Source organism: Quercus lobata, chromosome 11 (assembly GCF_001633185.2).
Source record: "Quercus lobata isolate SW786 chromosome 11, ValleyOak3.0 Primary Assembly, whole genome shotgun sequence".
Taxonomy (NCBI): domain Eukaryota; kingdom Viridiplantae; phylum Streptophyta; class Magnoliopsida; order Fagales; family Fagaceae; genus Quercus; species Quercus lobata.
In genome coordinates, this window is record NC_044914.1 from 45,624,812 (window position 1) to 45,696,900 (window position 72,089).

The 72,089-nt window shown below is 34.3% G+C and overlaps 4 protein-coding genes across 9 annotated transcripts; 2 read left to right on the forward strand and 2 right to left on the reverse strand.

The window, feature by feature from the left end:
- The first annotated feature begins 5,206 nt into the window (after positions 1-5,206).
- LOC115968659 (B-box zinc finger protein 20-like) lies at positions 5,207-6,907 on the forward strand. 2 transcript variants are annotated; one of them, XM_031088116.1, is made up of 3 exons: positions 5,207-5,628; positions 5,894-6,325; positions 6,447-6,907. In XM_031088116.1, the coding sequence occupies exons 1-3, from the start codon at positions 5,443-5,445 to the stop codon at positions 6,717-6,719; spliced, it is 891 nt and encodes a 296-aa protein (XP_030943976.1). In that variant the 5' UTR covers positions 5,207-5,442; the 3' UTR covers positions 6,720-6,907. The 2 variants fall into 2 exon arrangements, with proteins under 2 accessions (XP_030943976.1, XP_030943977.1); XM_031088117.1 differs by having other exon boundaries at positions 5,894-6,320; positions 6,447-6,540.
- A 4,060-nt stretch (positions 6,908-10,967) lies between these two features.
- On the reverse strand, positions 10,968-22,860 carry LOC115968105 (kinesin-like protein KIN-7D, mitochondrial). Of its 3 annotated transcripts, XR_004086661.1 has the most exons (26): positions 22,187-22,860; positions 21,953-22,050; positions 21,689-21,778; positions 21,467-21,519; positions 20,690-20,755; positions 20,088-20,141; positions 19,710-19,769; positions 19,536-19,614; positions 19,335-19,402; positions 18,570-18,626; positions 18,370-18,474; positions 17,849-17,953; positions 17,470-17,577; positions 17,236-17,367; positions 16,943-17,125; positions 16,440-16,643; positions 15,381-15,521; positions 14,804-14,923; positions 14,620-14,670; positions 14,386-14,433; positions 14,046-14,186; positions 13,263-13,554; positions 12,814-13,155; positions 11,709-11,838; positions 11,507-11,621; positions 10,968-11,303 (listed from the first exon to the last, which is right to left on the reverse strand). XR_004086661.1 is itself a non-coding variant. In XM_031087353.1 (25 exons), exons 1-24 carry the CDS (start codon positions 22,540-22,542, stop codon positions 11,536-11,538), a joined length of 3,276 nt encoding a protein of 1,091 aa, XP_030943213.1. In that variant the 5' UTR covers positions 22,543-22,859; the 3' UTR covers positions 10,968-11,303; positions 11,507-11,535. The 3 variants fall into 3 exon arrangements, 2 of the variants coding, with proteins under 2 accessions (XP_030943213.1, XP_030943214.1); XM_031087353.1 differs by having other exon boundaries at positions 12,814-13,554; positions 22,187-22,859; XM_031087354.1 differs by lacking the exon at positions 22,187-22,860 and having other exon boundaries at positions 12,814-13,554; positions 21,689-21,828; positions 21,953-22,043.
- Positions 22,861-37,549: 14,689 nt separating this feature from the next.
- On the reverse strand, positions 37,550-38,243 carry LOC115967365 (probable histone H2B.1). The gene has a single exon (XM_031086447.1). It carries the CDS (start codon positions 38,159-38,161, stop codon positions 37,715-37,717), a length of 447 nt encoding a protein of 148 aa, XP_030942307.1. The 5' UTR covers positions 38,162-38,243; the 3' UTR covers positions 37,550-37,714.
- A 9,369-nt stretch (positions 38,244-47,612) lies between these two features.
- LOC115967964 (D-ribulose kinase) lies at positions 47,613-53,312 on the forward strand. Of its 3 annotated transcripts, XM_031087141.1 has the most exons (10): positions 47,613-47,724; positions 48,013-48,233; positions 48,966-49,027; positions 49,142-49,285; positions 49,381-49,633; positions 49,741-49,873; positions 50,108-50,196; positions 50,634-50,911; positions 52,704-52,773; positions 52,888-53,312. In XM_031087141.1, the coding sequence occupies exons 1-10, from the start codon at positions 47,673-47,675 to the stop codon at positions 53,089-53,091; spliced, it is 1,506 nt and encodes a 501-aa protein (XP_030943001.1). In that variant the 5' UTR covers positions 47,613-47,672; the 3' UTR covers positions 53,092-53,312. The 3 variants fall into 3 exon arrangements, with proteins under 3 accessions (XP_030943001.1, XP_030943002.1, XP_030943003.1); XM_031087142.1 differs by lacking the exon at positions 48,966-49,027 and having other exon boundaries at positions 49,146-49,285; XM_031087143.1 differs by lacking the exon at positions 48,966-49,027 and having other exon boundaries at positions 47,614-47,724.
- Positions 53,313-72,089: the final 18,777 nt, after the last annotated feature.

A 72,089-nucleotide genomic window follows, 5' to 3' on the forward strand; every position in this document is an offset into this window, starting at 1 on the left:
TAGCTTTCATCAACTTCAATGCTCCCTTATTTATTAGGTACGATTCTTTTTTTTTTTTTTTTTTTTTTTTTTTTTTTTTTTTTTTTTTTTTTTTCGGTAAAACAGGCTTAATCATTACTTAAAAATTTACAAGTCTATTACAACGTAAATTAACCTTATTAAAAGTTAATATATCCTCCACCACAGATGGTGGGTTACAAAAAGTCACAAAACTATACAAAAATTGTGCTCCTAATTTAGCCAATGCATCAGCGCATTGGTTTGCTTCCTGGAAGGCATGAATCACGCGCTTGTTTGGAATTTCCTTCAAGAGGCTCCTGCAATCAGATAAGAGAGGCTCCATTAAGAGATTTTCAGTTTCATTGTTCATTAGAATAACAATGTTCAAAGCATCAAGTTCAATTATAAGTTGTTAAATGCCCATTTCCTTAGCTAGCAGCAGCCCATCTCTAAGTGCCCAAAGCTCAACCAAGGCACTATTAGTGAACCCAAGGCCTCTAGCAAACCCCTTCAACCAAGCCCCATCATGATCTCTAATTAAACCCCCTCCACCGACTCTATCTGGACTCCTCATTGCTGAACCATCGTTGTTAAGTTTCAACCAACCCCTCGGTGGCTTCTCCCAACCCACGGGAACAATGGTTTTTTGTTGTTTGATCTTAGAAGCAAAGCCAACGGCAAAAATTTCAGTACCGGCTTGGATACATTTTCTCCAAAACTGAGAATCCACAACACCAGTCCTAAAGATAAAATTATTTCTATGAGTCCATAGGTGCCACAAACCCATAGGAAATAGCACCTTCCAAGGAATTCCTTTCACAGAGGCATTCATACCATCTTTACAATTGATTTCCAGCCAAGTTTTAAAGGGCAGGGAGAATGAATTCATGGTGCAATGGGGCACTTGCAGCTGTGACCAGAACTGATGAGCAACTTCACAGCTCCTGAATAAGTGCTCAATGGATTCATTATGCTTGCAACACATTTTACACAAAGGATCAAGGCTTAAAACTCTTGAACCCAACACTTGAGCTGTAGGAAGACTATCATGAAGACACAGCCATATTAGGTACGATTCTTCAAAATACTCTGTGCACCAATTTAAATATTAGAAAGGGATGCTCTTATCACTGAAAAGAAAAACCGAATTCCTCTATTTGATGTCGATTTTAAATATTTTTCTAAGATGTTATTTAGATACTATTTATTTGTTAAAAATTAAAAATTTATTACTAAAAATATTATTACAAAATAATTTTTAAAAGATAAAATATTATTCATTTAGTATTACTGTTCACGCGTTTTTGTGCTGGTCCATAAATAGTGTCATGGAACCAGTCAAAAAAGCAGATGTAACAGCAATGCAGACGTGTTGCTAAACAAACGCACACTACGGTCTAGTTTGGATAGCGGCAGGTTACACGTTTTGCGCATCTGTGTTTTTTTTAGGTCCCATGCACTGTTTATGGGACCCGCATGTACGAAATCTGGCAAAATCAATTTTAAAACTGGGTCTCACTGCTCTATTCACACATTTAAAATTATTTTGCTACAGTATTTTCAATTTTCAGTAATAAGTGGTATCCAAACAAACCCATGTATACGTTTCTGCTTTGTTTAAGTAGAAATTCTTAATTCAGCAAAAAAAAAAGTAGAAATTTTCTTAAAACACAATTCTTTTATACTTCGCTATCCATGTTACCTTTAATATAAAATATTGTAAGGACGCGTTTCGTGGCGGACCGTAACAGTGTCGGGTTCGCACGTGAAAAGGCCCCTAACAATATCATTTGTAGAGCGTGGGTTTGGAAGGTTAGGCCTTGGTTGATAGGCGGTGGGTTTTTCACGGTGTTCGTACCAGTTTAAGTTTTCCTACACCCCTGGAGTCTTTCTCCTGGAGGTGGGCTGGGAGGCTCAGGTTTCTGGCCATTTTTCCCAACCCCCCTTTTTAGGTTACTTATTTTTCCTTTTATATTTGCCTGCGTTCATTGTCCTTCGTCCACGTATTGGATCAACCTTTCCTAGATTGATACTTGTCCCATCAGCCCATATTCAAAATCGTTGGGGGTGGTTGTAAAAGCCAAAGAATGCGGCTTTGTCAGGTTCAGAGCATTGAATGGCAGTAAGGGCAGTTTTCCCTGGATATTTTAGATCTTTTTTCCGAGTTTCAGTTTTATACCATTTTTACCCTTCTTTACGAGGGGGAACTTTGGGTCTGCCGAGGACTGAACTACCCTCGGCGGTACCCAAAGTCTATTTCGTTGAACTTGGGCCATAATCCTCCTCGGCTTGGCCCATAAATCATTTACACCCTACAAATATAATATAATTTTTTTTATTACTTTTCTTTCTTTATAATCTTGTTATTGCAAATGAAGATATTTAAGTTGAAGGGTGGGAATAATTCTTCTAAGCAATTGCTTCTAATAATTGAGGATTTAATTAGGATGTACAAAACTACAAATATGATAAGGAAACATGATTTCTACATTAAGACATTACCACACTAAAAATCCATGAGCCTTGTTAGAAAATAAAGAATAACTACAAGAACATATAATTTATATACGTTTTAAGCAGCACAAATTTGATCATATTTTGAATTAAGTCTCTTGAACTCAGTCTATTAGAACATCAACATATGTCCTATAATCTCCTCTATTTTATAACGAGATTTCTTTATTGTCATCACCCATAGATATGAATCCTAAGATGTTTGTCTTAGCAAAGAAGAAAAAAGAATTATGTGTGTTTAGATTAACTTATTTTTATCAATTTAATTTATTTTGTTTATTGTGTTTCTAGGAAAAAATAATCAGTTGTACCTTGATATCCTTTAAATAATTGTACATTATCTTTTAGGGGATGAAAATAGACTCAACAAAATAAACCAATAGTTTATTGCTACATAACAATGTTATTGAACCTTTGATAATTCCAATCACCTATGTATCCAACACCTCAAAATCCAATTATTTTGTAGTTGTTTTCCAGCTTGCTTACTCAAATGATTCTCAAGCACGCCAAAGATAATTTATATTATTTCAAATTGATTGATTTGATATCATGACCTAGGACCGACCTATAAAACAAAAGCACACTTATTCAAATTTCTTGAATTTTAAGGTAGATTCTGGTAACCAAGAGTAGAATAATAAGGTCAACCTCTTTTATTGAGAAGAAGGAAAAGTATTCCTAGCATTTTGGAATTATTTTATTAAACTCACAAATAGAAATTAAATTGATTTTTTTTTTTTAAAGATAGTTACAATATGCTACTAATTATGCAGTTTGAACTCTTACCTCCTTAGACCCTCAAACACTTTGTGTATAAAGAGGTATAAAGTAAGTTACAAGGCTCTTGGTTAAATTGATTATTTCTAATCTATGCTTAAAAGTAATTATTCCAGCATGTGTTTCAAGGAAAATACTTCCGTACTAACATAGCAAAATGGTACTTCCTTCTTTCATATTTATGGTGGACCTCACAATGAATTCAATGAGTAGACTTCATCATAAATATGAGAGGAGGGAGCATCATTCACTATATCTTGAGAATACTTAAGAATTACTCGTGTTTCAAAAGGTTGAAATGCAAGCATAGTAATGAAAAAAAAAACTATGTGATTTATACCAACATAAGGTCATTACTCATCACCAACAAATACTGAAAGTAGTAATAAAGAGTTTGTGTTTAAATATGTCAAATTGAACTTTTCCTAGCAAAGCCTTCAATCTGGCTTTACTGAAAAACAACACAGTTGGGAGTTGGGACTGTTAATTATGAATTAACTATCAATCCCCTTTATTCAGCAAAAAAAAAAAAAAAGCTGTCAATCTCCTTTGAGTTGGGTAATAATTGATTGCATGTAGATAAAATAAAATACAATATGCTTGCACCTAAAAAAAAATGTAAAAATAAATCATTATAACAACCTAGTTTCTAATAAGAAAAAGGTACGCTAAATTTAGGAAAATGCTAAACTATTATAAAAATTTTACTATAAATAATTTATAAATTGATGAGAAAAAATTATGATTGGTATTAATGTAAAAACTATAGTATGTAGTCAAATTTGTAATACTCCTAATAATTCTCTAAAATTTAATTATATGGTTGGAAACTATAACTTTACACAAGAAAAGGTATTCGACCAATAAGCCGTCACATAGTTTCTATGTATACTTGTATATTTGTATAAGATTATTTACATTGACTAATAAATCAAATTGTTGAATTAATTAAAGAACATAACATATAACAAACAAATAACTGTGACTAAATTTTACTTATAATTAAGGAAATTGTTACATATAAATCGATTTTGGAAAAGTATATTTATAATGAACAAGGCAATCATCATTTTTTTTTTTTTTTGAAAGGACAAGGCAATCATCATGTGGCCCGAAGAAAAAAGAAAAGAAATGCTATAAATGGATCGAATGGGCTAGATTCCAGATCAGTGGGGAATATTATATTGAGTTTAATTTAGCCCATCCCAGAAAAAGGTAATGGAAATAAAAATCAACTACCTCTGGTCTCCCCATAAGCTGACACTGCTCCATCAACCTCTCTCTCTCATTATGATCATATTATTCAGTTTTGAAAGAAGAGCAGGGATCAATAAATAGACAGATAAATGCTTCGCATGCTTTCAATTTCAGACACAGTCAGAAGGAGAGTGATAGTTTTAACCTTAAAAATTACAAGTAATTTTATAGACATGGTAAAATTTCACAGTCATACTCGTTTGGGTGTTGCATATAACCGTACATATATCTTGCACTGAAATGGTAACTTCAGCAGAAATTATGTGTGTACATTTGTATGCAATTGTTAGTGTGGACTAAACATTACTCTTTTTATAATAGAAAAATGATAAGACCAACTTTTGCTGCAATTTATTTACGTGGCAAATTGTGAGTAATTGAGTAAAAATGATGGGTCTACAAATCTACTATTCATAACTTATCATGTGAGCAAGTTATAATCCTAACATTATTCTTTACAATATTCTTATTTTTAATTATAATTTATCAAGTTTAATATTTTATTATTTTATTTTGATATATAATAACTTCCGCTTTAACTCTTGTAAAAATGTGGTGACAATTATTTGTTATGTCACTGTCACAACTCTAAAATTAAAGCCAAGTTGGTACCTCTTACTCCAAGTATATACATACTACCGATACTAGAGAGAGAGAAGGAAGGGGGCTTTTGAAATACTGGCCAATGGCATATATGAAGAGCTTTCTTGTAGCCAGACAGTTCAAAGAGTCAAGATCTCTGAGAGCTAATTGACTGCTATCTCTGGCCCCAAATTCCCAGTAGCCCATAACACTTTGTCTCTTTCCCTCAAGTTATTTTTCCCTTATCAGTCAGAGTTTTTGTGTAGATTAGAGAGAGAAATCAAGAAGGAGAGTTGCTGAAAAGAGATCATGAAGATCCAGTGTGACGTGTGTGACAAAGAAGGAGCCACTGTATTTTGCCCTGCAGATGAAGCTGCTCTTTGTGATGGCTGTGATAAAAGCATCCACCATGCAAACAAGCTCGCCAGCAAACACACACGCTTCTCTTTGGTCCACCCCTCCTCCAAAGAATTCCCTCTTTGTGATATCTGTCAGGTACTCATTCCTCATCTCCTTCCTCCTAGTCGATAATAAGAGAGAGACAAGTCATATATAATGAATAAAGTCTCTTTATAATTCCTTGACCCTGATTAGTCTGTTCAGAATTCATAGCCGACCCAAGAATTCTGGGACTTAGACTTTGCCATTGTTATTGTTGTGTAATTTTGGTTGAAGAAAAAAAAAAGTGGTTCAAAACAACCATTAGAAGAAGAAATTGATGATATTGGACTATTGGTTAATTATCTTCTCTAAATTGCAGGAAAGGCGTGCCATTCTTTTTTGCAAAGAAGATAGAGCAATTCTTTGTAGAGAATGTGACCTTCCAATTCACAAAGCCAATGAACATACCCAGATACACAATAGGTTTCTTCTCACAGGTGTAAAGCTCTCTGCCTCTTCTTCTTTATATCCAAACTCATCATCTTCCACTGCCTCTGATGCAAACATTGGTACTGAGAATAGAAGCACAAAGTCATCCATAAAGAGACCAAAACCAATTCATAATGAAGCTTTGAGCTCTCCTCCAAGTGCAAAAACAACACCACCAACTATCAAGATCAATGAAAATGAGAATAGCACGGTTTCTATTTCAACCAGCAGCATATCAGAGTATTTGATGGAAACCTTGCCGGGTTGGCGTGTTGAAGACTTTCTTGACCCTTCATCAGCTAATTACAATGGTTTCTGTAAGGTTTGCAGTGCAGCCTAAAATAAAATAAGCCTTTGTTTTGTTTGATTTATGATAGCTTTTGTTTTCAAGAGCATCAAGTTTATTAATTTACTAATATTAGCTTACCTAATTATTGGTGCAGTCCTATGGTGATTTTCTTCCATTTGTGGATCAAGATCTTGGAAGAAATATTAGTTCATTTCCATCAGCAGAAGGTTTGGCCAACTGGGTTCCTCAAGTTTCACCTCAATCCCCTCAATTTCCTTGTCTTCCTCACCCTGAGTTTCTGAACCCATTTAAGGAATCAGAAAAGACAACTAACGTGAAAAGAACTAGCCGGAAATGGAGCAATGATGCTTTTACAGTACCTCAAATCAGTTCTCCATGTCTCAAGAAACCCAGACACTTTAGATAGGATTTTACATGTTAGATGTTTCTTTTTGCCAATTACGGTTCGATCTGTCTGTGATCTCTAGATCATCTCTTCTGTTTGTTTTAAAATGGGGTCAGTTTTTCTTCATTGTTTTTTGCTGGTCTTCAGTTCGATTGTTTTGCAATCATGTAAACACTTTAAATGTGAAATAGTTCCATTTTCCTCTGCAATTATCCTATTCCGCTGTTTTTCATTTAGCTTTTTGATTCTCCTCCATCCATTATTTCACATTTCTTTTTTCATATTGCTTTCATTGGAAAATTATTGTGTATTTCCGAAATATCATAAATGTTGATACTCTGTATTCCTTTCTCTCACATGAATAGTAGGTCCTACTAATTAAATTTATGGTAGGGCCCATCATTCATGTAAGAGGAAAGAGTATGCATTTATGATACTCTGAAAGTAGCTAATAATTTTCCGCTTTCATGCTTTTAAAATATGTACATCCTTACATTAATTATGGATATTTCACCTTTCTTTTTTCACATTGCTTTCGTGCATTAAAACATGTACGTTATTACATTAATTATGGATGGTGTGTGTGAAAAACTTCTAAAACTATATGTTAAAGCGTAGACATTCCCACAACCATTTTGGATATATGCGTGAAAAATAGAGCAGGTAAACGAAAGAAAGAATATTTGACTATTCAAGAGCATCATTTAACAGATTCTTGTTTAGAGCATCATCTAACATATTCTTCTTGTTCATCAAAATATATATATATATATATATATATATATTCTTGTTTAATCAACACTCACTAGGCTTACAAGTTTTTTCTTTTTCTTTTTTATAACTAAGGCTTATGTGTTAAAAGTTTTTTTTTTCTTTGAATTTTACTAACGTATACTATTAGGATATACAATAGTAAACTATTTTAGATTTTTTTTTTTATGAAAAAATTATTAATTTTTTTTACAATTTTTTTAATTTTCTATAAAATATTTTCAAAAATAAATGATTAATGTGTGGCTTAAGACACATTAACCAAACTCTTTTTCTTTTACAACAAAAGCACAAAGTTCGGAAAATAAAATATTTAGAGATAAACTTAATGGCCCACCATGAGAGGGTAATATAATATGGTCTATACAAAAACTCTTGATCGATCATATTGTATTGCATAAATGGTACGGTCATTTAACTATGGCTTTTAAAAGTTAATAGTATTTTTTTTTTCTTTTTTTACAGCAAAAGCACAAAGTTCGAAAAAATATTTAGAGATAAATTTAATGGCCCACCATGAGAGGGTAATATAATATAATCGAGAAAACTTTTGATTGAGCACATTTGAATTGCATAAATGGAACGGTCATATAAGGCCTTATTCTCAATATGTGGGTCCCATAGGTTATGAGAGAGTAGTTTCATGAAATGCCATCTTCTCGTGTTGATTCGTTGAAAACTTAATTAATTTTCTCTACCTCCGTGAAGGGTGGACAATCTCAATTATTATCGATTAATTTTCTCTATTCATATGAAAGATGGACCATCCCAATTATTATCGATTAATTTTCTCTATCCGTATGAAGGGTGGACCATCCCCAATTATTATTTTCTTTTTTTTTTTGGGATAAAACCATCCTAATGAAATGCTCCTAAAAGTTAAAACAACTAATTCATTTTTATTTTATTTTTATCATTTATGTTTAGGGTGTTTTCATTTGATCGCTTATATTTGAAAATTATCATTTTTCTCCTCATATTTGAAATTGCTTTCAAATTAGTCATTCCATTCATCTTCATTTGTGACATTGCTAAGTACCAACTAAGCTCATAGCACAATTCTTCTATTTGAAAGTACATACGTCGCCGTCAGTTTATCAAAAAAATAGAAATTGTGCCATCTAGAATATTAGTTCAAAGTCCAATTAACGAGAAATTATAATTAACACCAGGAGGACTGCTGATGTGGTCCTTCCTAACCAATAAGATGATGTCATATATACAAATTTATATGTGAGCTTCCTAATCAGTATAAGGAATAAAAAATAAAACTTACCAGATGATGTCATATTTGCATAAATAACAGTATTTTATTAGTTGAGAGGTCAGAAGTGACCACATCAACAATCCTCCTAGTGGACCTAATAATTTCCCCTAATTAACGAATGCCTTTAAAGTATTTGTTAATAAAATATATTAAGAAATTTTTAATATCACTTTTATAAAAAAAAAAATTGTAAAAAACTGTTTTAAAAAATCAATTACTATACTTTTTTTTCTTTTTCCTTAAAATTTTTCTAAAAATACTTCATAAATCAATACACTTTCCCTTATAAACTCTCAAACAAAGCCCCATAAAAATTTCTAAAAATAATTCATAAACCAATATACTTTCCCTTATAAACTCTCAAGCAAAGCCTTAATAGACTTTTCATTCCCTTCATTAAAAATCTCAAACAAGAAAATGAAAGAATATTTTAAAATTATTCTTTTCATTTATTTCCATTCCATTCTCTCCTCCTAAACTAAGGCTTAGGCTATCCATTAAATTATTCTCTCCTCCTAAACTAAGGCTTAGGCTATCCATTAAATTTTTTCCATTAATTAATCAATTTAAGTATTTTTAATGAATTAAGTCATTTCTTTTTCTTTTTCGTTTCATTTGTTCTTCAATACTCTCTCTCTCTCTCTCTCTCTCTCTCTCTCTCTCTCTCTCTCTCTCTCTCTCTCTCTCTCTCTCTCTCTCTCTCTCTCGTCACACTGCACTAGAGTTATCAAGTCACCTTTGAGGAAGTAGGGAGAATGGTAGAGGTGGACGTACGATGGCTCCGCAATGGAATTGGAACCACACAGAGCATGCCTCAATGATCCCTTTTGGAGCACCAAATGCCAATCCTCTCTCTCTCTCTCACATATTAGTCTCTAATAAAGTAAATATTTTATTAAAAAAATAAAAACTTAATTTTTAATTAATGAGTATTTAGTCATTTTTCCTTTAGATTTTTATTTTTGAGAAACCATTTTTCCTTTAGATTGGTTGATGAGAAGACAGTAGAATCTAACGCAACTGGAAATGTTGAATATAAAGATATTTATTAGTTGGCGTCCAAAAGACCCAACCTAATCACTCGAATTCAAGGCCAGTCACCTCCCCACCCTTACATTGAGGTAAGGTGAGAAAAGACTAGAGAATCAACCGCTGCAGTGCGATGCAAAAACCTACTCTACACTGGTTCCGAGGAATCAACCTCTATTCAAAATTATTGACTTATGTGACATCTAACAATCAAATCACTCAAAAATGAACAAAAAGACCATTTTAAAAACGATCTCAAATATCAAGGAAAGAAACAAATATTTCGAAAATGATAAACCAAAAATGAAAACATTCTAGTACATGTTTACCAAAAAAAAAACATTCTAGTACATAGAAACTAGAAAGTTCAACAACGTCGTTTAATCAATCGATAATGTATGTAAGAATAGATAGAAAGATGAAGATATGGGATGAGCCATATACTTGAGAAAGTGAAAGTGACAGCCTGCCTGGCGCGTGGACTTTGTTGGAAGTATTAAATTTATCAAGTACTGGGCTGAGCATAAAGGTGTCGTAGGAACGTGGGAACGTGTATATGTAGAGGCCGTTTGGATTCAGCGGAAAATCCAAGCTGCGTTTTGCCCTTCTTTTTTTTTTTTTTTTTTTTTTTTTTTTTTCTTTTTTCCTCACTTCACGTGTTCAGGGACAATAAGCACTGTAGTGCACTGTAACGGTACTGTAGTGCACTGTAGTAATACTGTTTGTTACTGTTTACGTACTAAAAAATATTAAAAATGAATCCCACGGTACTTTTTACACATTTAAAAATTATTTTGCTACAGTGTTTTCAGTTTTCAGTTTTCAATTTCAGCAACAATAAGCTCAATCTAAACAGACCCGTAATGTCAATTGAAAAAATCATATCAATTTATTTTTTGTTGAAAAAAAATCACATCAAACTAAAAATTAAATAGAAATGGAAAACTTCAACCTACGGCAATGGTGACACAACGTTGTGAGAACAACAATTTTTGGTCTATAATACTAATACTTGTGGCTTTGGCAGTTGATACTTAGAATTTACATCATTCTTTAAAAGACTGCAGTACAGTACGTGGTATAATTAGATGCAGTATAAACTCTAGGACTGTGATGGCATGTAACAAAAGTCTATTTAGTGCATTGCTTTGCATAATGAAGCCTTTTTTTTTTGGGGGGTAATAAATTGTGAGAAGCAAATATGAACTAATTCAGCAGTTGACAAGAAAAGAAAAAAATATATATGCTTCTTGTGGAAGCTTACATTGTTTATATATACAAGTCAATGAGTTTTGACAGATACCAACATTCTGCTACTTGCTAAAAAAAACAAAGCAAAATCCTGCATCTGAAACTTCAAATTTACCATTCTTATCTCTTTTGTCTTTCTTTTCAATTGTGTTATTTTACAGCCACAAGAGGATGGATACAGAAACAAAGTATGCATATACCTTTGGATAGTTACAAACAGGCAAACTAATAAAAGAATCGCACCCGCTATTGCACGGAAAATAGCAAACATATAAATGATGACAAACCTGCAAATAAAAATGGGATACAGACAAATAAAAGATAGGTTAAAACCCAACTGTATGCTATCAAAGAAACTGATGTGAAAATTTCATATCATGTCTGGCATGGGGAAGGCAAATCTATGTCATTTAAAAGGTTCCATGATCATATTTAGCTCAATTGATCCACTTATCGGGATTTAGGTTATAAAGAGAACAAACTTGCTTACCTTCATTTGGAGGTTTAAAAAGCATTGTGTCAAGAAGTAAATGCAAAAAGTCTATCTGCAATATCTGTGCGACAGATTGGACACTCAGAACAAGCAAGCGAACAAGATTTACACACTGCAAAGAAAAGTACAATAGAGGTTATTTTGGGAGAGGGCAATGGAGAAAGGAAGGAGGGAACTTGTGGAGGTTCGAATCACTTACAACAAAAATGCCGACAAGGGAGAAGAATTGCTGCAGTTGGTGATTCAAAACATACTTTACAAATGTGGGAATTTACATCACCATTTCCTAGGTACTTGAGCTCCTTTTCCTTCATCTCTTGCATTCGCGCCTGATAGCATAAAGAAGAGACTAGCACATAAGCATCTCCCAATGTAATAAAATCACTCATGTAGACTACACTTAAGACAGACTCTTCTAGAAATTTAAAGATTTAAAAAATTGTCCAAATCTTCTGGAAACCACCTCAGAAAGTTTCATCACCCTCTAATTTTCATTAGAATTAACTACTTGGAATATTTATTATCCAGTAAGATAATTATATTACCATCCTAAGGGTTTTTTTTTTAATTATTATTATTTATTTATTTATGTAGACCATCCTAAGTTAATAAGCTATCTCATTGCTACTCTTACATAGCTAACTTGGAAATGTTAGACAGCTTAGCATATTGACACAGGACCAACCAAAATGAATGCAACACAATTGAAGAACAGACAAAAATAAAAATAACCTAGGAATCACACCTAGACTTGCTTGGAATTGAAACCAAGAACAGAAAGCAAAACTTATTGACCTAGACTTAGCAAAATTTCAATGGAAGTTTTATAAAACAAGTAAACTAACTTGTCTCCATAGGAGAACAATAGTGTGTTTATATAGACTGCTAGGACTAAACCCTAATTCTAATTGACTTAGGAACCTATTATTAAGTGACAAAAATATCCTAGACTCTAGGAAATTAAATAAAGTAATAATAACCTAAATAACTAATAAAACATAAAATAAAATCCAACAGACCTATAGTGAAAAAAAAAAAATTACAATTGAATTCCAAAATCAAATTAAGTTAAAATTAAATTGTCCTCACACTTCCTACATCACATAAGATGGGAATGAAATGAGCTTGCACGAGAGAAGGATTTCAAGCAGCACAATATTTTGTTGAATAAAAAAACGCTGCCCTACTCTTGGTCTAGACAAACTAATTATACTATCAAACATAGGCTTTTCAAGTTCAAAATTTAAGGAGATTAAGAAGTTTGGCACAATCATGTTAGCAGCTACATGTAGAATACAGTTTACCTTCAGGCGAACAACCAGGGGTTCTTCCTTAGGTATTTCATCAGCTGGTTTTGAAATATCCAAAACTGTTCTATCTTGAAGGACAGTATTACTTTCAATTTCATTGGTTTTGGGATCACTAATATAGTCAGTTCCATCACCATGCCTCTCATCAGTGTTCAACTCAGGGATGGTTCCCCCCTCTTTCTTCAACTTGGCAACAAGCACCCACATGTTTGCTAAATCATTTTCCAGAGCCTCCTCCCTTTTCTTTGCCTCATCAGCCTTTTTCCGATATTCATCTTCAACAAATTCCTTTTCAGCTAAGGCAGCTTCAAGTGCTGCCTCCCTTTGCTTCCTTGCCTGCAATTCCATCTTTAAATCATCTGGATCAAGATTCCATGACTCAAAGTCATCACAGACCAAACCAGAAATCTCATTAGAGCGGCCGGATAGCCTTCCTTTCCTACCAAGTTTTGTTCCATCATTGTACTTGCGGTTGACACCATTCACAGTTTGCATAGCAGTGCTTCTAGAATGAGCCAATTCTCGAGCAGACAATAATTCTTTTTCTAGTTTTGCATTCTGTAAAGAGAGCTTTGTCACTTCACCAGCCAAATTCTTCAGCTCCACAGCAGCAGCAGAAGCCAGTTCTTTTGCATAAGAAGCTTCTTCAGCCAATTTCTGATTCTGCACACGTAACCCACTATTCTCTTCTGAAAGTTGAACATGTTCCAGCTTAAGTTTCTCATTCTCAATCTCCTGTCCAAACAAACAAACACAACAATGAGTTCCAAAAGTGCAGGCACTTGTCAAAATGTAGAATGACACATAAACAATGTGCTTTAATACCAGAAAGCTGTATAGTATATTTTGCAGAAACCAATCACATAGATTTTTTTTTTTCACCTAGTAAGTTAAAATAAAACCATTCATCCACTAAAACTTGGCATAAGAAAATCTCTAATTACCTGTAATTTCAATATAGTGACTAAGTCCACTAAGCGATCATATCATTGATAAATTAGTAACGAAAGAAAAAATTTACCTTGTACCAGTCAAGTCATATAGTGACAAAAAATCAGGGACTGTAAGACAACATGAAACTATATGTAAACTAAGGAAACAAACTGATGCATATGAGTTTACTTCAATTATGACAGAACACTTATAGATGCCAACCTATCAACCACCAGCACCTTTGAATCCATTAAGCCATTCTGATACAAAAGCAAGAAATACAAAGTAATCACCTGAGACTGAATTTTCCTTTTTAACTCATCAATATAATCATCAGATATGCACTGCTCTGAAGACATTGATGATTTATCAACTGAGGACAAACGCTGCTCAAGGATATTCACTTTTTCATGCAATTCCTTGTTTTCTGAACACTGCCAATAACCAAATAATTAAGTTTTACTAGAACTTCATACAAAAAGGAAAAAGAGTCAGCATGATCAACGCATCTATTGACTTAAGGGGCTAGCAGCATCTCCAAGCAAAGGAAGATAAAGCCGCAATAGATTAGGATGAAATGAAAACAAATTGACTTTTTCAAAGAATAAAGAAAACAGGAAGTGGAATTCTGACCTTATTCTGCAGCTGTTCCTGGAGTATTCGATTGTCTGCTGATTTGATCTGCAGTATCAATCGGAAATTATTTTAATCAAATGATAAGAGAAATATCTTGCTTCATGATATTCCACTCATACCATCAGAAGGTTTCATATGAATGGAAAATTGAAACACTTGAGTAATAACAAGTTTAGGGATTGAAACAACACTGACTCCCCAAACATCCTATATGGTGGCATAAATACTAACCTCCAGCTCAAAACCCTTCTCATTACACTGGGTCATCAATCTCATAAGCGTCTGTCACAACACAAAGAATTACATACAATTAACTATCTCTTAGCAATGATAAATTAACTGAGATACCACATACAATAATAGAGCATTTGAGGGGAAAGTAATGACCAGAAGGATGAATAGACTTGAGATTTACCTGCTGCATTTCAACCAATGACGAATTAGAAATTGAAGCCTCGCCACTCTCAATAATACGCTGCTCTAAGGCCCTCATTTGCCTCCTCTTTTCTTGGATCTCACGTTCCAGGTTTTGAATCTGTATGAAAGAAAGCACAACAGCTTGATCAGGGTCTTTGGGAAAGATGCTAAAATACAAAGAATTTGGATAGTTTACATATTGTTTTCATTAATTAACTTTCTGACTGTAAGAATTTGTATAATGGGCAATAATAAAAAGCAAAGCAAATAAGGCAGCTTTCTGGCCTTAAATAGCATGACACAGAACTACAGGGGAACCACAGACAGACACAGTTATATACAACTATATTAGAGGTGATATATCAAGCCAAATCAAATATAAGTTAAACCAAGAATCACCGGACAACTAAAATATCAAGGTAGCACGAATTGGAGAAAATAATGTCATCGCTAAGTGCAATAATTTTTCTGTATCATACAGATAAAGAAGCTCTTATCCCAGAATGCCAAGGGAGAGAGGCAACAAACAGACTACTTACATTTGTTGGGTGATACAGAAGAGAAGAAAGGTATACCTGAGTTTTTGAGCTATCTGGCTCATTCACGGACTGCTCCACCATGCGCTTCAAGGTGCTGGTACTAAATGCAATTTCCCCAGCAAGCATCTTAACTTGCTCAACAAGAAGGTCCATCTGATCTGACATTGTTATCCCTCCCTAGAAATCAATATAGAAAGCAGCCATATTCATACATTAACTTCAAATAAGATAAATCAATGCAAATATAAAATACCTATCAAGCAAATATCACATAAACCCAAGAAATTCTATATTACCACACCAACATCATTTAAAGAAATTACTTTTCATCATGAGGTAGAATCCATGGAAAATTGACAAGGGACCTAAGATTTCCTGGTTTGATAAATGATAATCGAAAGTTACTGAAGGAAAACCTGCCCTATTCTAAAAAGTAAGTGAATGAGAGAGAGTTAAGATTTGTTATAGGTGTTCACCAAAGGGGAAAACTTCAACAAAGTTTCCTCAACAGGAGTGAATAGAAATAATTTGAGAATAAATGGGCAAAGAAATGGGAAAGGTGTAGAACCCTTACTATCTTACTCCAGCAATAGAATAATCTCACCATCATAGTAGAAAAGGATTTTAGTGGAGTCTTAATCCAAGATGTCCAGGAATATTAACTCTCCAGGAGTTCTGGAGAAATCAGTTATGCCTACACAACAAAATCCGTTCCTGTTGGGCTCAACATTTCTTCTAGAAAACCTATCTACAGTAGGGTTCACAGAAAAGAAGGCAAAACAAAAATGAAATGTGATTCTAAGCTAAAGGCACGTAAAGGAATATTTTAAGCTAGCTAAACAGGAACCTAAAGGAACAAACAGGCCTTTCATATTTCAGCCTAAAACCTGCCAAGATGAAACAAGTAGTAACACAAGTTTTGCCCAGACAAAAGCATATGGCATGGATCCATGGCCCTTCATACATGCGAAACAGTGCCAGAAGGGAAAACAAATGGACAAATAGTGAAAACTAATTTTTCAATTGAAAACTATGCTTCATGTGCTACATACATAACAAAACAATGAAATAAAAACAAGACAGTGCACAACATACAGTTGGCAGTTTCGATCCACTGATAAGTTCACCAGCTTGAGTTGATTCAGTTATTGTACTGCCAGATGGTGAGAGTTCTTCATTCCACTTGCTGGACTTGCTGGAAGATCTTCTGTGTTTAAAATCATAAGGAACATCTGCTGAAGCAACTAAGGCAGATGATGCAGAATCCTTCTGATTCTCACCTTCTAGAAGCAAAGAACCCTAATTTGAGCAAACAAGCACTTATTAACATAAACTTGAATTGTTACAGAAAAACCTGTTCCAAACCTTAAGAAAACTTGGTAAATTTCCAAGATAAAAAAAATAGGCTCATATTCGGTTGCTTTTTACATAGAAACAAACATTATTCACATTGGATAGCAGAAAATATTTGACAAGTTTAGAATGGAAAGACAAGAAGAATGAACACGCAAGCAAAAATGTGTGCATTTACACAACTATATATATATATATATATATAGAGAGAGAGAGAGAGAGAGAGAGAGAGAGAAGGAACTCACGTCATCCTCACCAACAGAGTGACTTCGTTGATGATTGGGAACGTCGCTCAAATATCCAGGAATTGTATTCTTTGAAGAGACAAGTATGAGTTTGGTTAGTCTCTGTATTCTACTCATTAGAGCCACCTTGGCATCCTCCTCTTCCTCTAATCTTGATTGCATTTTCACTTGACCTTCTTCCAACTATCCAATTGACAAGAGAAGATGACTAGTAAATGACAGTGACAAAATCATATTAACTAGCACTGCATCATATAACTTCATAAGACTACAGGAGACGGGTGAAAAGAAACCTTTTGCCTTAAGGTCAAAATCTCCTCATGATTAACACCAACAATCATCCCCTTCTTTAGCTGATCAAGTTCTTGTTTGAGGACTGAAATTTCTTTTTGATACTTCTTAATCAAAGATTTTTCATCGATAATCTGGAAAATTATTTTTCAAAAAACGCTAAGAGTGAGATTGAATAGCCTATTACTGTACATTGCCATGAAAAATCTCTAAATCACAATCTAGTTGCAAAACACCTTATTACGTGAGGCATAGATTTCCACTCGCTTTGCCCTGCTTGCAAACTTCAATGTATTATGAGTTTCCTCCATGTTGCTTGATGCGGGAGTAACTGTACATATAAGCTGGGAAAATATACGATAATATTTGTAGAAATGGTTCTATTAGTATCACTAGATATTGATTCAGGAAAAGTAGTTGACAATGTGCGTTCCATGGTGAGACTATTTACTCCGAAAATCATCTAAATAAGAAACAAAGAAATATGTGTAATGCAATTCCACTCATAATGGTGCAACACCATTTTTAAAGACTGATATATAAGTTTCCAGCAAAATGTAAAAGTATAAAAGTCGGTGTATGTCAATAATATAAAACTTTGCATCTCAAACTTACCGAAACATGTCCATGCCCACTCAGTGAAGACTGCAAAAGGCGGGTAAGCTTAGAATCTCGGTAGGGAACATGAGATGCCTTCCCCTCACTCAGCTTTCCAATTACCTTCACATTGCAACCATACAATCAAGTCAAGAACTTTAAACTTGAGATGCATATGCATAGAACCATTGACAATGGAAGAAATGCAATCTTTCTCTCAAACAAAAGTCAATTGCAAAGTACTTATTTTGCAGTCACACCTACAATATCTAACACTTTCAGAAAGATATATATATATATATATATTTTTTTTTATATAAGGCAAAAAAATTGAACATTTTGAACTTTGAAAGCTTGAAGAACATAAACCCATTAGCAACATTATTCTTGAATGATTAAAGGGATGTGCATCAAGAATTGACATGGCTTTTACAAAGGGATAAAGAATGCAATTTATGCAGAAAATTGACCAACAGAAAGAAAAACTAAGAATAAGGTTAATTGATATTTTATAACATTCAGAACAATAGGGCACCAACCGTTCCAAGAGTTAGAAGACTTTTGTTTATGTAAGATCCTTCCTTCCTCCGTAGTCCAGTTGTTTCAGTTTTTGAGCTCTCAGATCCGGCAAGATCAATCAAATTCTGAGAGAGAGAGAGACCAATGAGTCAACCATGTACTTAAAAATAACATTCTATCTTCTTGAAAAAACAAAAATAAATAAATGCTCTGATCATACGAGTTGAGAGAAGATCACTCCATCGTACTCATCACCGTGGGCACTACTTTCAATCATCTGCAAATGCATTGATGAGTTAGAGACAGAAGGCAAGAAAGAATTGAATCTCAAGATAGAGTATAGCACCAATGATGAAATAAATAATTTTTAAAAAGTACTTGAATGTGTACTTTCATAAAACAACACTAGGTATTTCCTCAAAATAATACCATATTCATTGAATCATGACCAAATTTCCATGAACAACACAGCTTATAGAAATTTTATTTCATATAAAATCACATTCATAAATCAGCCATTGACAACGCTAACTTTTACATATTAGGACCTATAGCCACCTCAAGATTCACAAAGTAGCACCCACTTTTCAGTTCCAATTTCCAGTTCCAATTTCCAAATAGGTACTCGGGATGCCTTCAGGAATATAAATATATATATATATATATATTACAGAAAATATGAATTGAATGTCTATGTGGCAGTGATCATGCCCACATAAGCAAGAGTGTGAAGTTAGTCCTTAACATATTAAAATAATAACATGAAGTACTAACTTTGACAATGAACTTTAGCTCAATCAAGACCTTCCTTTAAAAGAATAAGGTGGAGGGTGTGACCATGGGTTCAAAACCCACTACATAAGTGTGTAACTTACCAATAAAAAAAGTACTACAGCTCAAATTCAAAGATATATAACAGTAGTAGCAACAGATATCAATACTGATAAAGCAACAGATATCATTCATCTACATATGGAATGTTTACCAGTGTAAATATGGTGTGACTTCGGCTACTCAACAGATTGAAATTATTTGATCCAACATGACGATGCTCTGCCATTACCAAACATCACTTGAGAGATCAGTGATGAATACCTTAAGTGGTCACAGATGTAATACAAAAGATTTTTTGAAAAAAAATAAAGCAAAAATCAATGAACATAGCAACAGGAAGAGGTATAAGTACCTTCCCCAGCAGCAATGAAGGAAAGTGCATGTCCAGGAGACAAAACCACTTCTTCTTTTATACCCTCGACATAGGTACCCTGAAAAGATAACACTCAAATGAGACCAGAAAATATGAAATCAGACAGTCATGAATAAGAAGTAAGAAATTTTTAAGAAAGGAAAAGAGAGAGACCTGTGCATCTTCTCTAACACGCAAATTCTGACCTGTTGGATCAAGCAAGTCATTTATCACCTGATATCAGAAGCACAAATAGATCACAAATCAAATAACTTTCACATAAGAACAAACATTTTCTAATAGATTACTTCCAGTCAAATGATGATAATTGTTCACGGGTGAAAAACTCCATATTCAAAAAGATAAAATAAACATGCTCCAATAGTACTATAACAATAAAACTTTTAAAAGTGCTGGTTGAACAAAATAACATCAATCAAATGTAAGAGAAACACATTCAGACTCAAATCACTGTTGATGGAAATTTTAAGCTTCAACTGTGAAATGCAATCCCAAGTCTCAAACTGGAAAACTCATCTTGGTGCTACTGACCTCATTATAGATTTCAAGATAAGACACGCGGAGTAAGAACTCTCTTCCTGGAGTCTGAAAAGAGAATGCAGTGAATCACGCATGCAATGGTCAGTTACAAAGAATTTAAAAATAAGAAATTATGATGTAAAGGAAATGTCAACTAGAAATAGAGAATAGTACTTTAATGATCGTAAATGACACAGTTAGTGTCTACAGTGATAAACCAACATGTCAAAAGAAAAATGAGGCAAACAGAACCTTTTTTTCTGAAGAACCAGTAGATACAACAAACAAATATCTTATTCTTAAAAAAGGCTATTTCACAGTGACAGAAGAAGAGTGCAACCATTCAATTAAATTAGTAAGAGAATACCATCTAGAAAACCATCCTTCAATTAAATTAGTAAGAGAATACCATCTAGAAAACCATCCTTCAATTAAACTGTAATTCTAGTCTAGAATATAATGCACATCACTAAAATGAACCTCTATTTCAAGGAAGATACTAAAGAAACCAAAGAGTATGGGAGAAGTGCCCTTTTAAAAATAACGGCAACAAGAAAACTTGGATAAGAGGAGGAAAAATACAAAGAATAGTACTGATTGTTGAGAACACTTACATCTTGGATCATGCTAAAAACATCCTTTATAGCCAGTGGTATAACGCCTGGAGAACTTTGATCTCCCTGTGCAAATTATATACGAGAAATGTCAAAAACATTTAGTTGTAAATTAGCATATCTTGCTTGGTGCCATTCTGAAATAAGCATACTGAACATCCAGAAGAGTGAAAATATAAGATCACCAACATCTCATATGGCAATGAGCATACTGCTCTATTACAAGATCGCCAACAATGAAATCTTAAGCATGACATTTAACCAATTACATTAATGCAGTTTAAGCACAGTTCAGACCTAAAACCTACCTCACATCCTCCCAAGTAGCATGTAAAATTCCAATAGAAACCCTAACTTAGACTTCTAATAATCCATCAAAGGGCCCAGGAGGAATTAATATTGACTTTCTTGATGGTAATATCAATGCCAAAAAAATAATTCTAATGTGTAACATTTCTTTCCAGCAAACTCAATAAAATTGAAACAACGACAGAAACAATAGTTCAGTTTTCATTTTCTTCATATATTCACTCCCGTAATGCAATTTCAACAAAAAATTATTGGGTTAAAACACAAATAATTATTCAACCCTGAAAAACCCATCCCCTGGTTACCCAGTCAATGAAGAATGATAAATTTAAACCTCGTAGAAATATGATTAACATTGTCAACATTACCCATTAGTTACAGTCACATTTTACTCAACAAGATTGGTCAACAAATACAGTACACAGCTAGAAATTAATGCAGTTCATTATGTTAAACGATGATGCTTACATGCATAGTGTGTGTCTTCCCACTACTTGTAACACCATAGGCAAAAACAGTTCCTGCATTGTCCAAGAGCAACATTTAAGATAAACCATTTTCTGTATCCAATTACTAACCAAATTGATTCGATAAAGTTAATTTTATTCACTAAAACCATTCAAATTTGGACACATTGCTTATAAATAAAACAGTAAAGTAGCTTTTGATAGTCTAAAAAGTAATGCATACCATTAACGCCTTCCATTGCGGCCTTGACTACTGGCTTTGCCGCTACATCATACACTTCCTGTGAAGCCGTATGTGGTCCAAAAACCCTATCTGCCACAATTAACCATCCCCAAAATCCAAAATCAAAATCCAACAAATTCCTACATTAAATGCCAAAATTCAATTTATTAAGCACTAAGCACATTTAATTTTTTATTTTCAATTGTACTAATTTTAGCTGAGAAGTTCAAATTCAAATTTGCCAAAACACAAAAGATTCAATACCAAATGCATAAGCCGTAGCTGGATTATACTGGTTCCTCACAATCTTATCTCCATCTGCGTACCACGAGATCTCATCCCCTCTCTGATACTCTCTCTCACTGCAAACCAAATTTGAACAAAATTCAAATCACATTACCGATAATCACACAACCCTAACACAAAACGAGTTCGTTTCGCTCAAATTGAAAACTCCATGGATCTGATCTGATTCAATACAATCAGATCTATCAATACCTCAACGGTCTGAACCGAATCGTCACCGAAATGCTATCCCCTGACCCGGACCGAACCACCTCAAGCGGCTCGGCGATCAAGTCGTCGGAAGGAAAACCAACCGGCGAGCGACCGTTGTAGCCACGTGGACCGGAGTACATTGAATCTGAACGACTCCGACTCGGAGTCATGGATCGGGAGCCACTAGCTCCGAGTCCACCTCCCGAGTTGAAATACGACGAAGCTGAAGAAGAGCAAGAGCGAGGAACTATACGGCTGCTCATGAAGGAAGAAGACGACGAAGTTGAAGAGTACGGTGTCGAGGGTTTGCGATACGAGAACGGCGAGCTGCTCCTTGCTCGGGAGGACGAGGCCATTCGAGTCTCGGAGTCAAATCACTGAGTTAGTGACTCGGACGAGTCAACACAAAGCGATTCGAACTTAGCACTAGTAGAAGAAAAAAAAAAGAAAGAAGAAGAAGAAGAAGTAGAAAAAAAGAATAGAGAGAGCGAGAGAGGAAGAGAATGTGTCAGATATCTCACATGGTTTTCGAATCAAAAGCGAGGAACATTGTGCTTTTAGCTATTTCTCAGTGAGAAACACTGAGAGAGGAGAGAGAGAGTTTCGTCTTCTTTAAGACAAAGAGTTGCAGAGAGAGAGAGAGAGAGAGAGAGAGTTGGTTTATGAATTAGTAGTATTGATTAAGTTTAAGCTTGGTATTTAATTTTTTTGTTTTTCTATTGTGAGAAATTTGAAAATTTGGTTTCTTTTACTGTGTGGGAGTGACGTGGCAGAGTGGGGGTTGGAAGGTTTAAATTTTTTGGTGGAAGAGAGAGAGAGAGAGAGAGCGAGCTTTGAAAAATAATGAACCGGAAATTGAGCGGGAATAATAGTGGCCGCCGATACAAACAAATTGAAAATAGCAATAGAGGACAAAATAATTGAAGTAATAATAAGTGGGATATTAGTTTTACTCTCTCGCTTGGTAAATTGATTTGTACGCGCTGTGCATTGAGTCGGTGAATTATGAGAATGTTGGGCTTTTTTTAAATAAATAAAAAAATTAGTGTAACTGTGTCTGTTTGTGATTGCAAGGAGGAGCGTCATGTGGGAAAAAGTGGAGTTGTCTGGACTCGTTGAGACGACTGCACGTTGCAAAATAACTGGTAATCAACTTCCCTGTGGGTCACCAATTCTTGCTTCCTTCCAAAATTTCAGAGCTTTTTTGGTTTTTAGTTTAAAATTTCTTTTTCTTTTTTTGTTAAATTAAATCAGAAGGATTTTAGAAATTTTTTTCCACAAGGAAAAGGATTTTAGAAATTTGGATGTAAAAAAGTTGAGAAAATTAGAGTATGTTTCGTATTATTATTTAAACAACAGTTTTTATTGTTTAAAGAGTCACATATTTTCACAACACTGTTTCACCCACATATATTTCTACGATACTTAAACAACGTTATTAAAAAATTTTTACCAAACAGCTCTTCATAATTCATTGTTCATAATTCATAGCATCAAGTCTCAACAAATGTGAAATGACCAAAAAACCATTTCACCTAGTGATTCATAACTAGCCGCCTCCTTCTTTCTGGGCAAAAACATCCATTTACTTTAAAAATCAATGTTTTTCTTTTGAATGAGTGAAATATGGAAGAGGACAGTAAAGAGTGATGATGATGGCGTAATTTACACATTGAAGATTAGCTAGACAGGTAATTATCAAAAAAATAAAAGCTAGACAGGTGATTATTAAAAAATAAATACTAACTAAAAGAAAAAGGAATATGAAGTTGGCCAATGATTTGGTTAAAATTTGCAAATTTTATAGATTGTTAAAAGTAAAATTAAAAAGTTTTAAAATATTTGTGAAATGAGGCACCTTTTAAAATTGCAATTCAAAGTCATGATTTTTAGATTAAACTATGACATCAATTCATGATTTTAAGATTAATCTATGGCTTCAACCTAATGCCAACTTGAGTCTAATAAGGAAAAGTCTAACCTCATGGATTTAATATATGCTATATGTATATGTATGCATGAATAAATTGAAGAGGCGACAAAAGAGGAACAAGGAGGAACTTGTTCATCAGCATCAACAAGAGCCTAAATAAAGATAGAGTTGATAGATTGAAATCCCCAAATTTGACAGAAGGAAGCTCAATATCCAAAACAATATACTAAAATTCCCAATTAGAGCATGGAATTGGACTCAACTAAAGTACAACCTTGGTTGATAGCCTTTTAAATTGGACTCAACTGAAGTACAACCTTGATTGATAGAACATATGCAAGAGAGCATGGGGGAATCATGTTAGTAGTAACAAATATAATGCTACCATGAGAGTCCCTAAAATAGAGCCTAGGAAATATCCCACATTAGTATAGTAACCAAGGCATCCAAATTTAACTAGGAGATTAGCCTGTGAAAGGAGGAGACTAGAGAGATAGATTGCTTTGGATAATAGAGACCCAAGAATCTGCTAGTAAGTCAAAGTATTTATTAATCTTAATGGCTAAGTTGATGGGAGTTGTTGACTCATTATCATTAATAAGCTTCTTTAAGTGCCACCAAATTGGAGAAAGTTTCCCTGCAATCTGAATTGGAGGAAGTCTCTCCAAATTGTGATGTGTTAATATCCAAAAATGACACCTGTCCCACTCTACTAAAACCCAAACTCAAGAGATAACTCCCGTTAACTCAGGCACTTTTCCATATTTTTTTATTAAAAAAATAATTAATTATTTCACACCACCATAAAACTCAGCAAACCCCATCACCCCACTGGTCCACCACCTACGTTCACCACCACCGGTCCACCACAACATCGCCGACGACACTAGCAAGAGGTGGTCGACACCTTCATCGCTGCCATTCACGGCTAACCTTTACCTCTGATAAACCCATCTCTCTTCTACTTCATCCCTCTCAAAACCCACCCACCACCACAAAAAACCCAGCAAACCCCAACTCCCCACCGGTCCACCACCTACCTTCAATGGGAACACTAGCAAGAGGTGGCTGAAGCCTTCACCGCTGCCATTCACGACCAACCACCGCCTCCGACAAACTCATCTCTCTTCCATTTCATTCCTCTCAAACCCACCCACCCACCCCCCACCCACAACCATTTTCATCTTTACGCTGAAGTATTAATAAGGATTTGTTATGACTACTCAGATCAACCTGCAATAATCTCATTTATTTTCAAAATGGTATTGATGGTTTTGCTTAAAATTGATGGGATTGTTGTTTTAACCAAAAGTTCGATTTGGGTAATTTTTTTTGGGTGAAATTGGTGGTGGGTAGAAGGGAGATGAGTTCGTTGAGGCGATAAGTAGGCCGTGACTGGTAGAAGGGAGATGAGTAGGACTGGTGGAGAGATGGGTTTGCTGGGTTTTTTGTGGTGGTGGGTGGGTTTTGAGAGGGATGGAGTGGAAGAAAGATGGGTTTGTCAGAGGCAGAGGTTAGCCGTGAATGGCAGGGACGAAGGTGTTGGCCACCTCTTGCTAGTGTTGCCGACGATGTTGTAGTGGACCGGTGGGGTGATGGGGTTTGCTGAGTTTTTTTTTTTTTTTTATTTACTTTGGGTGTTTCTGGAACAAAACAAAGAGCGTTGAAGGAGAGAGAGAGAAAGGACTGAGTTTAGGTGTAGGTGGTGAGAAATAATTAATTATTTTTTTAATAAAAAAAATCTGAAAAAGGGCCTAACGTTGGAGTTAACGGGAGTTATATATTGAATTTGAGTTGGTGGAGTGGGACAGGTGTCATTCTCTGATATTGAGTTTGGAGAGACTTCCTTCAATCCAGATTGCAGGGAAACTTTCTCCCACCAAATTTGATTGCAAGCAATATAAACTAGAAGGGTGAAGGGTTTTGCCTCTAAACTTACTATTTAATCCAATAAGTTTTGAAAGGTCTAGTATGCAATGGACCTAGTCAGGAGCTATCCTGCTAAGGAGGGAGGAGATGGTGATTGAGAACTTGGTTTGTCTCCAAACAATCATGATGAATGGACACTCAAAAAAAATATATACCAGGGATTCAGATTGATGGTGAAACCTCGGGCAACTTATGTCACCAATTTGGAGTCAATGTGCAAGGAATTCCTTAGCAGAGAGAACTTCCCAAGCAATTCTAGCTCCTAAGAACGAATTTGAGCCTTTCATTGAGTTTTTAGCCTTCATAGCTTCTTACATTCAATAAGGTTGAGAGGGCCAAAGTTGGAAAATTCTGGTTCTTGATTGTCTAATAAGCAAGTTTAGTAGAAAATATCTCACTTTTGTTTTATTTTTTGTTTTTTGTTTAAAAATAAATAAAAAGAAGAAGAAGAATAACAAATTTTGGGACAAGTCGAGTGTTATATTCACGATTTCACAATGCATTCATGGCCTCCTCGTTCCGAGACTTCTAACCATTGTGGCAAACCAACTCAAATTTAAAATCATAACCTAACGTCAATAGTTTAAAAGGTACCATATTTTCAAAAATAGTTTCAACTCTATTGTTTTTTGTTTTTAGAACTAGCTTTTAAAATTTTAAAATACAACTCGAAATACTTTGAAGTTGACATATGAATTGATTATAATATGATTAGGTAATTGATAGATTTGAATACATCAAACAAACAGGAAACAAAAATACAAGAATCTGCAATATATTATCGAGGTTGGTATAGCTATGAGAAGACAGAATCAATTAATGTCTAGCTAGGACTCTAAGTCACCTATAAAAATCAAGTGACATTTCACATTCGTATCATGATGACAAACTAACATAGTCATTTCTTGTAATTAAACAACCAACAACAAAACCATGTTTCTTCTATCGAAATTATTGTTGATAATTTTACCGGGTCTATGAAATCTATTAACACATAAATCACAAAGCATGTAACATTCCATGCTAATATGTAGTATATTTTTCCGGACGTTCATATATATGCAACTATGAGCAATTCTGTATTAAAGGGAGCTTGTGTGCTAATATAAGAACAGTGACATAAAAAATTTAACAAATTTTTTCATTATTTGAAAGTGACATGTTGTGATTTTATTTGTTTAATAAACGTGTTAGATTTCAATTGATTAATGATGATGCTGAAAAAATAACCAATGAGCCACACGGTCCTCAGATGCTCCTGACAAGAACCTGCACAACACAAAAGCTGAAGACCTTAAGAGGAATACCGGTGTGGTACCGGCCAAATACTCTCCAACGGTCAAGTTAGAGAAATCTCTTATTCACAACTCTAGAGTACTAGAGAGTGGTGAATTATGCGTACCTTGATTGATGAGGGTATTGGAGTTTTTATAGTAGTAGAGGGTTGACCTATCTTCCTTGGGCTAGAAGTCTTTTTCTTATAGGAGTCTTCTTTGGGCGTATTTGGCGGAATCCTTTCCTTATAGGAATCCTTTTAAGTAGCACCAAACGTGGAGAGTAAGACATTTCCTTATATATGCAATCGTGGGCAGCAAGTAAACCTATATCAGGGTCGTCAGCTTACCCTACATCCTTCAGCCTTACTGGCGTCTGCCCCCAGGTGCATTTTACGAACTCCCTACACTTCGTTTGTTGACACCTACTAATAGAAGCTGATGGTTTTACATGTAACCGTCAGCTTATGCCTGATGCCTTTATCTAAAACCGTTTGCTTATGCCTTATATGAGTAAGCATTATTTGTATTCATATTCGCTTCATCTCTTTTCATTAGTGATTCTAATATTGTAAATTTATCCTTATCACTCATTAATACACATATCTCGTGGGATCCTTTCCTGCCTTCAGCTTTCTCCCCGTCTAGGCGTAGATGCCAATAGGTCAGAAGATGAAGTCGTCAATTTAACGGCTTCATCTTGTGTGAAGTTGTCAGTTTAGAGACTAACAGCTTCATCTTGTGTGAAGTCGTTAGCTTAGAGACTGACAGTTTCATCTTGCGTGAAGTCTTCAGCTTAGAAATTGACGGATTCATCTTGCATGAAGTCTTTAGCTCAGAGACTGACAACTTTATCTTTTGTGAAGTTTTCAACTTAAAGACCGACAGCTTCATCTTGCGTGAAGTCGTCAGTATGCATAATAGAACTGACAGATCTTTGGAGATCAACAACAACTTTTATTTTGTCAAAAAATTCCCCTTATCAATTAAAATGTGGTGTATTTCATTGAATCATATCCGATATAAAAAGTCAATGGTGTCATCTATCCAAACTCTCTCCTATTTTACATTTAAAGTATATTTTGCTAATTCTAGTGCAACCCCATTGGTACATAGATGTGAAAGAGAAACTACCCAAGATATAATTGGATACAAATGGTGTCAAGAGTTTTATAAATCAACTTACACATTCTGGAGTTTTTAACGGAGATGTCCATGATTAAAATCCCCCTTCCTTTAACTATTAAATTATTTATAATAATAATTTTTTTAAAAAGATGTAAACGATTCTTCACCCCTTCAACCATATGCCTCGTTAGGATCTTACATTTCTTTGGTTATTACAGTGATCTCTTGAGTCTTGCATTTCTTTGGTTATTGTAGCGCTCTTATGAGTCACTCATCTTCGAAGTCCAACACAAATATATTTCTATCCCCTAAATCATATTTGTTTATGATTTGGTATACAATTAAAGTGATATTGTGAGGTTAAGGATCAAAAATCTTATAACTTAATAACCTAGCATTTTGTGGTATTTTTAAGGAAGCGTCCATTGTTCAAATTTACCTTCCTTGAGTGAGATTGTGGAAAACTATATTATCAAAATTAATTTTTCACAAATCATAATTTATCACTTTAATAAACTTAAAAAGATTTATGAACAAATTTAACACATGGCTTCATGAATGAGCTAATGTGTGAAACACGCGCAGGGTTGAGATTCATGTTTGTTTTGTAAATGGACGGTGGGGATGCGGGGAGATACTCTTCCATGTGATGGGTGTCTTTGCGAATCGCGCTTTACACGTAGGACATAAACGATAGCCCGATTCATATGACCCAAAAACCTTCGTAAAGATTTCGATGTCCCGTGGGGGCCATTTCCGTCTTTTCGCATCCTCCGTGGGTGCCTTGCCCACCAGCACACCACGCTGTTGGACACGCGACCTAAAGAGATGGAGTCTATAGATTGACCAACTAACTGCCATATCTACCCCTCGTTAATTTAATATTGCCATGGATGTGATTGCTTAATTTTTTATTTATTTTTATAATGAATAATAAGGATGTGATTGCTTAAGATCACAACTAATCTGCACGTATTACCATTTGATCTTAAAATAATAAAGGAAATTTTGGAGTTGGAGAACAGTGGTGGTATATTACTTAAAATATGGATATTTCCAATCATAATTACCAACCGAGTCAATAGTCAATATTCATTATTATTTACCAAGAAAAGTGGTAATAGGACACACTTCACACTCAAAGTCATTCTTACATACTAGCTTGTTGGGTGTGAGTGTGATTCTTACTCTTAGCACAACATTAAGATTGAATGTGGCGATTGGAATCAATTAGTTTGTATTTTCTTTCATCTTTTTTATGCCAACAATATTTAAACTAATCAACCCTTGAATTACATAATATTTACATATTCATTAACTATCTACAAAGTTATCTAAAAGTACAATTTTCATATATTTTAAAATTTTAGTAAACATATTAGTTTTGGATTTTATGAGAATTTCATTCTTTTATTTTATTTTATTCAATTTGATAGTTAGAAAAGAGAAGATTTAAACTCTCCATATATTTATTGGAATATTAAGAGGTGTCAAATAATTAAACTACAAGATGAGCTTGGCATGGAAATGTTATATAATTGTACTCAGAAAAAAAAAAAAAAAGTGAAACTTTCAACAACATTACATAAATGACTAAGTTAAAACGTTATAAGAAAATGGTTAAACAAAACTCACTTATAAGAGAAACAATGGACATAAATACGATCTGCTTGGGAGAGTAAGTTACTTAAAAGAAACCCTTGTAATTTACTAAATTGACCACCAAAATCATTAATCATTCCTTCATTTGAGGGTTTAAAATCACTCGCAAAGGCCACATTGTTGAGCAAAGAGCACTACAAATGAATAGGTCATTTTCGTAATGGGCAATGTTCCAATTTTTGCTGTTCTTACAACTTCAACAAGTTTTAGATCCTTCGTACAATATTGCCAGGCTAGCATAAATGGATATTAGTTATGGAATCCAATTATTGATATAAGTTCATTTGGTGTTATGCTTTGTGCTAAGCAGGCCCATTTGGCTCAGTTCTAAAAACCTAATCTACATTTCAGCATATATGAATAATTTGAAATTTGGTTGTCGAATATCCAGTATTATACCTACAATGATAGTGCCACTCTCATGTTTGGATTGCAAATAGAGATTATTGCTAGCGTTGTGCATGGGTTAAATTGGAAGGTTTTTTAAACCCATATCAAAATTGTTGGACTTAGAAATTCACAACCCATTACATGTTTAGACCCCTACAATCTTGTCAAAGTTATACATGACCATGAAACGTGACATAGACATGATTAACTTCCTTAATATTACTTTTTTATGTTATAGTATTTGGCAAAAGAGAGCACGTAGAAGGATATGAATAGTGATATATATGTAAGATGGAAGGGTATCTCTTGTGTTAGATTTATGGAGTACAACTCACATGTCAGTAAGAGAGATGGTGCATAAACCCAATGAATATGAAAATTTCGCCCCTAAGATATAGTTTGCCCAAGACAGAAAAAAGTTAACAAGCAAATCAGATGGTATATACAACCTCCCTTTTCAAGTTTTAACCAGTCCATTTTCATTACTTTAAACTTTATAAAGTATGAACCACCGAAAATTGTGCAAACACCACCAAGATGATGCAGATTAAGGACCTTAAAATAGACATCGAAAAAGATGTAACATAACTGTGGGTCCTAAAGCAACATAATCCTAAAAATAAGTTATAGTTTAACTGATTAACTACCATAAGAATAAAATTTAATAAGAGGAAAAAAAAAGATATGCAAAGGCGGCCTTTGCAGCTTCTGTTCTTTTGGTTTAACTTTTTTCCTTGGCAAACCTCATATTCTATGTGAGGGTTTGGATACACGTTTGCATTTTCTGGCTCTTTTTTTTTTTTTCAGTGCATGAGCAGTAACATCACATAAGTTTACTGTATAGGAGACAAAATTTACTATTCATGTACTGTTCACAGGTCCCACGACACTATTCATACATTAAAAAATTATTTTATTATAATGTTTTTAGTTTTTAATTTTTAACTTCAACAAAAATAAATTGTATCCAGACGGACTACAAGAGTACAAATAAAGAATTCATATTCTCATTGCCTTCTTCTTTGGCTTGACTGGCACAAGTATCTTTATTTATGTGGTCCTAGACTATTTCAGTGGCTAGTGATCGCTTGTGTGAGTTGTGACTGTGTGGAGAAGCCACTTAGCTGTCACCTCTGTTTTGTGCCGTTCCTGGCTCACGTGCAACTGGGACATGTATCATTTGCTTTGTGATTGTGGGTTCCATTCTAATTATATGCACACTACTTTTTCTGGTCATGTTCAATATGTGCAGGCTCGAGCTGGTCCAGAGGGACCAGCACTCACCGATGTTTTATGGGCTCGCACCTTGTGGGCCGAGTTAAAAGGTCTTTTACATTTTTTTTTTTTAATAATCAGCAATTTTATTAACACAAAAACTAGAAACACCAGCTAAGAAACCAAAATCTTAACTTGTTCAAGAGCTAATATATCACAAAAGACAAAAGGAACAGATCCAAGAATAAAACAACCTGAATACTTATTTTTGAAAGATCAGGCAAACAAAACATGGGCTGCTTGATTTGCCTCCCTAGGAGTTCATTTACATTCTATTAATCCAAGTTGATAGAGAGATTAGTATTAAATGAAAAAGGGTAATCCGGAAAATTCCAAACTATTCTCCCTTACCCATGGGGAGAGGAAGGCACAACACAGTCTAAGAAATATGTTTTCCTCAATTAGCTGTCCAACTGGTTTGTTTCTAAGATGATTCATGGGAGTAAGAACCTTCCAAACACCAGAACCTTCCAAACACCACCAGCTTGGTTAGTGTCTAGACTCCACAATTGATTGGTATAGTAGTCTATGCCAACAATAGAATATGGATGGGAGCCAATGCGTGCATGGTGCTGATGATGATGGATTGGGCTAAAGGGGGCGCGAATGCTCTTAAATTGAAATTTTCTAATTTAGTATTAGGTTTTTGAATTGAGTTCCATTGGTACACGGACGATATATATGTTAGAAAAATATTATGGAGTGAATATGAAATTGACTCCTAATATGTCTACTTGAAAATAATATTGAAGTGATGAGAATCCTTGAGTCCTACTTAGGAAATGATGGAGAATACGAGTTTATATATTCATGGGTTGGACACTGGATTGAGTTTTAGACATCTATAGACTAGGCCCTCTTGTCAAAATAATAAAAAAATATTATTTTTTTAGTCAACGAGTCCATATACAGTAGTTATGTCTGAAACAATGTATCTGTTTAGTAACATATATATTCATAGTCCCTCATTCAAGAAAAAAAAAAACATTGGAAAAACTCTCCCAAAGAAAAAATATTTTGTGCATTAGCATTTGAGTCAAAGAGAGAAAAAGAGACATAGATTAGTTCGCAAAGTATAGATCTTGTGTGCTTCTTCTTTTTATCCTGGGAGGCAGACATCCATAAATCTCAAAGCATCACATATTGTGCAAGGGATGAAATTTGATTTAAGGAGATTGTGTCAAACACAAGACTTAATCTATAACATTTATCTTTCATGCATTTGATTTGTGAGTTTTTAATTATATTGCAAATTTCTTTTTATATATACAAAATACAATATATATTTATTGTTTTTGGGAAAAATTACACTTTACCACCCTAAACTATACACTAGATTACACTTTGCATCTTAAACTATTCGAATGCACACTTTGCACCCTAAACTATGACCTTTGTTACATTTTGCATCCCAATGTTAGTTTTACTGTTAAGTTAGACAGAAATTAATAGCACATGACTTGCACATGATTTGCACATGATTTTTGCTTAAGTGACACTCTGTTTAAAGACTAAAATACCATTTTCACAAAAATTAAAAACAAAAGTTTTTTTTTCATCCAATAAAAAAAAAAACTTTTTTTTTTCATCCCATAAAAAAAAAAAACTTTTTTTTTTCAGCTCTTTCTCTCTCCGGCGTGAGTAATTTTAACAAGACGTTTAGGGAAAACATCATCTGGGTCATGAATACAAGGGTTGTGCTCAAATTAATAGTACATGACTTGCACATGATTTGCACATGATTTTTGCTTAAGTGACACTCTGTTTAAAGACAAAAATACCATTTTCACAAAAATTAAAAACAAAAGTTTTTTTTCATCCCATAAAAAAAAAAAACTTTTTTTTTTCAGCTCTTTCTCTCTCCGGCGTGAGTAATTTTAACAAGACGTTTAGGGAAAACATCATCTGGGTCATGAATACGAGGGTTGTGCTCAACTATATAAGGGTCGCCGCACTTATCACTGATTGTAGTGTGGTGGGTGGGTCTTGTGGGTGTAAGATTATTGCTCTTAAGTCTTGACAGCTTCAAAAGTAGTGTGGTGGGTCTCCCAGCCTAAAAGAGCTCTTCTTTTGATTCATTGTTTCATTTTTTTTTTTTTTAAACTATTCATTGTTTCATTTTGTGTTTTCTTGCTTTATTCTTTTAATAACGTTCATAAAACTCATAGCTCAAAAACGTGTGTATTTTTCTTAAATAGTGCAGCGCCCTTATAAAGAATATAGTTGAGCACAACCCTTTATTCATGAACCAGATGATGTTTTCCCTGGACTTGTTATTAAAATTACTCATGCCGAAGAGAGAAAGAACTGAAAAAAAAATTGCTTTTGTTTTTAATTGTTTGTGAAAAGGGTGTTTTAGTCTTTAAACAGGTGTCACTTAAGCAATAATCATGTGTAAGTTATGTGCTATTACTTTCTGTCTAACTTAACAGTAAAACTAACGCAAAGGTGCAAAGTGTAACAAATGTCATAGTTTAGGATGCAAAGTGTGCATTCGAATAGTTTAGGGTGCAAAGTGTAATCTAATATATAGTTTAGGGTGGTAAAGTGTAATTTTCCCTTGTTTTTGTCTATCACACCTTTTTTGTGTTATTACTTATGTTTTTCCTTTTTGCTTAATCACAAAAGTAAATTGTTGAAATATATCTAACAAGAAGTTCAAGCATTGCTTGAACTCAATTAAGAATATATTTTGTTATGGACAATGTGAAGGTGGAGCACCCCTACCCACAACGGGGTGTAAAGAGTGTACCCAAATTGGTACAAGAAGAATAATAAGGAGTTATTGTAATTATATTAAAAGAGTTAGTCTTACACTATGTTGAAGTCTAAAAAATCACAACATCCAAGCCCAAAGAAATAACACAAGGGGCCATAGAAAGTGAATTTAAAAAAAGGTGGTAAGCCCAAAAGGCTTGAAGTCTAAAAGCCATAAAGGGACAAGCCTTAAAGCCAATGAGAAAAGAAGAAAGAAAAAGAAAAAAGGCCCAGTCTGTCAAGATCAAAAGATTGAAGAAAGACGAGTGTAAAGAGTTGAGTTAGGATCCCCAAAGGCTGCCAAAGGCTCAGGATCCCCAAGACGTGTAGCATAGCTAAGATTGGATTAAGACAGCTCAAAGGCAAAAACACAAGAAATGAAGGGCAAATATGTCCTTCTCAGGCACCAGAGATGCAGCAAGAAAAGTAGAAAGCCTAGAGTAACCACTCACAATACAAAGGAACGGTACCTCGAGGAACCAGAATGAGGAGCTATAAAAAAGGAAGTAGCAAGAAAGACCTTTGAACCAGTAGAGATGGATTCCACTCACTTGAGAAAAATGACAAAGAGGAAGGACGGCCAAAAGCTGAATAAAAAAGGGGTAAGAGGTTTTGAGGAACGTGAAATTAAGAACAGGCGCATTCCAAAATGGAAAGTCAGTCATGGGCTTTCAAAGAAACAGTACCAAAAGGAGGAAATTATGAGAAATAGGGAAAGGCTCAACCTTTTGGGTGATGGGTACAAAACGGGCTCTGGTACCCAGGGAGCAAAGGAGGGGAATCAATAGTTCCCCGGGACCCTAGAATGACACTATAAAAAGGGGGGAAGGCAGCCAGCAAAACGGGGGAATTTGGGAGCAAGCAATAAAAAATCTCGACAAAAAAACCATTAAGAAAACTCTGTCAAATTCAAGGGAAAACAGTAAAATATCTCCTGGTATCCCAGAAACAGCCACCATAGTACATACTTTTGGAAGGATTCAGATTTTATAAGTCTTAGAGGCTTGGATAACCATCAAAATCTGTAATTTTTGAACTTATTTGAACCTCAAATCACGTCTTAGTGAACACATTGTAACCATAACTAATGAAAAACTAGTGAAGTATTTCTTATTAATCCAAGGATTCCTAACAATTGTTTTGTGTATTTTTTGATTACTTTGCACTCTTTTGCTATTTTTCATTGTTGTTCAATACATATATTCTTGTTTTGCTAGTTTATGTGCATTGTAGGAAACATGCTCTGTGCGCCACTTGGTTCTTAAACAACCCCTTTAGCTGCGGTGAACCAAGCCCAGTCCACTAAACTACAATTATTTGGCTCAGGATTCTTAGGCCAGTGTGCTGAAGAAAAAGGCACTCTCACACACTAAAAAAGAAAAGAAGCAAGAAGGCCACTCCATATAAAAAGAGTAGTGGTGTAGCTTTGTTGTTTACGTATGAGAATTAGGAGAAAAGTTGTCTCGTGAGAGAGTTGAAGACTAAGCTTTGTCTAGTGTGATAGTGTGAGGAAACCTCAAGGTGTATTATGTTTGGGATTAGTTTATGTTAAAGAATTTTTGTGAGAGTTTATGTGTGGTTGTAATTCCTCCTATTAATGGTGGATTTTAGTCAGTGTTGTGTATGGATGTAGGCTTTTAGAGTTAATTGAACCACAATAATTTTATTTTTCGCAGTGCTTTATATTATATTTAGCATGTATTTCATAACAATATTAAACCATGCTCCCCACAAGCTAGTATCTCATGCTCCTGGCACATGAGAGATTTTTCCACTCCCTAGTCCCCACATAGAACTCTCTCTCTCTCTCTCTCTCTCTCTCTAGTAAATTGAAAATCTTCTTTTACACCTCAAATTCCTTCTTTCACTCCACTTCACTAAATGTCCTTCTCAAATAAGGAAAATACTTATCATTAAGAAGATCTAAGCTGGTTGATAAGCAAGAGAATTTGGCCAACTCTTTGTTGTGCACAGCGGAACATGCTCTCTCTCTCTCTCTCTCTCTCTTCACCAAAATACCAAGTTTTCCTTTTAATCCATAGGGCACATGGAATCATGATTGGTTTACTATTCTATTGTAGCTGGAATCATGATTTTGTTATTTTTTAGCTCTGACTAATTATTGGCCATGTATTGTTGGATTCTTACATGCATTCATTGTTGAGACTAATTTGCTTCAACTTTTAACACGCTGATATTGAATTGTTGGATTTTCATACGTATTAATTATCATAACTTTTCAGCTTTAACATACCGCTAGACACATATTATCATGTATTATTTTACTACAGGATGTCGCTATATATTTCTCTACATCTGACTTATCATTGGACATGTATTAAAGAATTTATAGTCCACTTATTATTTGTCTTCTTTGGGCCAACGTTGAGTTTCAATCTCTACCCACAAAAATTTACCAGTCTATGGACTTCACAAGACATATTAGCCAACTGTTTTTATTAAACTGAGAATAGCTATCCTCTACATGATTTTAGCATTTTTCATTTGTAATTTTTTTTCATTTATAATTTTGTTAAAATGATAAGAATAAATTTAATAATTCATATGTGCACCATTCTTCCTCCAAATCTCTCTAATTTCGAGAATTAAAAATAACTCAAACCCCTTTAAATCCCTTCCCATCCTTAAAAGACATCTAAAACAAGTAATTAAATTACTCTCCTTCCCCCATCATCCAAACATAGCATAAGAGTTTCTGATTGATTGGTTTTGAAGAGAGAAAAAAAAAAAAAAAAAAAGTTTCAGGTTGCATAGAGCTAATAAATATTACACTTTGGCCCTATTTTGTTTGGTATAAAACGAAAAAATATATATATATATATATTGATAAAAATCCCAAAGTTGTGACCTATATCCGACTACTTGATTTCGTTTTTCCCAATTTACTAGTTCACATGTACATAACAAGAAAGAAATAACCAATTTTAAAACTACGACGATTTTAATTCTAAACAGTAACCAAAAGAAGAAGAGGAAAATCGAAGAACACAACAATTAAGAAAAAGCTATCCGAATTCATTTTTACCATAGACATAATTTGGATCGAGAAATCCATATTGTTCAATTACAAAAACCACATATTAAAAAAAAAAAAAAAAATTCATTCAACTACGAAACCCTAACCCTAACCCTAGTCACATATTGAAATTTCCTTCACTTTCAAGCGCTAGTAAACTTAGTCACCGCCTTGGTCCCCTCAGAGACGGCGTGCTTAGCGAGCTCACCAGGCAAGACCAAACGGACCGCGGTCTGGATCTCCCGAGAGGTGATGGTTGGCTTCTTGTTGTAGCGAGCCAATCGCGAGGCCTCCTGAGCGAGCTTCTCGAAGATGTCGTTGATGAAGCTGTTCATGATCCCCATGGCCTTGCTGGAGATCCCGATGTCTGGGTGAACTTGCTTCAACACCTTGAAGATGTAGATCTTGTAAGTCTCCACGCTCTTCTTCGTGCGCTTCTTCTTCTTGTCTCCGGCGCCGGCTCCGCCTTCCTTTGGCAGCTTCTTCCCTGCCTTCGGCTTCTTCTCCGCCGGAGCCTTCTCGGCCACCGTTGATTTCTTCTCCTCTGCCGGCTTCTTCTCGGCGGGCTTCTTCTCAGCTTTGGGAGCCATTGGGAATTTTTCTCGGAAAGTGAAAAGGTAGAAAGGACTTTCGAATTGAGTACTGAATAAGCGGTGTGAGATTTTTAATTTTTGTGTGGTTGTGAAAGGTTTATATAGAGAAGGGAGTTGGATTCTTATTGGATAATAGGGCCTTCACGCGGATCGGTGACGTGGAATGTGTTTTCCGCCGTTAGATTGTTTCTGAAATTGACGGATGTGGCGCATGCGGAGTTTGGGGGGTGTGGATCGATGACTTGGATAATTTTATGACCGTTCGATGGAGGACTTGAGAATTGACGGCTGAGATGATTAATTTCATTTCGTGAATTGATTGGGTCGCGCGGGCATATCTTTGGTTTTTGGTCTTTGGGTATTTTTCAGTTTTCACCGATAAAGCAAAATTAGCTTAAAGAACTTTGAACTGGAATCATCCGAGAGGCAATTTTGGAAAATAAGGAGTTGTTAGGTGAAAAAGCGTGTGAAAATATATGTAATGTTGTTTAAATACTGAAAACTGTTACTCAAAATACACTACCAAATAGCCCCTAAAAGTGAGAACAATACTTCGCCACTGATATTATATAAATTTTAATGAATTCCAATTAATTGGACTATTGGATTGAAAAAATCATTTACCCTTTAATAAAAATCTAGCACAAAAAAAAAAAAAACAACCTATAATTGAATCTTATTTACATTGGAAAAAAAGGCTATTAGTGTCATGAATTAATGATGAAAAATAATTATCATAACCCAATTTGACCTTGTTGGATTTAAAAATTCACAACTCATCACATATATTGATCATTCAACCTTCATACAGTCTTGTCAAACTTATACATGTTCTCAAAGCCGTGACAAAGACAAGATTAACTCCTTTAGTGTCTATTTGGGAATAATTTTTTGCTGAAAACTTTTTTGTTGAAAGTTTGTTACTTGTGCTTTGAAAAAGTAATAAAAATTTGGAAAAAAGTGATATTTTAAAAAACTGTACATAAAAATTAAAAACTAAGTTTATAAGATAATACCAAACTGACACTTAATGTTACTTTCAATGCTACAGTACTCGGCAAAAGAGAGCATAATAGAAGTGTCTAAATATTGACCATATTCCTAAGATATTGTCGATTTAGGTAACTTGTATGGATGTGGTCAATTTGGGTAACTTGTATGAATGGAAGGAGAGACCACGTTAGTTATGAATACTCTATGAGGTTAGTAAGTTCGTATTAAATGAAGAGGGGTAGTGCCATAAATATTTGTGATTATTATAACAATTGTTATGGAGCTCATTCAAGGGAATAAAATGGTGTTACAGTATGAGGCTAAATTTACTGAGTTGGCCTGATTTGCTTCTCATGTTGTGTCTAATGATGTTAGGAAGGCTAAGAAATTTCAAAGGGGACCACGACCAAGTATTAGAACTAGGATAGAAGCCTTACGATTGAAGGCTTATTCTGAGGTAGTGGAGACATCAAAAGTTGTTGAGAAGGAGTGCGAAGACTATCAGAAAATTCGAGATCAAAATAAAAAGAGATCCAAGCCTGAAGAATCTCAAAAAGAAAAAGAAATTGACAAACCATTCAAAAAGAAGAATACAATAGAACTAGAGCCTAAGGTGGTGCAACAAGTAATAGAGAATTGTTCAAAGTGTGGTAAAAAGCATAATGGTGTTTGCTATCGTGAAAGTGGGGCATGTTTTAAGTGTGGACAAATGGGACATCGTATCAAAGATTGCCCAGCTTTGAAGAATGAGCTGATGGTTAAGCCTAATGATGTAAATCAACAGCCAAAAATCTAAGGACAAGTGTTTGCTATTACTAGGCAAAGTGATGAGGAAACTAAGTCAGGTACCATCTCCTTATTTTCTCTTATTAAGTGTTGTATGGTTATGATAGTAGACAAGGAAGCAATGGCTAACTTAATTCTCTTTAAGATTTGAGATTTTGATATGATATAATGTAGATTGGTTATCATGATACTTTTGAGTTCTAAATAGGGGTTATATTCAATGGTGTATTTCCATGTGGAAAAGATATTATGCATAGACAATAGGCGATTGAATAGGATGATTGTGAGGGAAATATATATATATATATATATATATATATCGATTACCCAAGATTGTCCTTAAATCAGATTACCATCAACTCTAAGTTAAGAAGGAAGATATTCTTAAGATTGCCATTCATACATGTTATGGATAGTACTGAGTTTTAGTGATGCTAATTTGGTTGACTAATATCTCTCTATGTTCAAGGACTAAGGTACGTCAAGTTTAGAGGACTAAACTTATTTTAAGGGGGGAAGAGTGTAATACCCCAGTTTTGTATTTATGAATATCACCGTACCTTGTCATTTTATTAATATGGAGTTGAGGTACTATATGTGTGTGCATAGTAAGATGGGAGTATACAATTTTGTGGTGCTACAAATAGGTGAGGAAATTAAAGTTTTAGTGCATACAATTTAGTAAGGCAATTAAAATAATAAATAAATAAATAAAAGAGGAAGATGTTTTGTGGGCTTCTTGGAGACTAAAGAGATAAGCTTAAGTGAGTTTTAAACTCCAGCCCACTACCTCACCAAGCCCACATCTCTGATGCATTAAAATATAAGTGGAGGAAAAGATAAATTAGGGTTTTCATAAGCAGGGTTTCATCACTAAGAAGGCTAGGAAGTGTGTTTTTCCCTTAAAGTTTCGAAGTTAGAACACATATAATTGAAGAGACAAAATTATTTAGGGGCATAAGATTTGGCTACGAAATCAAGGTGAGAACCCCATCTCAATATTTCTATACTGTTTATAAATCTTGAGATATATTTACGATTTTGGCAGCATGATAAGATTCAGTTATGTCTACTATTTGACTAATTGATTACAGTGGAAAGATGGTTATATATATGAGCATTATTCATGTAAAGATCTGATTGTAATACTCTTTAAGTTATGATACTTTTGTATTTTATAGTGATTACCCGTTGAAATTGAGGACCTTGGGTCTAACAAAGGATTAAATATATCAGATTAATTCCTAAAAGTGAGTACATGATTTCATTGAATTGCCTACAGATTTCATTTGAATATAGATTCCATGATTATAACCTTAAATCCTAAAGGTGGCCCTGTATCCTTACATTTACAATGGGAATATTAATTTAAGGTCTAGGTTATTTCGGTTGCTGCTTCTCTAATGGTAATATAAGATTTGACCCAATGCAAGGAAACATAATTGGCCTCTGTGTATATGGCTTGCAAATTGCCCACTGTGCATCCCCAGAACAAGTGATTTTTGCCATCGAATTTCCTTTCGGATATGTATATATTAAGTCCTATTAGATTTGCCATGTTTTCTTTGATTATGTATATTAGGCTGGATTAAGTTTTCTTTGGTTATATACATTGGGATGGTTTAACGTTTTGTTTGGGGTTTTATATTAAATCCTAGGTCAATGATATTTTGGCTACTGCCTTCCTCATGACAATATGAGTTTCGATTAATGCAAGGATGTATTATTGATTAGAATACCATTGGTTAGAGAAATGTTAATTTAGTGTTGAAAGTGTTATTAGTTCAGCAAAGTATAATCTTAGTGAGTCCATTTGTATAGTTCTATAAGCTTTATATTTTGTAGAGGATATTAAATATATTTCCATGATTGATTCTTGGTTCTATTTAAGAGTGTTTTGAGGCTTTTTAGAGGATGTTTTGGCTAAACTTTCAAAGTGATTCAAGTGCTGTAAGTAATTATGCATAATATGTACAATTTTGTTCATTAGGTTCTTAGATGTCAAAATTTTTCAAAAGTTATGTTTTAAGCTTACGTTTACTAAAGTTTATCAAAAGCATTTTTACATCATTGAAAGAGAAAGTTCAAATTTTAAATAACGTTTTGAATGTCCGAATCTTTTTTAAAAGATGATTTCTAAACTAAACTAAACTCTTTTCAAAAAATAATTGAGTTTCAATGTAAGTTTTCTAAAATGATTCTTGTTCTTTAAGTTTGTTTAAAACCAAGTGATTTCAAATTCATATTCTTATTTTTCAAATGGTACTTAAGACGTTTTCTTTTAGCAAATTGGGTTTTCAAACTTACTCAAGAATTGTAAAAATATTTATATAAACTCTTCAGTTCTTATTCATTCCCTAAGAGAGTCAAGCATCCTTTGATTTATGTTTCAATTTGATATTGTGATATTCAATATGCCTTTATTGTTGGAATAATTGTTAATATTAAGAAAATTATTCTATGGTGTATAAACTTTGTTTTTTTGTAATATGTGATTCAAAATAAGTGTTTTTAGAATTGCTCATATATATGTGTAAATCCGCTCACAATATTGTATGTGAGAATATGTGTTGATCCCTTACCAGCAGAGGTTAGATGTTGGTATCCACTCACAGGATTGTATGTGGATTGTATCTGAGAATATGTGTTGATCCCTTACTAGCAGAGGTTAGATGTTGGTATCCGCTCACATGATTGTATGTGAGAATATGTGATGTGTATACGTGACACTGTGCTCTAATAAATTATCTGTATGTGTTTTCGAATGATTTTAAAGTGTGATTATATATGTATTAAGTGATTCTTTATATGTTTTAGAATGATTATATTTGATATCATTGAATGAATTTGTGAAAAACCAAAATACTCGTGCTTTGCTTGACTCTATCCTGTTGTGTATTGTGTATAATTGCTTACTGGATGTGTGGCTCACCCCATCAATTACAATTTTTAGATTAAAGTTTAGTTGGAGAATAGAACCTTTGGATTACTTTGTAAGGTGCAAGGTAGAGTGTGAGAGTTTTTAGACAACATCAATAATACCTAAAGCCTTAAAGGATTATTAGTTCTTTTTATTCCGCTTTAGATTTCACAGTATTTTGGAGATTATTCTAAATTGTGGATTTTAGTATTGTAAAAGATTGATTAAGAGCATTGTTTATTTGGAGTTTTATTGGATTATGTTTAAATTAATTACGTTTATTGAGTTATGTAAGATCAGCAAGTTAGTCATGCATCTAAATTCATATTCTATGGATTTGGGTAATGACAGTGTTAGGGTGAGCTCTGATACCAACATTGTCATGACCTAAATCCATGAAACATTAATTTAGATGCATGACTAACTTGCTGAACTTATATAACTCAATAAGCATAATTAATCCAATATAAATTAAAACTCCAAAGAAACAATGCTCTAAAAAAAAAAAAAACCTCTTTCAAAAATCTAAACTCCACAAATTGGAAATAATCTCCACTATATAAAACATGAATTACAAAATAAAGGTAACTAAAATTCTATAAGTCTTCAAGTAATACTAAAGTTGCCTACAACTTCCATGCTCTACCTTGCACCTTACAAAGTGATCCAAAGGTTCTATATTCCCAACTACACTTTAATCTGAAAACAGTAATTGATGGGATGAGCCACACATCTAGTAAGTAATTACAGAATATACAAAAGAATAGAGTCAAGCAAAGCACGAGTTTGATTATACAATTTCACTCAAAATATCAAATATAGTTTTCCAAACATATAAAGAACCACTTAATACATATATAATCAAATCTTAAAGTCATTTGAAAACACACACACACACACACACACATATATATATATATAATTGATCAGAATACAATGTCACATATACACATATCACATGTTCTCACATACAATCCTGTGAGCGGATACCAACATTTAACCCCTGTTGGTGAGGAATCAACATATATTCTCACATACAATCTTGTGAGCGGATTTACACATATATCTGATCAATTCTAAAAACACTAATTTTGAGTCACATATCACAAAACAAAATATATACAAAATATAATAATTTTCTTAGTATTAAAAATTATTCCAGATATAGAGATATATCGAATATCACAATATTGAATTGAAACAGAATCAAAGGATGCTTGACTCCCTTAGGGAACAAATAGGAACCAAGGAATTATATAAATATTTTACAATTCTTGAGTAAATCTGAAAATTTAATTTGCTAAAAGAAACATTTTAAATACCATTTGGAGAATAGGAATATGACTTTGAAATCACTTGGTTTTAACAAATTTAAAGAACAATAACCTTTTAGAAAACTTACTTTGAAACTCAATTATTTTATGAAAATAATTTAGTTTAAAACTCATCTTTTAAATGAGATTTGAATGTTCAAAACGTTATTTAGAATTCAAAATTTCTTTTTAAAACATTATTTAAAGGTTGAAGTTTCTCTTTCAATGATGTAAAAATGCTTTTGATAAACTTTAGTAAACATAAGCTTAAAACGTAATTTTTGAAAACCTTTGACATCTAAGAACATAATGAACAAAATTGTGCATATTATGCATAATTACTTACAGCACTCCAAATAGTCTCAAAATACTCTTAAATAGAACCTATAATCAATCATGGAAATATACTTAATATACTCTACAAAATATAAAGCTTATAGAACTATACAAATGGAAATTAGGATTATACTTTGCTGAACTAATAACACTTTCAACACTAAATTAATGTTTCTCTAACCAATGGTATTCTAATCAATAATACATCCTTGCATTAATCGAAACTCATTTTACCATGAGCAAATGCAGTAGCCAACACTTTAGGGTTTAATATATAACCCCAATGCAAATGGTGGCCAAAACCAATGTGATTCTGTTCATGGACTTAATATCATCGACCCTAATGGATTTAATATCACACTATTTTGGGATGAAATTACAATTCGGATAAAAATCAAGTTTGTCAATATCCTTCAAAACAATTGTAGTGGTGTTGAACCTAGAGAACAAAACTTGTTCTAGGGAACCACGGTGGACAACGTGAAAGCCGCACACATAGAGGCCAATTCTAAGATTTAATATATACACAAATATGTCTCCCAATGGGTTTAACAACATATAACCTCAATGAAAAATGGTGGGCAATATCAATGACTTATTTTATATATATATATATATATGTGTGTGTGTGTGTGTGTGTGTGTAAATATCCGAAAGAAAAACGTAAGCCATAATCATAGATTAGAACTTGTAATTCCATGGCTCAATTCAAGAATGAAGTCTGTAAACACTAACTAAAAGTGTAACAAACAGTTATGGGAAATATCCCTTTTGAAAAATCTAAACATCATTAACATTCTTAAGATCAAATTCTAACTCTTTTAAATTCTTTGTTTTTAATAGATGAAAAATCATACCTGGAACAATTGGTTGTCTCTTCAATTAACTCCAAGGAAAAATACACCTCCTAGCCTTCCTAGTGATGAAACCCTTCTTATGAAAACTTTAATTTATCTTTTCTTCCACCTTATATTTTAACGCATTAGAGATGTGGGCTTGGTGGGGTAGTGGGCTGGAGTTTAAAACCCACTTTAGCTTATCTCTTTAGTTTCCAAGAAGCCCATAAAACATTTTCATCTTTTATTTATTTATTTATTATTTTAATTGTCGCATTAAATTGTATACACTAAAACTTTAATTTTATCACCTATTTATAGCACCACAAAATTGTCTACTCCCATCTTACTGCACACACACATAGTACCTCAACTTTATATTAAAAATGACAAGGTACGATGATAATCATAAAAACAAAATTGGGGTATTACAATTTTGCTACGACCATAACTTTTGCCATAATGTTGAATGGTCAGTTGTGAGTGTGAGTGACTTGCCTATCACTTTTACAAGTACCTACCACTTTTCTTCACTACCCACAATCGACTACATCAAAATTGTAGCAAAAGTTGTCTCCATAGAGTTTCTCTTATTCTAAACGCAATTGTGGTTAAATTGTCATTGTCTACAGCAAATAAAAAAGGCTATCACAAAATGACCTTTTTTTTATATTTATTTTTAAGACTAAGAGCACTAGCATTGGGGAGTGTAACACCCCCGAGTTGCTATTTTACAACCCAAAACACCGAAAACCCACTCCATCCGGGTTTGTAAACTTAAAAAAAATTTGCAACCTATGAATAATAAGGTTGCATACTGGTCATAGATTGTAAAGAAAAAAAATATTATTTTAATCTTGTGGTTGTGTATGAAGAGAAAAAGAGAGTGGGAGGAAAAAGAGAGAAAATAATACTTTTTATTATTTTATTAGGTAATTTATATTATTTTATTAAGTTGTATGTAAAAATAAAAACTGTGATGTAGAGTGAGTTGTAAATTGGATTGGTAAAATAGATAAAGTAGTGTTTGAGGGTGCAAAATATGTTGTTGTTGTTGTTGTTGTTTTTTTTTTTTTTTCATCCCTAGATGCTAGTGCACTAAGCACAAAATTGGGTAACTCGTATGGACCTTTCTTTTTGGAACAAAAGCCTATGCCGTCAATTCTTGGAGAAGTCAAGAACGCCCAAACATTTTTCGTGTTTTAAAACCCTCAAGATGATTGCCTGTAGGGGGGAATGGGAAAAATGTACAAAGCTCACTCTATGTTTTACCTGATTCTCTGTCAATCACAAATTGCCACATATTTTCTTTTCTTTCCTTATAAGTCCACTAATTTTTTTGAGTAGGTTCATTAAATTTTAAAATAGGGAAAAAAATGACATATAGTAATTTTTTATTGTGGAGTGTAAAATTAGGAAAAATGATTTCTAATTTTTAAGAGAACTAAACAATGCTATTGAGAATTGCAAATGAAGTGATGAGTTTAGTTTTTGAGAACATAAACACTCCCTAAGTGAAGTTAGAGTTATAGATAGATAGTAGACAAAAGTGTTAGTGATGAAAAGACCTAAACTAAATACTCCCTAAAGTGAAGTTAGAGTTATAGATAGATAGTCGGCAAAAGTGTTAGTGATAAAAATGGTGTGAAATCAATAAAATTACTATCAAAATTCACAACATTGAATTTACCTACTACCTCACCTCACACATGTATACCAACTACAATCTACCATTTCATTTTTATTTTTTATTTTTTATCGATGACCCATGTTTAAAGTGATAGACCAAAAAAAAAAAAAAAAAACTCAATTTCTTGGCCGAATTAGATTTTACAAATTAAAAAGTGTATAGTTTTCCATATTATTTAAAATACACTTCTTAGGTACTGTTCCTTAAGTTTCCTTTTAAGATTTTGCTATATAACTACTTAATTAAAAAATATACTTCCATCCCATAAGAAGAAAACCGTTTAATAGAATTTTAAGAGGGGAATCTAAGGAACAACACCAAAATACTGTACCTAAGTTTTACCATTTTAAATAATATAGTAGTTGTTGATACCCATTTTCGCGATGCAAGTGAAGCCCAATTTTTTTTGGACCCAATTCATGTATTTAATCTCTTTTTATTTTCTTTTGCGTGGCCCAAGCTTAAATGTAAGCTAAGCCCAATTATTGTGAATTTCAATAATGATCCAAGCATATCATGTGTGAAAATAATATTAAACTTACTTCTAACAACGACACCGTTTCATTGTTTTCCATTAATCTCCTTCCTTATCTATCCTTATTCCTTGGGGAGAGGAAGGCACAGTGAAAGAGATATGCTTTCCTCAATTAACCTTCCTTTGCTCTGCCCTTCATTACCGAAACATGGTACCTTCTTTCCCAACATAGTGTTTATCATATAATAATAATCTATATTCTAGTTTTTGTATGACTTTCACTCTTTGCTAAATTTAGCTTAATTTTCATTATTTAGCTACAATTATGACCACCAAGATCATTATCTAGTCACAACTTGAACACAGTTATGGGTTTTTTTTTGTTGTTGTTGTTGAAATTAGTTGCTGCTCTGCTGAAGATATAAATTCAAATTGCTGCAATGAAGTGCCACTTGTTTAGTTTTTAAGGTGTTAAACATATATGATATTGATGTGTCAGGATATTGTAGTTCAAGAACTAGGACATGTAGTATTGTAAGGAAAAAAAGAGCAAGAACAATGGTTTTTGCAAGCAATGAAGGTAACTCAGAAGTGGGTGTTCAAGTTGGCGAGCAGCTTTATCTTGGGTTGGACTTTGGGACTTCTGGTGCTAGGTTTGCACTCATCGACAAGGGAGGGACAATTCATGCCCAAGGGAAGAGAGAATATCCGCTATATAAGGTATAATAGTTTGTTGGAATTTTACGAGTGAGGCTAGATATACTACAAAAACGTAATTCTTTATTCTTGTGTTTCATTACTATGTTGTTGAAGTGGCACCAACCAATCACATTTATTGTCTCGTCAATTTGTAAGCTTTTTGTAAAAGTTGGTATTAGCTTTAGTATTTGCCTTCATAGAGCAATGCTAGGGATAATCTTTTTCACAACTTATTTCACAATTTGTTGAGATAGTAAGTTGTGATTGGTACAACATCGCATTTATATGGACCCACTATTGACACCACTTTTATTGTGCTTCAGTTACATGTCAAGTAGCACTTGCCAAAAGGGTTGTGAATTTTATTTATTTTTTATTTATCACCTTATTGATATTCGTACAGTGAGCAGTGTGCAGTGTGCTTGGCTAAAAGTCTAGTCCCATATTAGATTGTTTCTGGGGTCTTAGTCCCAGTTAATTGCATTTTTGGATGGTGAAACTTTTATGTACAAATGGACAGTCTAACACCATCCTTTGTGAAAGTGAGCACAAATGAATGTTTGTGAGTACATTTAGCAATCAAAATTTTGAGTATTAGTGTGTGTGAAGTTGAGTGCGTCAGCATCTAGACTTCACAATATCAGTCATGGTAGTGTCCATAACATTTGGATGAATTTTTTATTATAGAATAAAATGGTCTTAGATGTTTAGTAATGAGGACCAAGTAATTTGTTGGATAAAATTTTATGCCAGATGCTGTCTATGCAATATGAATTTAGCAAACAAGTTGCATATATTAAAGAAGCTTCCTACAGGTAGAATTTCTCGTCATAATAGCATAGATTTTAGAGAAGACCATAATGTTATTTTTACTACTGCAACAACATTCATTGCCTAGGGAAATTGAGAATCTTGTTTCTGTTGTCTAGAAAGAGAAAAGAAACAATGGACTGGGTACGTTCTTGGAAACAGACACTTTTCTTGCTACTTGAAGATGTTCCATTTCATCTTCGCCAAATTATTGCTTCCATTTCCATTGATGGGACTTCTGCAACTACCATGATTATAGACAGGTGGATACCTTACTGATTAGTCCCTTATCATTGCGTTTTTCTCCTTTTCCATGTCAAGATGCATTTGAAGTAGGCATCTGAATTTGGTACTGCAGCACAACAGGAGAACCATTATGGAGACCTTTCCTCTACAATGAGAGTTGTTCTGATGCTTTGCCAGTAGTAAAGTCTATTGCTCCTGAAAACCATACGGTTTGCTCTGGGTCCTCAACTCTGTGCAAGCTTGTCTCATGGTGGAACAGTGTTGATTCAAATAAAGAATCTGCAGCATTGTTGCATCAAGCAGATTGGTTACTGTGGCTTCTTCATGGAAATCTTGGAGTGACTGATTACAATAATGCTTTGAAGGTATTTGGATTAATTCTTTCCAATTTGGACCTTCTACCTCTACCACTTGTCAATAATAAAATTTCTGTGTTGGAAACTTTATTTTTATTTTTCTTTATCTTTCAAAGGTTGGCTATGATCCTGAACTTGACTCTTATCCACCGTGGCTGCTCTCTCAGCCGTATTCTCAACTCTTACCTTCTGTTAAAGCTCCTGGAACTCCAATTGGTGTCCTAAAAGAAGACATTAGAACACAATATGGTAAGTCTTCAGTCCTTTTTAGTAGCTTGGTAATGAAGGCTATACAACATTGTACTTTTCTTCTTAAGGCACAATTTTTATCTACAAGTATCAATTAGAAACTTGGTGAAATTGTTATTTTCTTGGAACGAACAATTTAGGTAATAAATTTCATTTGAAGAATGTTACTTTATATAAAAAAATGTCCATTAGAAGTTTTCATGTAATTCAATTTTACAAAATATATCTATGCAGGTTTTGCAAAAGATTGTGCTGTATGCACAGGAACCACTGATAGTATAGCTGCCTTTCTTGCAGCTCGTGCAACAAAACCAGGGAAAGCTGTGAGATATCTGCTAGAATTACCTTTCTCCTTTATTCAGTAAGGAAATTGTAACACATGTTTAGGCTTGCCATACAGTCAGGATTCTACGGGTACAACTCATGACCCATACCATATCTCTTTAAACCTGCAACTAAAACATGACATTTTCTCTTAAAAAAGAAGTCATTTCCCAGGAAATAAATTTGAATGATGGTTGTCATTGAATCAGACAAGTTTTTCCATTTCATTGTTTTAAACTTTGCATTTAGTTCAGCATTTTGAAGCCAAGTGGTAACTCACTCTGTTGCAGGCATTGCATTTCACAGTGCTATTATTCTGTCTGTACAGATGTTGTATCTACTATTTTCCTAAGAATCTTTTTTGGGCTTTATAATGATGCAATTAAGCTGTTATCTGAAATTTTCATGAATTTTACGTTTGTAATAATGTATTTAGGTCACTTCTTTGGGTTCAACACTTGCTATAAAACTTCTGAGCACCAGTAGGGTTGATGATGCCCGATATGGAGTGTATAGTCATCGTCTTGATGATAAGTGGCTTGTTGGAGGAGCTTCAAATACTGGTGGAGCTGTTCTTCGACAAATATTTACTGATGAGCAGTTGGAGAACTTGAGTGAACAGATTAATCCCATGAAGACCTCTCCACTAGATTTCTACCCTCTCCCAACAGTTGGAGAGAGATTTCCCATGGCAGATCCAAAAATGGCCCCTAGGTAATAAGTATTTTCCTAACTTCTTGATGAAGCCTTAGAAGAGTAATCTGAAAACTAATAGAATCTCATATTGATATCCTAATACTTTTTGTATGTGCGTGAATATTTACTTTTAAGAAGCATACTCTAATAATTTGCAGATTAATGTTTTTGCATTATTGCAAATTTTGACTAACAGCACAGTATGTTCAGATTAATTTGTGACTACACCAAGGTTCATGGTAGGAAATATGAATCAAAAACTGCAACTTGGAAGGCCAGGAAAATATTCACAAAATTAAGAAACCTACTTGGAGCTTGGTCATCTTTCATTTAAGATTTGATACTTCTTATTCTTCTCTCTCTCTCTCTCTCTTATTTATATATATATATATATATTTTTTTTTTTGAGAATTTATGTCATATTCTTGGTACACATGTTTGGGAGTCACTGCCCTCCTCCCTTCTCATGACTTTGGCAAATATTGGATAACTAAATCTTGCTTTTGAGTATAATCTAGCTGAAAATAAAAAGACGTAGGCATGTAGCTGAGAGCAGACATCTGAATCTGGTGATTTCTGCATTCTAATTCATTAAGTTTGTGGATTTTTGTCTGCATTAAAGGAACCATAGCCAGTAGGCTTAAAGCAAGGGGGCATTTTCTGCTTGATTTTACCAGGGTGTGAAATGCAAAATATTAACATGGGGAAAAAGAAGACAAATTGGCTTAAGGTCTTCTGTTTGTATTGATTTTTTGGTGTTATACCATTATTTTTGAGACCATTTGCATGTCCTGATTATAGGTAAATTTCTGTTGTTTTTAGTGTAATTTAGAAGGTCCTTAGTTTCACATGATCTTTCAAAAAATGAAGTATGACAGAAAGTAACCTGATCAAAAGTAGAAATAATATTGTCTATTTGTTTGAGATGAGGTCTCTTACTGAAATAACCACCCAAATTGCATAGGCTTTATTACACATTTCTTTAAAAAGATCAAAGATTTTTCAGCTCCTAGTTCAACATTTGTATGGCCAGGCCAGATGAGATTTTTTTTTTTTGATGACATAGGAGAATTTCACTTAGATTAGTTGCACGTCGCAGAGCATACTATACAACAATCCTCACTGTTAATCAAACTCCTACGGGCAACTGACCCCACCCGCCAGAACCAGTTATCGGGTAATCCAAGGGCTTTTCACCCCTGACGGGCTAAGCAGTTTATCCTTATGCCTAGGAAGCACCAGATGAGATTTTTGAGTGTTACTTGAGTAATTGTTAGCTGTGGCTGTGGGAAACACCTTTATTTTCCCTTTTTGGTTATTAAGTAATCCTTTTAATGATATGATTCAGATTTGACAAATTGGACTTTGTTATTATAATATAATTCCAGAATGCCACAACTAACAAGTAGAGGGGATATGTTTCTACATCTAAGTATTTATATACTGTTTTGAATGTGTTTAGAATAATAATAGGCATACATGAGTGAACTTGAATTACTTGGCAGTTCCGTAGGACGCAGTGTTATATTGATTTGTTAATTTCTATGTTGTAAATGAGATATGTCAGTTGTGGGACACTTGAAACAATAAACAACGAAGATAGTCAATTGATTATTGAATGTTACTGTCCCATGGTCTGTTCATTGATGTGATGCAGTTAGACATTGATCTGTTTTGGGAAAGCTGAGATGACCCTCCAGAGCTTTCCCTGCCAGACCCAGTACACACACACTAGCACACATTCATCTCTTCGTGCATAAAGCAAGCTCCTGAATTTAGGTCGATTGAATTAGTTCTCATTTTTGTGCAGGTTACACCCTCGACCAGAAAGTGATGTTGAGTACTTGCATGGGATTTTAGAATCAATTGCACGTATTGAGGTATGAGGACTCCCCTTTATTTGTTTTAACTTTCTTGCATATTGGTAAAGAGGAAATATGTAATCTTCAACTAGAAACTAATGACATGGACGTCTATCATTATATAATATTCAGGGAAAGGCTTATAGCTTATTGAAGGATCTAGGAGCAACCCAAGTTGAAGAAGTGTTCACGGCTGGAGGTGGTGCAAAAAATGAGAAATGGACAAAGATTCGAGAGAGGTTACTTGGTTTGCCTGTGAGTCGAGCAATTCAAACAGAGGCTGCTTATGGAGCTGCTTTATTGGCATTGAAGGGTGCCCAACAATGTGCCCAGTGAGAACAGTGTGGAGGGGATAGACCAGGTCGATGGCAATGGAGTGAAGGCAGCAGAGGAGAAACCCAACATTAAGTGATGATTCTTATTAAGTTGTTTATTGCTCATGTAGACATTGCTTCTGGTGAATAGCACCGGTTTATGATATCATGATGGATTTACATTGTTGTGATCAAATCTCATATTTACTGAGCATAAATTTGCACAATTTTTCTCGAGATAAACTCATATAAAAAGGAAAAAACTTACGAGTTATTTTCTTCTTAAAATTTCATATTAAAATAGGTGGAAATGTATTTATTTTTGGATATAGGTAGTAGGGGAAGGGTATAGTTTACACCCTCATCTTCAACCTTTTTCCATTACGGACTCACATATTATGCCTATGCAATTATGTTTATGGAGATTCTATTTTTCATTCAACGAGTGGGATAAGGGATTCAAATCCAAGTTTTATTTATCCACGCACACAGTCTACAGTTCACATAAGGTGGCTTGGGGGGTTGTTATTAAGTGTAGAGGGAAACTTTTGGAGCCATGGAATCCTCCTCCAGGTTGACACAACTGCGAGATACTCCTCAGTCACTTTAGCTCCTTTGTGTTCTACTGTTATACCCCATTTGTCTGTTGCTTCTGTTACTGCGGATATTTGGGTAGTTCTAAACTCTTTTGCTTTTTGGAAAGTCTCTTGTATTTTGAGATCTGGTAAATTCTTGCTCATGTTATTGCCCGTTGGAATCTTTTTTTGAGAGGAAGGATTTCCATCTCCTTCATTCCAAGTCTTGTTTTGTCCCATTTAGAAGGAGATTGTGACAACACATTTTCAACTTTTATCCATTGTGGACACATCATACCTATATAATTATATGAGGATCAGGAAGATTTTTTTTCCTTACAGAAAGTGAGACAGGATTCAAATGCAATTTTTTTTTTCATGGAACAAATTGAACGATACTACTAGATCATACTACTAGATCACAAGACTCTTAATAGAATTATAAGAGGTTGAATATTTACTGTAGTAAAAAAATCATAGTGTAAAAGTTGAAACCAATGTCCCAAACAAATTGCTCTATTTGGGTCTCTATAAAAATTTTCATTAAAATAAGAATTCATTTTCCCCAAATAATAATCAAACAACATTAGAATAATGTATTGAATGGTATATATGCCATATATTACAATCCAACACGCATTGCATCCTTTACAATGCAGGTAACAAATTATGAGCAAGCATAAATTCAATCAATAAGGCTCCTGTTGTTGCTCAAGCTCGTCAAGGAACCATTTTTTCCCCCTCTTTTAAGTCCCAATTAAATGCACCTTATTATTTTATTTATTTTTATTTTGACTAAATAATGCACATTAAATTATGAACAAGAAGTGTACCTATGTAGTTAATAAAGACAAATCAATGTCAACCGAAATAGATCCGGTCACTTTAACGCTAATAGTTGGAAACTCAATAGATCCGAGCACTTTAACGTTAACATCTGGGAAAGTCTCTTGTTCATCCAAGCACTCTACCTTCCCATTGGCATCAACCTTAATAGGGTATTTAAGGAGGTGCCCTTGCAATGGCGTAAAGTCCCGGTCTAGTACTTCCTCCAGTTTTCTTCAGCAATCTTGTTCACACTCTCAATGCAACCCAAAGTTTCAGGCTTCATGAAGTAATCATCTAAAGTCCCCAAATGTTCTGCCCACAGTGACATTCTATATCCGTATATCTGCATATGTATTGATCAAAGTGGTTAACTTACATAACAAGCAATTCTATGCGCGTGTGCACAAATATATATTGATAATGCAATACTTGGGAGTGGGAGGATTTGAACCATAGATATCTCTGTTAGAGTATTTACTAGTTGAGTTATAAGGCTCTTGCCTCTTGATAACTATTGCACACATATGGTGCCGGAGTTTGAGTGATCACTTAAGGCATTAAATTATTTGAGCTACCTTTGGTACGTCCACCAAAACTTGCGATCATGCAATAGAAAATATAGTACAATGTATATATATGAGGTCTAAATGAATGCACAAACCTGGCCATGTGGGTGGCCCTTCCTCTTACCCCAAGTGTGATGGGGTTGATATGCACCCATGGCTATTTCACTGTCTCTTGAACCATCCAAAGACCGTTCATTAATATTGGCAGAACCTAATATCACGTACTCATCATCTACAATCATTACCTTGCCATGTACGTAAACCATAAACCTTTGAAACTTTTGTGAGTTAGAAACCTGTAAGTTGGTCATGAAAAAACTCTCAGAGTCACAATTTCTTGCGTATAGTATAGGAAAATGTGATCTTTTTTATTCACTTCTAGAATTCTATTGACGAAATGAGCTAACGCTCATCTACGAGTAACAAATTAAAATATACAATTTTATGAACATACGCTTGATCAACAAGTAGGATATATTTTCATATATGCAACTTGTATATGGCACTGTTTAATTGTGCTAGCTCAAAATAAAGCAGTAAATATTACTACATCAGTCTTACAAAATATTTTACAAATTAAAAAAAAAAATTCAAACATTTGTTTATTATATATTAAATAGTTACCAATCACAATTTGTAAGTATTTTGTAGTAAATTAGTAGTAGTTTTAACATTTTGCTAAATCAAAACAATCACAATGACACTCATGAACTTTGGTTAAGTTAGTTCTATCTGTTGATTTTGAAATGAGTTGATTGAATTTTGTACATACTTATTTGTTGAAATATTTCACATATAAGTAATGTAATTAGTTAAGTAGTAGAGTATAATGACAAAAAAAAAGTTGTCAATATAATATAATTGAGCCCAAACTTATAAGCTTAAACTTTTGGGTCAAGTCTTAATTAAAAAATAAAAAAATTGTGCCGAGTGGTATATATTGCCACATAATCACCCCATAGTCACCCCATATAGTCACCACATAATCACCCCATATATTGCCACTATATTGCCACATAATCACCCCATAGTTTTTGAAGGTTAAACACTTAAAACTTATTGTATTTTCGTGTGTTTTGTGCTAGATCTCTAAGGATGTATTTTGTTTTGTGAGGGTATTTTCGTGTCATCTATTTAATCTCTCTACCTTTTAGTAAATCTTTCATTTAGACACCCCATTAACATAGGCATATGAAATAATAAATAAATATTTGTGTTTCCTATTTGATTGCTTCTTCTATCTCTCTATTCTATTTTCTCATAAATTCATATATGTATTAAAAGTTAAAACTTCTGCTATCTCAAAAAAAAAAAACAGTGGCCAAAATTTTCATAGAGCATTATGATACCTTCTCTGCCTTCTTGACAGATTGATTAGGTGGAGCTGACACTTCTTTGGGTAGTTCTTCCCGCTTACCAAGACAATAGAGATTCAGGTAGTCTTGGGGATGTGAATCTTCAAGATGCATAGATTTCAACTCTCGTGCTATGATTCCATACATCATTTGCATTGTCTGGGTCTGAGTACAGCAAAAGAACAAGATAATAATATGGAATTTAATAATACAATGATTAAATGTAATTACATTACCCCATGCATGGAGGAAAACTACTATCTAGTTGATTTAACGTTTTGGACAACCATGCAAGGTTCAATAAGTAGGAGGAAAATAATGTAAATGCTAATTGGTTAAAGAATTGTGAATGTTACCTGCCAAAATAGCATTCCTTCTGTGGCTATGCGCCTTGTACCTTCGGGGTACATTGGTATGACAATGTAAACAGCAAATCTCTCCTTTGCTCTAATCTTACTAGCAATCATTAAAGCCAGCTCCATTGGAATTAAATTATTGGCACCTGATCAAACCCAAAAAAGAGTAATTGAAGTAAGAGTTTGATGAATAAGAAAAAAAAAAGAATATAGAGGAGCCATTGGACAGTTGAGTTTGAGCATTGTAGAGCGAATGGCAAGAACAATATTACAAATTGTAGAGATTGGGTCTATGACCTGGGTCTTTGTCAGATTGTCATGCATATGAAGATCCAAGAAAAAATTGATTCTCAATGTATATAAAATGCTGGGCAGATCTAATTGCCTGGGTGTACGCTGATTGAATGCTCTTCTCTACAACCAAATTCTACAACAGAAGTGAAAGGCAGAGAAATCATAATGGAAAGTGTGGTGAAATGTACAAGCAATTTTCCTATCAGAATATAAGGCAAGCAGCTAGCTCTGTACTTATTTAAAATTAAAAGTAGTGAATGAAGAATCAATATATCATTATCACTTAGAAAACAGTAAACCTCAGTTGCAGGAAATATTTCCAAACACCCTGAATCAACTGAGCGGAAAACCTGCCTAGAATGAACAGCTAAAGACTAGGTAGAACTAAATGAATATATGTAATAAATTATAGGTTTAATTCCCATTTTAGCTCCTTACCTTGGTTTTATGTTTAAAAACTGTCCAAATGTGCCATTTTACTCCTTAATCTTTTGATATATTGGGTCTGTTTGGATAGAACTTATTTTGCTGAAACTGAAAACTGAAAACTGAAAATACTGTAGCAAAATAATTTTTAAATGTGTGAATAGTATTGTGAGACCCAATTTTAATGAAAAAATTACTAAAAAGTGAGATTTGTGGGTCCCATATACTGTTCACGGACCCACAGAACTAATAAAAAGACGGAAAAGTCAACAATTGCTGGCTACTGTTCACATGAACAGTAGCTGTTGTTCCCTAAACGAGTAAGCAGCAGGGAAAAAAAAAAAAAAAAAGTGAAGAAACGTAAACACAAACGCAAAAGTTGGATCCAAACCCAGCCATTGTATCAAAATAGTCACTATCATTAAGTAGTGCATAGAAAAGTCCAACATGACATAAAGTGATATTAAAATAGTATTTTTGATTATGAATGAATGCCTCATGTGATGCCACATGACCTTTGTTATAGGGAGTTTTTTTAAAACCTTTTGACGTGTCAAAATAATTACGTGGCTTTTATATTTTTCCGTGTTCAAAGGTGGTATAGTGCTTATCATAAATCAGATATACGAAGTCTTCATGAATGGCAATGCTTCGGTACAATTGCTTCAAGGTCTGTAACATGCCGTTCATAAATTGATTTGGGTTTTGGATGGTCTGATGTAAGGGAGTAAAAAAGGCTGTGGAAAATTATGATAGATCAGGAAAAAGATTTGAAATTCATGACTTTATCCTTTTCTATTCACTCATATCTTCACTCTTGCTACCAAAAATATCTTCACTTTCAAGGAAAAAATATACCCTTTAGTGGGTATATGCAACATCTCTTTTATAGGGTATTGAGATTAGGCACAATTAATATGTAATTAGGGTCCGTTTGGATATAGCTGAAAACTGAAAACTGAAAATTGAAACTGAAAAACACTGTAACAAATTTTTTTTTAAATGTGTAAATAGTACCGTGGGATCCATTTTTAATGAAAAAGTTGCTGAAAAGTGAAATTTGTGGGTCCGTGAACAGTATATGATGTGCACTGATTGGTTGAAAAAAGTTTTGAAAAGTCCAACTTTGCAGCTACTGTTCATTGAACAGTGCATGAACAGTAGTCGCAATCTCAAAAACGTGTGAAAAAAAAAAAAAAAAAGGAAAAACGCAGACGCAAACATTTCAGCCGAATCCAAATGTAGCCTTACTCTCAATGGCTGAGATTGAGAATAGAAAACTTTCAGTCTCAATCTTTCGGGGAAATTACACTTTACCACCCTAAACTATACTCCGGATTACACTTTGCACCCTAAACTATTCGAATGCACACTTTGCACCCTAAACTATTACATTTGTTACACTTTGCACCCCGATGTTAATTTTATTGTTATGTTGGATGGAAATCTTGAGCACATGACTTGCACATGTGTATTGCTTAAGTGGCACAAAGTCAAAAGACCAAAACCCCCTCTTTCCAATTAATTAAAAACAAAAAGTTATTTCTTTATTTTTTACCCAACTCTCTCTTTCCCTCTCTTGTGCGTGCGTAGCAACTCCTCTTCCCAAATCAAATCATCAATGGCACCACTACTGCTCCACTAGGACCACCACTGCAACGAATGGCCAACTTGACCTCTTGAATATAAATGGTTAAATGGTCTTTACAAGAGCCACTGAACATGTCCCTGAGGGAAAGTGAAAAACAACCTTTTCCTTAATAGTTAATATGTGGCTTTGCCAATTCCACGAGGCTGCCAATTTTATGGCACTGGATCTTGAATTAATATTAACTTGTAAGCCATATATCAGCTTTTTGATAGCCACTTACTGCAAAAAGGAGTGCAGACTTACCTTGAACTTAATTATAATATTCAATGGAAAGACATAATTTCAAATGCTCACTTGATGGTGGAGTGATGGTGGTGCCATTGATAATTTTGTTTTGGGGATTTAGGGTTTCACAAATTTTGATTGGAGAGAGAGAGAGCTAGGTAAAAAATAAAGAAATAAAATTTTGTTTTTAATTAATTGAAAAGAGGGGTTTTTGGTCTTTTGACTTTGTGCCACTTAAGTAATACATATGTGCAAGTCATGTGCTCAAGATTTCCATCCAACATAACAGTAAAATTAACGTCGGGGTGCAAAATGTAACAAATATAACAGTTTAGGGTGCAAAATGTGCATTCGAATAGTTTAGGGTGCAAAGTGTAATCTAGGATATAGTTTAGGGTGGTAAAGTGTAATTTTCCCCAATCTTTAAATAAAAAAGTTAGAAGTTAAAATATTTTGTGAGAGGAATGGAGCTAATCCATCGGTAGGAACTATTTTGACACAAACTCAAAACGTTAAAGACTAAAATAACAAATTTGAAATGTTAAGGACCATTTTAAAACAGGAGACAAAAGTGAAGAACAAAAAATAGGGATTAAACCTAATCATATAAGCTTCACTTTGAGAAGCGCATACTAACTACATTACCTGAACATGCCAGTTTTTTGGATCATCTTCCTTGAAAATCCAAAATTTAGGGTCGTCATCTGAAATTGATTGGGAAGAACTCGGCATGGGGATGTCTAAGTTCATTAAAACACGAAAAATGATTTTGCAGCACTTCTTAAGCCCTGACAACCATTTTGCAGCTTTGCCCCAAAGCTAGCTGCTCAAAAGTAGTGAGCACATCATACGCAGCAGGACCTTCTATCTTGCAATGTAAATCATGCCATGGTTGCCTTGGATGCTGAGTTCCTCCCTACTATTTGAGAAGAGATGAGAAAGAAAGATCATCCAATCTGTGAGCTATGATGTGGTTTTGAACCCAAGTTCTCCCTGGAGATGTAACAAAGAAAACTTCTAGAAACTACTTGAGAGAAAACTGTTTGCTTGAATTGATTAAAATGGAAAAACTGATTAAATTACACTAAGGCTCTGCATTATATACACGCTTCAGAGAAAAGAGGGAAATAAACTATAACTAACTTTTAACAAACTAAGTAATCTGCATTTGACAGCTTAACAGCACTTAAACTTTCTCACGTGCCAACTATCTCATGTGCCAGTCATGGTTTTTAGACCTGGATCGTTCAATGAATCGTTAAAGAGAGAGATTCAAGGTTTTGAAGGTCTGACCGAGATTGAACTGTGATGATGTCATAATTAATTTAATTTTTTAAAAAGATAAATAAATATATTAAATTAGTAAAAGGAGAAAAAATTGACTAAAATAGCTAAAATAAATATTGAAATTTATCTTTCAAATATATTTTTTTATATCATAACTTTTATAAGACAAATATGAAATATTAAATTATAAGAAAAAATAAATTAGATATCAAATTTCTTAATCAAGGGAGTTGATAACATAATGGAAATTGTTTTAATTTAGTGAAGACAGGAAATATATATATATATATATATATATCCTTAACATTTTTGTGCAAGCGTATATTTAAATTAATCTTAAGTTTTCCCCAATGGTCAACTGCTTATGAAATTTTCCCCATAAAAAAAAAAAAAAAACTACTTATGAAATTTAAAATTTTAAAAACAAAATTGTAAAATTTGGAAGATTGGCAGACTTGCCCATTAAAAAATTAGTTAAATACTAATACAAAGCCCAAGTAAATGGTTGACAGCCAAGCATTTGGTACAAGTAAAAGAAGTAAGTGTTGACACTTTACACTTCGACAGCCAAGCATTTACTGTCTAGTAGGAGACCGTGATAGAAAAAACTAAAAGCTCATCTTCATCATCTCATTGGCAAAGAATAGCAGACTTTAGAAGAGCAAAAATGTAGAATCAGCAAAAATGCAGAAAGAAAGAAAGAAAGAAAGAGAGAGAGAGAGAGAGAAGAAGAAGAAGAAGAAATGGAGATGCAACCTCAAGATCTGGCAGCATCTCATCGTGGTTGAGAAGCTTCAACAATGGTTGTAAGTATCTAAAAAAAAAAAAAAAAAATCTGACTTGGTTGAACCTCTAAGAACCGTCCACGTTTTTCAAAACGGGGAGGTTCAATCGCGGTTGATAGGGTTTGCTGCTTTTTCTACATATGTCGGTTTTGGGAGCTAAAAGAACCATTTTGATGAATGGTTCCTAATTAACCTGGTCGGACCGTACGGTCCAGTCTGAGTTTCAAAACCATGGTGCTAGTCACTTAAGTAAAACACCATCGTTTGATTTTAACTTTCCTTTCTTTCTTTTCTTATAAACTATGTCGTTTTGCTCTGGCTTTACATCACTGCAACTGTGTTCTTCTTGTTTCTTCTTTCCTGTGTTATTTTCTTTCATGCCTTCTTTCTTGACTACATTCTCAACACTCCCCCTCAAGTCGTGATCCACAAGGTCATTGACTTGACTAGTTGAAGTCTTCAGACTTGGTGAGTAGATATTAATTAAACCCAAGCTATTGACCAATTTGCTAAAGGCTGGAAGTCCTAAATCTTTGGTAAAGATGTTTGCTGTTTGAAATTGGCTTGAAACATAAAAGGTCTTAATCATGCCTTTTGTTATCTTGTCTCTTACTAAATGACAGTCTACTTTTATATGTTTTGTTCTTTCATGGAAAACGGGATTAGCTGCAATATGTAATGCAACCTGGTTGTCACAAAATAGCTGAGCACTACTTGGATGATCAACCCTTAGGTCTCTCAATAATTGAAGAACCCACACAATTTCACAGGTTGTAGTAGCCATTGCCCTGTACTCTGCCTCTGCTGAAGACCTAGAGATTGTACTTTGCTTTTTGGACCTCCAAGAGATTAAGGAATCCCCTAAAAATACACTATAGCCTGTGATGGACCTTTTGGTATCAGGGCAGCCTGCCCAATCTGCATCACAAAAGGCTTTTACTTGCATTGTTGAGTTGCTAGAGAAGAACAAATCTCTACTTGGTGTACCCTTCAAATACTGTAGTACCCTATTGACTGCCAACATATGAGGCTCTCTTGGTTCAGCCAGAAATTGACTCAACCTATGCACTGCATAGGTGATATCAGGTCTGGTCAAAGTAATCTCCCAATCAACTTTTTGTACTCACTTGCATCTGGAAGCAGCTTTCCTACATCCTTTGAAAGATGTAAATTTTGTTCCATTGGAGTTCTAAGTGTTTTAGACCTTAAGAAGCTTGTATCTTGCAAAATCTCCAAGCAATACTTCCTTTGGTTTAGACTTATACCCCTGTCACTTCTAGCAACTTCAAGACCCAAAAAATACTTCAAAGAACCCAAGTCTTTCAGGCCAAACTTGGTGTCAAGTAAATGATTCAAGCCAGTAATGCAGCCAGGGTCATTGCTAGTAAGCAAAATATCATCCACATATACTAGTAAAATAGTGAAAGAAGAACCGTTAGTATAGGTAAAAAGGGAGTAGTCTGCCTTAGATTGGACAAAACCAAAATTCAATAATGTATAGGAAAATTTGGCAAACCATTGCCTTGAAGCCTGTTTCAAACCATAGAGACTCTTGTTGAGTTTGCAAACTAAAGGACCACAACTAGGATTAGAAGCACACTCCCCCTTGCTGTGAAAGCTAGGTGGAAGACTCATATAAACTTCCTCATCCAAATCACCATGGAGGAAGGCATTATTCACATCCATTTGGTGAAGAACCCATCCCTTCACAGCAGCCAAAGATAAGACCATTCTGACAGAAATTGACTTAGCTATAGGAGAAAATGTGGCAGTGTAATCAAGGCCTTCCCTCTGTGTATACCCTTTAGCAACTAAACAAGCTTTATACCTCTCAATGGAGCCATCAGACTTATACTTAGTCCTATAGACCCACTTACAGCCAATAGGAACCTTACTAGGAGGAAGGGTGGTTAAAGTCCATGTATTAGTGAGTTCTAGAGTTGCAATCTCCTTATCCATAGTAGCTCTCCAATCAGGAGATTGGACAGCCTTATGGAAGGAAGTAGGGTCTGGGGAGGTGAAATCAATTGCCATGACAAATTTCTTGTAATGCTTAGTGAGATTAGAATAAGTAAGACAAGCAAATATGTCATAAGGTAGGCCAGATGAAGGTTTAGAAGAAATAGGTGTGGAAGTGGTAGACTTGCAGGAATAGTCTTTTAGGTAGGAAGGAGGGTTATGTTGTCTGGTGGATTTTTTGAAGGGCAAAGGAGAATTAGGCCTAGAGACAGACATAGGAACAAGATCATGCTTAGAATCAACAACAACAGGAGTAACATGTAGGGATTGAGAATGTGATGGTGAATTAGGAATCTGATTTGCAGAAACATTGTTTGCAGAATCAGGGAATGGAACACTACTTTCATTTAAAAAAGACATATTTGAAATAGAAGAATCAGGAACAGAATGAGGGAAAACAAATGAAGTTGAAGTAGAATCAAAAGAGGTAGAATCAGAAAGGATTGAGGAAGGAGAACCAGATGCGAAAGAAAAAAATATTTTCATAAAAGATCACATCTCTAGAAACAAATATGGAGTTAGTTTCCAAATCCATGACCTTGTACCCTTCAATACCACTTGGATATCCTAGGAAAACACATTTCTTAGCTCTTGGTGCAAACTTGTGTCTATTTTTTTGACAAAGAGTAGAAGTGAAGCATAGACAACCAAAAGTCCTAATATGGCCATATGAAGGAGGTGTTTTAAAAAGAATTTCAAAAGGAGTTTTATAGTGCAAATGTGTTGAGGGCAGCCTATTGATGAGAGAGACTGCAGTAAGAATGCAGTCACCCCACATCTTCAAAGGCAAGGCAGAGTGGAACCTTAAAGCTCCTGCAGCATTTAAAATGTGCTGATGCTTTCTCTCAACAATTGCATTTTGTTAAGGAGTTTCAACACAAGTTAATTGATGCAAGATGCCCTTGGATTTGAAAAAATCCTTCATAAAGAATTTTGTGCCATTGTCACTTCTAAGACACTTGATTTTTGCACCAAATTGAGTTTCAATCATGTTAGAAAACTGTTCAATAAGAGCTTGTGTTTCTGACTTAGATTTAAGTAAATAAACCCAAGTACACCTAGAGTAATCATCTATGTAGCATGGGTGCGTTTCGGGACTTGGGTGCGGGTGCGTGTGTAGGTGCGAGACTCGGCAATTTTTGAAAAAGTAGGGTGCGGGTGCGGTGGGACTCGGCGATTAAAAAATTATTAAAAATATTTTTATTTATATTTTCTATATATTTTTACTATTAAAATATTTTTAAAAAACACATTACTATGCTTTGATTCACAAAATAAAGAAAGAAGAAGGCAAGAAACACATTACTATGCCTCTGAGGTGAGAATTTAGGATTTTCCGGCCAGATTCAAGGCCGATTTCGGCTTGTTTCGGCTGTTTCGGTCGCCGGCCGATACGGCCCGATTTTGGTTGAATCAGCCCGGTTCGGCGCTAATCGAGCCATGTCGACGTGAATCGAGCCGAGTTGGTGCGAATTTGAGAAAAAAAAAAAAAAAAACTCAGACGCGGCACTGACACGCAGGCAACCGCGTTGGACGCTGCATCCCGCGTCGGACTCGAGTGCGGCACCCTCCTAGCCGCGTCTGTGCTTTCTAGGTAATCATCCACAATGGTAAGAAAGTATTTGTAACCTTCAATGGTGGGAACTGAAAAGGGTCCCTAAAGATCACAATGCACAAGATCAAAAAGATAACGAGATGCATGAGTGCTAATAGGAAAAGACAATCTCCTTTGTTTGGCAACAAATGTCACAATAAATTGCCATATTAGAATTCAAACCAGATACAAATTTATTAAGCAATGACATTTTGTCATAAGAAGGATGCCCTAAACGAAAATGCCACAAATCAACATGCGTGTCTTGATACAGCGTCACAGACCCTGCCTTTCCGAACTGGGAAGCGACGACAATCCTTAACTCCAAAATTATTCGGATCAGACGCAATACCATACTGGTACAACGGAGTGTCCTCACAGTTGGTGAATTTCACTTCAATGAAGGCGGCGACATTGGGTTTCATTTGTTTACCGGTACACGGGCACCAATGGCTGATAGTTTTGCCAGTTACGATTTACTGGACCGAGACAGAAGTGGTTCCAATTGACTTCGTGTTAAACTTCTCATTGTACTGCAGGTTGAAGCAGAGCTCTGCTTTGAAGACTGGGTAGGCTAGGGGAATCTGGAGGTGCTCATTCCATTCGGGGCTTCCAGTTCCAGTTCCAGAGTTGTAGACTATGGGGCAAGTGCAAGCCAAGTTGAAATCACCGAGCAAAACTGTGACATAAGTGTCTGGGGGGATGATCACGAAGCCGTGACCTTTGAGGATTTTCAGAGCAAGGTCTCCATGAAGGTACTGTAGCGAGTCTGAAGTAGTATTAACTTCGGCCATGAGGACCATTCTCGAGAAAGAGAGAAGGTGGTGGGAAAACAAGTCACAAGTGTGTGATCCATTATTGTTGTTCCATTCTATATAAATTATAGTATTGGATACGAGGAATAATTTCTCCTCGTTTTACAAGGTAATTGATTTTTTTTTCTTTTTTTTTTCTTCTACATGAAATCATGGATAGAGTGATTTTATACCTTTTGAGTTGTACTAAAGCAATTCTTGTCTTGCGTAAAGACCAATTCATGATTCTTATAAGAGTGTTCTATAAATTTGGATCATATAAAAGAAAATTCATAATAAAATTAAATATGAAATGTAATGACTAATAAATACAAAATTACCAATATATGAACAAATGATAGACTCCAAACTTCAAAATTATAAAATTCAACACCTAGCTAAAAGGTTCTAAATTAACACAACACAACACAAAGAACAATGTTTCCAACCATTTTCACTATGGTAACAACACAAGCATACATAATGATGAATAATATCTTTCAAACCAAGTTCTTTATTTCCTTGTTAGATGATTTACTAAAAAGGGGATCTCATCATCATAAACAACATTCTCACTCGTGTTGATAGGCTAAGAATGTATTGACCCTTTGTGATGAATTAACCAATTAATTAGCCAAGTTAATTAATTAATTCAATTAACATGCAATACGTGTGGTAACACAAACAAATCACCAAGTTAATATGTAGCGGAAAATAAAGTTGACACGGTGATTTGTTTACGAATGGGAAAAACTTCCAAGGCAAAAATCTAACCAGGTGATTTTAAGGCCACTACTCCCAAGAATTCACTATTATTACAACAAGCGATTACAAGTAAAGGAATTCTAATACCTTATACCAACCTACAGTTGAACTCTTACCCCAATACACAATTGGACTTGTTCTATAATGATAAACTCTCATTTTCAATGCACGGCTCCCAGTACGTGACTAACCAATCGATGCACGGATCCAAGTACGTGACTAACCATCAACTTGAGAAGGATGTTGGCTGCAAAGTTCTTCAGTTCATCAACATGATGAAGATTACGGAGCTTCTTGGTTACAAAACCCTACAGCGTACAAACGCAGCAGCTTCTTCAAGAGAAAGATGAATTAGGACATATGTCTCTCGTCACAATATGTTTGTGAAAGACTTTTACATCAAGTTGCATCCACTTGCATTAGCTGTGACAGCCCTTAAAATAATCCTTATATAGGTTTAAGGTTGTGAGAAAAGAAAGCCTAAACAAGTATACACGGATATATGTGAAATCAGATCTGAAAAACTGATTTTCGTAAATCTCAATAGATAGGTTATCTATCGAGCAGCTATCGAGCATCGGGCTGAAACTCCCTTTTAAACCTCGATAGATGCTATCTATCGAGTTTTAAAATACATCACTTCTTCACGATTCTTGGATAGATTTGCATGGCTTTAACACTTGGGCTTGAACTCTTGTTCCTTGAAGTATTAAACACATTCTAGATCTATCAAATTACAAGTAAAGTACATTTTGTCAAATGATCAGCCAATTTTAAATGATATATGTTCTTAACATGATTCACACGAGTTTAGCAACAAAAATAAAATAAAAACCATTCTCACTCATGTTGTTGCTAGCACGGATATCATTTATGGGAAAGAGAAAATAGCATATTTAAGAATTATTAAAGAGAAAAGGGGAAAAAATAGAAAGTAAAAAATTGGCAATAAATTGATAAACCAAAACGTGATTGACTTGGGTTTAAATCTAAATTTTTTTACATGCTTTGACAAGCTTATTTTATATGGGTTTATTTGGTTTAAAAACTAAAATGGGTAAAATTACAATTATACCTAAAATAGGTAAGGCAATTAAAAAAGTCTTATAACTTAGTGGCATTATTCGATTCTCTCAATAAAAGAAAACTTGAGTTCGAATCTCCTTCCCCCACTTATTATAAGAAAAAATGAAAAAGCTTAAAAGATGTGAGACTTTAAATATATAAAAAAAAAACATAAATAAGCTCGCTTTGAAATTAAAGTGGATTTTAAGCAAAAACAAATGAACCATGCATTAGTCTGAAGTTTAAGAAAGGAATCGTAAAATCAAGATGGCTTTTTTCACTTTGATGTGAATGACTCACTTATATTCTTCTTTTTTTTATTATTTATTTATTTATTTATTTTAATTTATTAATAAAGAAAGGTATTTTGAGCCCATGTTAATGTTTAAGCAATTCTTAACTTGTATAATCTCTGAATCTAACTCTTTTTTAGCCAAAACTTCAAAGAAAGGAATCGTATAATCATGACGGCTTCCTTTCTTTTGATGTAAATGCTCCATTTATACTCAGTTTTAATAACGAAAGGGACTTTGTAAGCCTATTATCTTCCACAAAGAATTGTATGCCTTTGTGTTGAAGCAATATTTGGCTTGTGTAAACTCAAATATAACTTCTCTTAGGTTTTTTTTTTAATTTTATTTTTTTTAATTTTTTGTAAGGTTGAATTTATTCAACTATCTAATTGACTTTATTCCGTGCCAAATTTGCTTGTATTTCAGCACTTAGTAACCTTGTATTTAGGTGGGCTTGTTGTAAGGGTAGTGAGTGGGATAGAGTGAAGTTTGCTCAAGAGTGTGCAAGAAAATAGAGACTCGCGGTTTGGCCTCGCGGGTGACTCGCGACTGCAAGCCGCTAAACGCAGCACATGTGCTAAGCATGCCAGAAGGTGAACAATCATGCTAGCTGGAGCACTACAGGACAAAACAAGACAACTGGCCATACGGTTATCTCGCGACTGGATCTCACAACTTAGTCAAGCCGCGAGGTCAAGCCGCGAGCCACCCCTGTTTTGTAAATCCTGACGTTTCACATTCCTCTCCCACTCCAGTATAAATACCCCTTTTACCCACAAATGTAAGAGAGCTTCCAGAGAGAATTTTGAGAGAGAAACCCTAAAGAAAAACAAGATTGATTCACCCACAATCTATACATTAAAATCTCTTCAAATTCCTCAACTCTCTTCCTCTCCATTGTCAAATTCTTGAGAGGCATTTTACCAAACCTTGTTCTCACCATTTTCATTACTGTGAGAGAGCTGTTTGGATTTCTGGGAAGCAATTAGGAAGGAACCAATCTTTATTGGTTGATGCTACGGTCTAGTAGCGGAATCCGGGAAGCTAGAAAAGAAAAAGGTTCGGCGCAACCTCGTTGGAGCAAGAAGCTTGGAAGGCTTAGATGCACTGGGTAGATTAGGCTTGGAGGGTCTATTGCTGTCCATGTATCCCAACTATATTTTCTAGTGGATTGTTTACCGCTTGGAGGGTGGCGGAGAGGTTTTACGCCAAGGGCTTCGGTTTCCTCTTCGATAACACATCACGTGTTGTCTTTGTGTTTGCATCTTCCTTCCCTTTTATCTTTGCCTTTTTATTATCTGCTGTGGGTTGAGATTTTAATTTGGCTTAGTTAGTTTTACCAATTCCGTATTATAGCTTATGTTAAGTTTCCGCACACTAGTTGTTTGACATATTGCTTGAATTGGTTAAGTTGTAATTTGGGGGTCTAAATGTTAAAGGGTGTTTATACACATATTTGAACTTTCATTTTTAATTTCTTTTTTTTATAAAGTTGTTTTCATTGATTTATTTTACTTAGAAACTATGCTAAGTAAAAGTACAAATAGCCTTAAAATATTCTTAAAAATTATAAATAAGTTGGTAGTGAAAATAAGTTGAATTTTGAGTAAAAAAGCAAATGAACCATTAGCTAGAAGTTCAATAAAGGAATCGTGCAATTGTGTTAACTTTTCTCATTTCAATGTGATTGGTCCTTTTATATTCTTTTTAATAATGGAGAAAGGGATTCTAATGTCACAGAAGTTACAAGAAAACAAGAATGTTACTTTCTGAATGGAAAAGAAACTAAACACGTTAACTTTTAAATGAAAACCTCAAATCCACAAGGAGTTCCTTGAATGCACAAGGTGATAGGATTCTAGAATCCACCAGAGAGAAATAGATAAAATTTGTATTTTTTATGAAAACTAAACTACCCTAGAAGTTACAATATGTTTAAATAGTAAAAGCAACCTTAGGGTGGTTAGAAAAACGCCTAGAAACCCTAATCCATGCTAATCATGTAATTAGGTGGCAAAATATTATTTTTTTTCTTCCAAAAGTATCAAAATTTAGATAATTGTAGAAAATGAAAATAATGTTTCTAAGAGATAGTCGAAACCTTATTCTGACTTTTAAACTAAAAGTTATTGAAGAAAAACAAATGTTATTAAAGAAAAACAAATATTACTATAAATAACAAAAACACTGTTTTTAGGGTTTTACAAAGGAATTTTCCTAAATTTAGACGACATTCGAGATATCTCAAGTTTGGATCAGAATGTTATTTACCTTCAACCTGCAAAATTTCATATAATTTTGACACCATTGCCCTGATGGCCTCTACTAGCACCCCCTTGATCTTGTGCTGTGACTTCTAGCGCCCTTGTTGCTCTAGAAAGGCCTGTGTTGTTTTTTCTACATCAGATTCTATGAGCCTATGTTGAAGCAATTATTGGCTCATGTAATCTCTGGACCTAACTTTTCTTAACCAAAAAAAAAAAATAAAAAAAAAAATCCAAGAAAGGGGTAGAATTTTATGATTGTGGGAAATGCCTATTCATATCCATTTTTTCAAGCTTTGTGTTTGTTTGATTATTGATTATACTTAAAAGATAATTAATTAAGTGATGTCTTAGAATATGTTAAAAAAAATGTTTAGTATAAAGTTAAAAGGCCTTGATGGTAGCCAAATGGGGTTTTGATGGTAATGATGGGGTTTTGATGACAATTGAAAGGACTTTGATAATAGTATAGAATATTGTTGTCCATAAAACCTATTATATCAAGAGTGTTTGTCTATATATATATTACAACAAGTAGGATGGAAGATGCAAATCCATGTATAGGGAAACTTTTGGAGGCATGGACCCCTCCTCCTCCTCTAGGTTTTGCTCAGATAAAATTTGACACAGTTGTGAGATACTCCTTCGTCACTTTAACTTCTGTGTGTTGGGATCAAAAGGCAGAGCTCTCTCTTTTTTCTTTTTTTTTTTTTTGGAATAAAGTCTATGGTTGCTAAGATTGCAAGGATCCCTCGTGGGTTGATTACGTTGAAGCTCAAGCAGCGTTGATGGCTATTAAAAAAGCTAAATAATATGGTTTTTCTTCGATTATTCATTCTTGAGGGGCATATGCGCTTAATGTTATTGAGCCACTTTGTAGGGAATTAACACGAAATTCTCAAACCCGTGACAAACAAAATAGAGAAAACATATGCCAAAGAAAAAAATAATCATACGCACAAGACAATATTTATATGGTTCGGCAATTTGCCTACGTTCACGGAGTTGCAGGAATTTCACTATTATTAGGGAAAAAAATACAAAGTGCGGCAGTATAGTTTTTCTCTCTCTCAAAAACTACATTAAGAAAACTCTAATCACCAAAACAACGGTTTCTATATCTTGCTCACAAGATTCACAATGGGCTACGGCTTGGGCCTATTGGCTCAAGCCTTCGCTCCATGGACTAAGTCTCAGAAAATCTCCCATGAAAAACCACACAACATCATTTCGGGTCGGGTCATTATTTGGATCAAACACAACTAGGCTCCACAAAGCCCAACACACTTGTGTGTACTACAGTTGTGTTCCATTGGTCTCTTGCTTCTAACATTGTGGATAGTTTGGCAGTTTTAAACTCCTCTGCTTTTTGTAAGGTTTCTTGTATTTTGAGATTCGGTAATTCTCTTGCCCATGTTATTGCCGGTTGGAAAAGTGTTTGTAATCTAAGAGGAAGGATTTCCATCTCTTCCCTTTCAAGTCTTTTATCATGTTTTAGAAGGAGAACTCTCTCTCAATCTTGATAATTTTTTTTCTCATTATTCAAAAATAATTTCTCATAAAATGGAATAAACTGAATCTTTATGTAGAAGTTGCTAGGGACATAAAAAGTTGAATGTTTGTGGTACGTCAAAAATCATTATTTAGTGGCGGTTTGGCATAATTTTGCCAACTTATTTTACTATTCAGCTTATTTTTGCTATTATTCATAGGCCTCACTGCACTTTTTGGTACTATTCATAAGTCTCACTGTACTATTTTAGCTAATTTTTACCTTTATCTACAGTAATTTTAACAAAAAATTTTCTGTTTTAGTAAAATAAGTGGATCCCAAACAGACCATTAACATTGGAGCTTTTATTTTAACAAAAAGGTTTT

Excerpts from the sequence above, each read along its gene's own strand:
- LOC115968105 (XM_031087353.1), bottom strand. The coding sequence starts at position 22,542 with ATGGCCTCGTCCTCCCGAGCAAGGAGCAGCTCGCCGTTCTCGTATCGC. Across the intron at positions 22,051-22,186 it reads ATTCGGTTCAGACCGTTGAG|TGAGAGAGAGTATCAGAGAG; the intron begins GTATTGATAGAT and ends TTTGGTTTGCAG. Across the intron at positions 14,671-14,803 it reads CATTGGTTGAAATGCAGCAG|ACGCTTATGAGATTGATGAC; the intron begins GTAAATCTCAAG and ends GTGTTGTGACAG.
- LOC115967365 (XM_031086447.1), bottom strand. The coding sequence starts at position 38,161 with ATGGCTCCCAAAGCTGAGAAGAAGCCCGCCGAGAAGAAGCCGGCAGAG.
- LOC115967964 (XM_031087141.1), top strand. The coding sequence starts at position 47,673 with ATGCTTTCCTCAATTAACCTTCCTTTGCTCTGCCCTTCATTACCGAAA. Across the intron at positions 47,725-48,012 it reads CCCTTCATTACCGAAACATG|GATATTGTAGTTCAAGAACT; the intron begins GTACCTTCTTTC and ends TTGATGTGTCAG. Across the intron at positions 49,028-49,141 it reads ATTAAAGAAGCTTCCTACAG|AAAGAGAAAAGAAACAATGG; the intron begins GTAGAATTTCTC and ends TCTGTTGTCTAG.
- LOC115968659 (XM_031088116.1), top strand. The coding sequence starts at position 5,443 with ATGAAGATCCAGTGTGACGTGTGTGACAAAGAAGGAGCCACTGTATTT. Across the intron at positions 5,629-5,893 it reads CTCTTTGTGATATCTGTCAG|GAAAGGCGTGCCATTCTTTT; the intron begins GTACTCATTCCT and ends TCTAAATTGCAG. Across the intron at positions 6,326-6,446 it reads ATTACAATGGTTTCTGTAAG|TCCTATGGTGATTTTCTTCC; the intron begins GTTTGCAGTGCA and ends TTATTGGTGCAG.